Source organism: Gorilla gorilla, chromosome 9 (assembly GCF_029281585.2).
Source record: "Gorilla gorilla gorilla isolate KB3781 chromosome 9, NHGRI_mGorGor1-v2.1_pri, whole genome shotgun sequence".
Taxonomy (NCBI): Eukaryota; Metazoa; Chordata; class Mammalia; order Primates; family Hominidae; genus Gorilla; species Gorilla gorilla.
The window spans coordinates 67402184-67474272 of NC_073233.2; the positions used below are offsets into that span (position 1 = coordinate 67402184).

At 40.2% G+C, this 72089-nt stretch overlaps 1 protein-coding gene across 3 annotated transcripts; it reads right to left on the bottom strand.

Annotated features, from left to right (window-relative positions):
* Positions 1 to 2855: 2855 nt before the first annotated feature.
* PATL1 (PAT1 homolog 1, processing body mRNA decay factor) lies at positions 2856 to 34722 on the bottom strand. Of its 3 annotated transcripts, none has more exons than XM_004051252.5 (19): positions 33848 to 34722; positions 31820 to 31931; positions 24208 to 24425; positions 23822 to 23902; positions 22474 to 22668; positions 21443 to 21544; positions 20897 to 20986; positions 20464 to 20681; positions 18928 to 19017; positions 17784 to 17964; positions 17410 to 17533; positions 16494 to 16591; positions 15704 to 15763; positions 14427 to 14575; positions 12716 to 12875; positions 8184 to 8339; positions 5422 to 5513; positions 5178 to 5327; positions 2856 to 4542 (listed from the first exon to the last, which is right to left on the bottom strand). In XM_004051252.5, the coding sequence occupies exons 1-19, from the start codon at positions 33860 to 33862 to the stop codon at positions 4521 to 4523; spliced, it is 2313 nt and encodes a 770-aa protein (XP_004051300.1). In that variant the 5' UTR covers positions 33863 to 34722; the 3' UTR covers positions 2856 to 4520. The 3 variants fall into 3 exon arrangements, with proteins under 3 accessions (XP_004051300.1, XP_018892707.1, XP_018892708.1); XM_019037162.3 differs by lacking the exon at positions 33848 to 34722 and adding an exon at positions 32012 to 33839; XM_019037163.4 differs by lacking the exon at positions 20897 to 20986.
* Positions 34723 to 72089: the final 37367 nt, after the last annotated feature.

Consider the following 72089-nt stretch of genomic DNA (forward strand, 5'->3'; position numbering starts at 1 on the left):
GGCTCATGCCTCTAATGAATCATTTGGGAGGCCAAGGCAAGTTTGAGACCAGCCTGGGTAACAGAGCCAGACCCTGTCTCTACAAAAAATAAAATAATTAGCTGGGCAAGGTGGCATGTGTCTGTAGTCCCAGCTACTCGTGAGGCTGAGGTGGGAGGATTGCTTGAGGCCAGGAGTTCAAGGCTGCAGTGAGCTATGATTGCACCACTGCACTAAAGCCTGGGCAACAGAGCAAGATCTTGTCTTCAAAAAATAAAAATAAGGAAAGCTGTGGTAAGTACCATTGCTTTGTTATATTTTCTTAGATTTCTAAAGCCAAAGTAATTGTTCAAAGGCTAAGAATACTTTGAAGTGCTCCACACTGTGAAAGCACTTTCCAGAAATGTAGACATTTACCCCCACCAGTGAGTGGCAGCCCCAAATTCTAACATTATTTTTAAAGTTTTTATTAATTTGGTAGGATAAAAACATTTACTTTTTACTTCTCTGATTACCAGTCGGGGTGAGGTTCTTAATATTATTCACTTGCACTTTATTTTGTGAACGTTTATTCACAAGGCTGTACCTATTACCCATTAGAGTTTATTACCTATGTATTATTTATCAGGTTCTTCTTTTTCTTACATAGGACATTACATGCATTAGTATCAGTTTTCAAGTCTGTGCCATATTCTTGTAAATTATTTTAGTGCATCACTTAATTTTTTTTTAAGTTAACACTGTCCTCATTAGTTACTCTGAGGTTTACAAATTACTTTTTAAGAAATAATAATTAAAAAAATTGTACATGGGATTTTATTATGTTGCCCAGGGCCAGGTATAGTGGCTGATGACTTTTAAGTCATTTGTGACCAGGCACAGTGGCTCATGCCTGTAATCCCAACACTTTGGGAAGCCAAGTCGGGAGAATCACTTGAACCCAGTAGTAGTTCAAGACCAGCCTGGGCAACATAGTAAAATCCCATGTACAAATTTTTCTTTTCTTTTTTTTGAGACTGAGACGGAGTTTTGCTCTTGTTCCCCAGGCTGGAGTGCAGTGGCGCAATCTCAGCTCACTGCAACCTCTACCTCCTGGGTTCAAGTGATTCTCCTGCCTCAGCCTCCCAAGTAGCTAGGATTACAGGCATGTGCCACTATGCCCGGCTAATTTTGTAATTTTAGTAGAGATGGGTTTTCACCATGTTGCCCAGGGTGGTCTCAAACTCCTGACTTCAGGTGATCTGCCTGCCTCAGCCTCCCAAAGTGCTGGGATTACAGGCATGAGCCACCGCACCTGGCCTCACATATGAGTTTTTTTCTTGGCTTTACTACTAGCCAGCTGTGGCACCTCGGGCAAGTCACTGCACTCTCAGAGATTTGGCTTCCTCAAATTGTGAGGACTGGACTACATGATCTCTAGGGATTTCTTCATGTCTGACATTTAGAATCTTGTCTTCCATGAAAGCAGGGGCATCCTTGGGCCAGTCCACTCTAACAAAGCAGGGCTATCTAATAACACCTGTAGTGTTTCATGTTAAGAGGTGTGAATAAATCTTTTACTGGAAGATAATTTTATTTCCTTACAGCGATAATATGCTGTATGAGCCTCCTGCTCTGCTGCCCATTACCTGCGTCACCTCCACAAGCTACTGAACCTCAAGGAACCCATCTCCTCATGAGGAAAAAAAATAAGCTTTATGTAGGTAGGCACCTAATAATGTTAAATTATCTCCTGTCTCTTTATCATTTAAAACTCTGGAGGCTCACTCCTGTAATCCAGCACTTTGGGAGGCCAAGGCAGAAGAATCCCTTGAGCCAGGGGTTTGAGCCCAGCCTGGGCAATGTAGCGAGACCTCATCTCTACTAAAAATCAAAAAACTTAGCTGGGCATGATGGCACCCGCCTGTAGTAGTCCCAGCTACTTGGGAGGCTGAGGTGGGAGAACTGCTTGAGCCTGGGAGGTAGAGGCTGCAGTGAGCCATGATTGTGTCACTGCACTCTAACCTGGGTGACAGAGAAACTCATCTCAGAAAAAGAAGAAAACCTTCAGGCTGAGTGCAGCGATTCACACCTGTACTCCCAGCATTTTGGGGGGCCAAGGTGGGAAGATCACTTGAGCCTGGGAGTTCAAGACCTGGGCAACATAGGGAGATCCCGACTCTACAAAAAGTATAAAAATTACCCAGGTGTGGTGGTGCACACCTGTAGTCCCAGTTACTCGGGAGGCTGAGGTGGATCACTTGAGCCTGGGAGATCGAGGCTGCAGTGAGTGGTGATTGTGCTACTGTGCCACTACACTCCAGCCTGAGTGACAGAGACCCTGTCTTGAAAACAAAACCCCACTTTTTTTTGCCCCTTTCTATGTGTTTGCTGAATCTTTTATCTTGAGCATTTTAGAGTAAAAATGATACTCAAGTCTGAAATAATAAAACAATTCACTATAAAGAATGACCAACCTTTTCCCATCTCCTTTGAAGAGATGAGTTTTGAAATACAATATGCTCAGAACTAAGTAAATACTACGCATGAAGGCAGCTGAATGCCTCATTGGGCTACATGAGTCTCTTAAAGGGGGACAGATTCCTCAATGCCTAGAGATGGGCAGGATGGAGAAGACAAACTACAGTTTATCTACTACAATTTATAATTTTGTCGTATAGTTAAAATGGGGGGAGGAGAAACTGAAAGCATCTTAGATTTTTAAAGACAAGTTATTATATAAAAATATTTGTCTTCTTTGCAACAAAATTAAAAAGGTAAAAATATAGGTAATAATATCTTTAATCCCCAACATCAAGAAGTTGACAGTCTATCTAAATATGCTAGAAACATAAAAATCATATTCAGAGGTAACAAAGTAGAAATGCAGGCACTCATTTTTAAGTATACAATTTGTTTTTATTTACAATACCCTATAAAAATGTAAATTTAGAAACTTTTATTTTCATTAATTAGAACCAAACCAAACAAAAAAGATAAAGCACAGTAAGGAAGAGATAATAATCAAGTATTCACTTGATTGGTTGTGAAGGGAAGGTAGGAAAGGCATGTAGTGGAAATGGTCAGTAGACAATGGTAGAGGGAAGCTAGGTAACATCACTGGGGAACAGCTGGTGGAGCCTGGGGTTACAGCATGGGAAGAAATGGAGATGGAGAACAGGACAGCTGGTTTTAACAGAGGATCTTACTGTTGTACAATACATGTATGTGCAAAATGTTTATTCTCTTTAAATACCATAACCTGTCCCTCCCACCCCCCCAACTACATTCGAAAAAGTAAGAACAGCAGAAAGATCACGAAGGCCATGTAAAATTAATTCAGATTTAATTTTCTTCAGGGCTGTAATCACTAGGGATCAAAACTCCTTAGTCTGGTTGATTGCTGAATGGGAGAGGAGTAAGTGAGAAAGATCATGGCAGGCTGGCCCTGCAATTATTCAAACCCAGGCCCCTGGCTACCTGGGAACGGGACTTGGGTGAGATGAAGTAGTAAAGACAGCAGTTCTGCCCATGGTGTGGAGACTAAAAAGCAAAGCAGGCCAAACTTAGCTTCCATGGTTACATTTGGAAGTTTCTATTCATGACACCAAATAAAAGTGGGGAAGAAGGAAGCATGGCTTACTGAAGTAGTCTCAGGAAGACAGGGCAAGTGTGCAAAAAGCCACACTGCCAAAGCAGGCTACTAGTGAGGATCATCCTGGGTGACTTCGAATGCACTTGAGGGGAAAGGCTCAAGTACCCTGTAGTTGTAGCAGGAAAAAGACATAACCATGTGTTGTTTCGATTAAGGTGGACAGAAACTAAGGAAATAAAGGTGGGAAGAAGAAAAAGGACTTCTCAGCCTAGACCTGGGCATAAGCCAATTAAGAGTTCTGATTTTATTAAACGTGCTGCATACTCTTTATTTATGTTAAAACAAGTAGAACCCACCAAATTAATTACAAGATAGAACAGAAACAGATTAAAATACATCAGCTGGTTTGTGTTTAGAAGAGGTAATGAGACAACTAAATATTTTTCAATCTAAAATTCATTCTTTAAGGACCCTCTGAAGACCACGTAAATACATGTATGGGGTGTGTGTGTGTGTGTGTATATATCTTGATTTCTACTTAATTGGCTCTTCTATAGTCATATTATTATGGGGCAATGAAAAAACAACTTCAATAGGATGAGGGAAGGAATGCTTTGGCAGGCTACAATCTACTCTGAGGTGGAGTAGTGGAGGGATAAAGGGAGAGATCACACTTGTGTCTCTAGGGCAAAGAAAATGCAAAACAGAACTGAGTAAAAGCAGGACATGCAGAACTGTAACACAGAAGGTAAAGAAACCAGCAGAAGTATCACCCAGCCAAATTTCATAGAGCAGTGGGGAAATATCTGACATTGAGAGAGACAACTCCTGTAAACAGGAATCGATCCCACAAGACTTTGCTTTGGGGAAAAAGCTACCTTCCCTCCCTCATTAAAAACACTCCATTGGTGATGGCAGCAGTGCAGGTGGCGGCCAAAAGGAGGTACAGGACACATTTGGAGATCTTTTATCGTATCCCCTGAACTAGCCTAGGGGTACAAAGGAGAGAAAGGAAAATTGTATAAATGAGTTAAAACAGAAGGCAATCTTTCATATTACAGTTACATCTTTGTAAGACTTCTCATAACAAAATACCCAAGATATTTCTCTACCCTTAGCATTTGGTCATCTTTTATGAAGGCCCTGTTGTACCCAGTTCAGTGTTTTATATCTAACAGATACACAAATAGTTAATAAAAAGTCAATCTCTTCCACCAAATTCAGTTTTATTCCCCCCTCCACCCCAATCATCACTTCTTTTTATTTATTTTTTTTGAGACAGGGTCTTGCTCTGTCACCCAGGCTGGAGTGCAGTGGCGTGATCTCAGCTCACTGCAATCTCTGTCTCCTGGGTTTAAATGATTTTCATACCTCAGCCTACTGAATAGCTGGGATTACAGACATGCACCACCGCACTTGGCTAATTTTTGTATTTTTTTAGTAGAGACAGGGTTTCACCATTTTGGTCAGGCTGGTCTGGAACTCCTGGCCTCAAGTGATCCACCCTCCTGGGTGTCCTAAAATGCTGGGATTACAGGTGTGAGCCACCGTACCCAGCCTCCCAACCATAACTTCTAAAGTCCCAACTTTAGTGAGATGTGAAACTCTCCTGTTTCAAACTTACTGCAGTTTTGTCTCCAGCAAGTTCAGTTTCTGCCGGTCAACATAGCGAGAAAAGAGGGACACTAGGTTTGTAGGTATAGAGATTGGCTTGGCCAGGGCTGCTTGGGGAATCCGTAGAAGTTCTCGTGTTGCCATGAACATCACCTCCGTCCTGACAGGGAAGACCCATAATAATATCAGGAGAAAAAAATTTAAAAGATTACCTCAAAGAACTTAAAATAAGAGAAGAAACAGTCCACACTGACCACTGATTATGTTGTGTTGATTCTGTAGCAGGGTCTGAACTCTGTAGGTCTTCACCACGGCTCAGGAGGATGAGGAGCAGTGACAGGCCAAACTACGAGAAAAGACAGAGGGAATCAAACTCAACACTGCGTCTAAACCTCCTCCACCACTGTTGAAGGGATCCTGGCATCAGATGGGGAACAGCTCTAAATCAAAATAACCTCACTACTGTGCTTTTCTGTAAAACCAGGTAAAGATCAGACAAGCATGAGTTGAAAGGCTATGTCTCTCTCCAGGCTTTATTCTGCCATAGCAGTGACCAGGCGCAGCCAACAGAAACGGAAAGTCATGGTGTCCAACACGCCTCTCTGTTCCCCATGCTGAGGTTAAAAGATGGTTTTTCCTTGCCATGGATAATGTAGAATTTGACTTTTCTCCTATTTATGAGAACTGAAATAGGCTAAAAAAGAAAGTCAGTGAAGACCAATTTTGGTACACAAATTAAAAATCAGGAAAAAATAAGAAAAAAGCATTACAGTAAGATATTTTGAATTAAGAAACAAGGTGTAAACTGTAGGAAAATATACAAATAAGGACAACTGAAATAAACATGGTATAAAGAGAAACTTTTCATTAAAAAGCACATCTCTATCTGGAAATACAAAGTCTTAGAGAGAATGTTAATAAAAATCTAAAAAATAAAAAGAGAGAAAGGGTAAACAGACGTATACCCGTATCTATAATTAAAATTCAGCAACATGCTTTAGAGTATGAAATATATAAAAATGGTCAGGTGTGGTGGCTCATGCCTGTAATCCCAGGCCACCTTTGGGAGGCTGAGGCAGGTGGATCACGTGAGGTCAGGAGCCCCGGACCAGCCTGGCCAACATGGCGAAACCCTGTCTCTGCTAAAAACACAAACATTAGCCCGGTATGGTGGCGGGCACCTGTAATTCCAGCTACTTGGGGGGCTGAGGCAGGAGAATTGCTTGAACCTGGGAGGCAGGGGTTGCAGTGAGACAAGATATCGCCATTGCACTCCAGCATGAGTGACAGAGCAAGGCTCTGTCTCAAAAAAAAAAAAGTCAATCAGGCTTGGTGGCACATGCTACTCAAGAGGCTGAGGTGGGAGGATCGCTTTGAGTCCAGAAAGTTGAGGCTGCAATGAGCTGTGACTGTGCCACTGCACTGAAGCCTGAGTGACAGAGTGAGATCCTGTCTCAAAAAAGAAAATACAAATAGGGACAAGAAGGTCTAGGTTAAATATATGACTCATAGCTATAAATGGATCATAAAAGGAAGGCTGGCAGTACTTTGGGATTCCATTCCAACTTTCTAGACTCACTCACTTTTCCACAAAATTTCCCTTCATGGCCGGTTGCAGTAGCTCACACCTGTAATCCCAACACTTTGGGAGGTCGAGGCAGGCTGATAGCTTGAGCTCAGGAGTTTGAGACCAGCCTGGACAACATGGCGAAACCCCACCTCTACAAAAAATACACAAATTAGTTGTGCGTGGTGGCATGTGCCTGTAGTCCCATCTACTTGGGAGGCTGAGGTGGGAGGATGGCTTGAGCCCAGGAGGCAGAGGTTGCAGTGAGCCGAGATCGTGCCACTGCACTCTGGCCTGGGTGACAGAGCAGACCCTGATTAAAAAAAAAAAAAAATCCCTTTTCATGTTATTCTCAGAAAAAAAATACTACTGCCTTTACTAAAATTAAAACTAAGAGACCAAATAACAGAAAGGCACATTCCGGATCACTCCAGAACCCCAGAGGCACTGTCACCTCTTCTGCCTCTGATATACTGCCCTTTAGTGTCATGCTTTGGTAGGTTTTCTGGTGCAAAGGAGCAAGAGGCCTTGAGACCACTTTTTCATCTCTACTGTACATAGAATGGCCCTTAATGAGTAACTACTATGTACCAGGCATTATATCGAACCACTTACAACTGTTATCTCATTTAAGTACCAGGACAACTCTATGAAGTCTACATCATCACCTCCATCTTACAGACCAGGAAACTGATTCAGCAATGTGATATCATCTGTCCAAGGTCACAAAGCTAGACAGTAGCAGGGAAGGACTAAAAATTCATATTTTTTATTTCATATTATGTTTCCCCTAGGAATCTCTGAATCTTTAACTTGATGCAAATAAAATATGAAATGGATGATTCTACTATTCATAGTGTTATGACAGAGACTGCTAATTGCCTAATATGCCTTCCTACCCATTATCAGAACTCTTATGTGTCATGACAATGGCATAAACTAAAAGATATTTTCCAGCCTTCCCTGCACTTAGGTGTGGCCATGTGACAATGTCCTGGCTATTAACAGTAAATAGAAGTTTCTGGTTAGAACTCCTGGAAAAGGTCTCAATAAGGAAGATGGACAGCTGGTCCACATCTTTTTGCCCTCCACATCCACCCGTCCTTCTTGATGTAGAGCTGAATCATGAATTCCACAGCCATCTTGGACCATGAGGAATAATGAACATGGAAGCCACTGGTAAGAATGGCAGAGGAAAAAAAGTGAAAAAGCCTGGATCCCTGATGACTCTGTCGAGCTACTAAATCAAATTTATTTCACACTAGACACATAAAATCCCATTTTGTTGAAAACACTGTTATTTCTAGCCTGTTACTAGGAGCTTAATGTAACTCTTGACTGAAAGAAGCCTTTTTCCCAAGTTGCTAGAGATACAGCAGCCATTATTTTAATCTATAACGCAAATTAAGACACTTCACAAAGTTCAAGGAGTTAAAAGGGCAAGATCACCTTGTTCTGGAGCACAGCAGTGAGGTGAGGATTGGAGGGTGCTGGTGTAGCTGCACTTTGAGGTAGGTTCATTAGCTGTCGCAAAAGGCTGGTGATACTCACTGATGGAAGATGATAGAGGAGGAGAGAGAAGGGACTCAGTAAGCATGGCAGCACCTACAAAAAACAAATAAAAGCGTTATATCCTGGCACGTGTTACTTCAGTTACCCCCCACCAAGGGCATGGATGGAAGGATGTTCATTTGTATATTCAACCACTTAAGGCACAAGTCTGGCAGATATGACTAGAGTCTTAACAATGAATTCTAAGCTATCTACTGAGAACTTTTTCATCTCAATTTGCATTGGAAACACCATGACTTGTGTGAACCAAAGGTGTAAAAAAAAATCACTCCCAAATACATATGGTGTAAAAAAAAACCAAAGGTGTAAAAAAAAATCACTCCCAAATATTGATGCTAAAACATCAATATTTTAACTAATTCCATAAATATTTAAATGCTTACGCTATGCCAGGCACCATGGGCTAAAAACAAATGGCAAAAGGACACAGAACCTCAGGGATCTAAAGTACAGCAGAGAAGATATGGGTTAATTGGCCATTTCAATATACTGTGAGAAGCACTCCAAGATAGGTTAAAGGCCAAGCAGAAGATCACTTCAGGCCAGGAGTTCAAGACTAGTCTGGACAACGTAGTGAGACCTCATCTCTACAACAAATAAAAAAGTTTCACCTGTAGTCCCCAGCTACTCAATAGGCTGAGGTGGTAGGTTTGCTTGAGTCTAAGAGTTCAAGGTTACATTGAACTATGATTGCACAACCACATTCCAGCTTGGGTGACAGGGTGAGACCCACCCTGTCTCAAAAGAAGTGTTTTCAGATTTAATGTATTTTCTTTTATTTGTATAAAAGCTCAATGAGGAAGAAAAGAAATAATTAGCCAATTTTTATAGATTTTTAGAGAATCTATAAAGTGATCAGAAACTCAGTGTTTGGAGTTACATAGCCACAGCTAGAGCCAGAACCCAAGGCTGTTGAATTCCAGCCTTCTAGTCATTTATTTCTTTTTGTCATGTAGCCAACTGGAAAGTTAAAATAAAGAACTATTAATATAAATAACTAGGTTATAACACAACAAAGGAAATCAAGAGTGCTTCCAGACAATCAATGCCCATGGTATAAAGTGATGGCTGGTTTTACTTTAAATGGCAACTGCAAATGGGGAATAAAATATTTTTTGTGGTCTACTATAAATTAAAAAAGCTTTTATTGTCATTTTAGAACATACATGAAAATACAAACAACAGCATAATGACATTCATGTACTCACCACCCAATTTCAACATCAACCAAATTATCAACATTTTGCCAATCTTATTAAATCTGTTCCTTCTGTATCATATCATTTCATCCCAAAATACATCAGTTTGTATTTCTAACAAAATCTCTCACAATATCATACCTAACAAAATAAACAATAATTTTTCTTCATAGACCATTTCTCAGGAAAGAATTTTAAAATATCATCTAGTATCTGTTTCAAATTCAAATTCCCTCAAATGCTTTTAAAAATATCTTTTAGCAGCTGAACTTTGTATTAGAACCATTATTGTGCTAATTATGGTTCAAACAAGATCCACACATTGCATTTGTCTGGTAAGGTTTTTAAAATCTCTCTAACAGGTCTTCTGCCACTGGCCCTTTTCTCTTGTTATTTATCTGTTAAAGAAACTGGGTCATTTGTTCTATAGTTTGAATTTGGCAAACTGCATGTTGGCAGTGTCACTTAGCAGGTTCTGCTATCCTCTGTTTCCCTCCTAAACGGATAGTTAGAATAACAGGTTTATTTGATTCAGGTTCAGTAGGATGTGGGAGGGACATGTGAGAAAACGTCATGGATAGAACTGTGTATTTTCCATTGCATTATGTCAAGAAGAGCTAGGTATGGTGGCTCATGCCTGTAATCCCTGCATTTTAGGAAGCAGAGATGGGAAAACTGCTTGAGCCTAGGAGCTCGAGACAAGCCTGGACAACATAGGGAGACTTCATTTCCTTTTTTTTTTTAAAAAAAAAAAAGCGCAGTGCTTGGGTTGTCCCACTCTTAGAGGTGTTAAGAGTTCATCAATGGGTTCAGGTGTTGCCAGGCTGCTCCAACCACTGTAAAGTTCCCCATCCACTTTTTACCTAATGCTTTTAGCAGCCAGTAATGAGTGCTGTCTAGATTGACTGCTTCTCTGTTGAGGCTTGCAAAAACAGTTATTTTCTAATTTTGTCATTTCTTTTGTATTTATTAGCTAAAATTCTCCTACAAAGAACTTTGTATTATCAACTCTCTGATTACCATGGCATTTGGTTGTAATGGAAAGGTAGGATAAATGCTTTTCCTTTATTTACCAATTTTCTGAATAGTGAGTTGATGGCCTAGTAGTCTCCAAAGGTGATCAATATATGTTTAACACTATTAACTCATTAAATATATTGGATATATTTCAATCTACTGCTGTAACTGTTCTTTCTGATGAAAATTATTCCACTTTTGGCCAGTATGAGTCCCTTGAAGTTGGTTTGTGTATCCTTTAGACAGGACTCTAGTAATCTATTAACTTCCTTGCTTTCTGGCACTAGATATTCCAGGATATCTTGTACATTTCATGATTCAGACCTAGAACCAGCTATTACTTCAAGAAAATGGTATTTAGAGATGTGGTTTATTACTCCTTAAAACATAAGGGTAAAAATCAGCCTAGGTATTTAGCCAAGCTTTCCTCCTAGCAGGTAAGCTCCATGAAAGCAGAAATTTTTGCATTCTTATCTTTTAGCACCTAGAACTAGGTGTTGTATTTCTAGGAGGTAAAATAGTGCCTGGCACATAGAAATATTCAGCAAATTATCTCCCAAACTTGTTTCCACACAAGAGCTCTGGTGGGATTATGAGTGCCCATTACACTGCTTGCAAATTATATGCTCTAAGGTAGCTGTTACTTTTTTAGTCTGGTCTTCTATTTTCTAGGATAAACCTCAAATACTGGAACTTTTCCCCAACTCATTTTTCATTTGTGGAATTTTTTTTTTTTTTTGAGTAGCTGGGACCACAGGCATATACTACTGTGTCCAGCTCATTTTTTTTCTTTTTTTTCTCTATTTTTAGTAGGGACAGGTTTTCACCATGTTGCCCAGGATGGTCTTGAACTCTTGGCCTCAAGCGATCCACTTGCCTCAGCCTCCCAAAGTGTTGGGATTATAGCGTAACCCACTGTGCCCAGCCAAATCTTTTAAATATATACTTGTCCCAACCCACTTCACTTTTTTCAATGAGACCTAAACTTCTCATTCATTTCTTCTGCAGATGCTAACATTTCAAGGATCTATGAAAGAATAATTTCCCTTTCATAGCATACCATTTATAAGGTATTCTGTGTTTTCTGGGGACTCATTACTTAGATCGTTATTACTCAACTTGTAGTCTATAACAGGTTCACTCCCATATATCCTACTATTCTGAATCTTGCACTAATATTCATCCTTTGTCCCACTTTTATCAGTTTCTTATTTTGAAGTTCTTAAGACTATTCTAAATTTTGCTCATCTTTCAGGTGTGCTATGACAAGGATAAGGAGAGAAAAACTCTAACCAAGAATTAACTTGTACATGTGATAACCATGTTAAAATTCCAGCCTAGTTTAGATCATGATAAAAATTATTTAAAGGCCTGGCTCGGGCTGGACACAGTAGCTCAAGCCTGTAATCCCAGCACTTTGGGAGGCCAAGGCAAGAGGACTGCACGAGTCTAGGAGTTTGAGACCAGCCTGGGCAACGTGGCAAAACCCTGTCTCTACAAAAGGTAAAAAAAAAAATTAACCGAGCGTGGTGTCGCATGCCTGTAGTCCCAGCTACTCAGGAGGCTGAGGTGGCAGAATCACCTGAGCCTGGGATGCGGAGGTTGCAGTGAGCCGAGATCACACCATTGCCCTACTGCCTGTGTGACAGAGCAAAACTCTGTCTCAAAAAAAAAAAAAAAAAAACCAAAAGGGGACTAGCTCAGTTGCTGTGGGATACCATTTAACTAAGTCTACAGGCTAATGTTAAGCTACTGATAACAGAACAATGAATGATACTTCATATCTAGCAAAGTACCCAAGACTATAAGTTTTCAGACTTCAGTGAACATCAGATTCAGCTGGAGACTAAGATACAAAAACCCTAATCCTTCTGTAAATTCTGATTCAGCAGTTTGGGGTGGAGTTGAATTATCTACGCAAGTAATTCTGATACAGACCACATCTTTACAACTATGTCCAGTAAGAGGGAATTGTTGTTTTTCTCATGTTTAGAAACATAGTCTGTTCCATCAAATATGGGATTAAAAATATAGGCCCGAAATACTAAAGGTTTTGTTTTAAATAATCAAATCACACAGCCAAAGATTAGACAAAAATACAAAAGGGAAGAGGAGAGGAAAATAAGTCTGCATTCTAGAAATCTTATCACTTATAAAGACTCAAAAGAAAGATGTCCCATCTTGCATAGTCACCTCATCTTGTGCATCCTTCTTGATAAGGAAAGGGAGGTTCCTGGCTGTTGTCATGAGAATGTCAGCTGCTTGCTCTGTGGAGAGGAAAGGAAGAATACGGGCAACCATTCTCTTCCCTTTTCGGATACACATGATCTGTACAAAGTGGTCATCACTAGGCCTGCAAGGAAGAAAAATGCCAGCTTAGGTCAGCAAGAACAATTAAGAAACCCTCATTTTTTTCCTCTTAGATGTTACTGAATGAATATACTGCATTCATTTTCATTCTCTAATAACCTGTACTATAAAACAGTAGGACTCACTTCTCCAAATCTCAACCAAATAAAAAGTAAATTTTCAGGTCTTACAAATGTAGAAAATAATCATTTCACAAATTATATGGTTAAAAAAACTTGGCCAACTGTATGCACTAATTTCCTTAACTTTTTTTCTTTTTCTTTTTTTTGAGACGAAGTCTCGCTTTGTTACCCAGGCTGGAGTGCAGTGGCGCTATCTTGATTCATTGCAGCCTCCACCTCCTGGGTTCAAGTGATTCTCCTGCCTCAGTCTCCTGAGCAGCCGGGATTATAGATGCCCGCCACCATGACCAGCTGATTTTTATATTTTTCTAGAGACAGGGTTTCACCATGTTGGCCAGGTTGGTCTCTGAACTCTTGACCTCAAGTGATCTGCCCACCTCAGCCTCCCAAAGTGCTTGGCCTCCTCTCTTAACTTTTAAGTAACCACACAAATACCATATGGTTAACAGCAACAGCTTAAAAAAAAAAAAAAAAAAGAAAAAAGAAAATAAAAACATTCGTCAACTCAGAGTTAATTAGTGTTAGTTACCATTTTAAACAACATTTTGCTTTGTATTATATATTTTTTCTTTCATAAAAAAATGGGCCCATATAATTCATATGGTTTTGTACCTTGACTTTTTTCACTCAACAACTTATTTCCATGTCAATAAATATATTTCAACTACATACATTTTAATGGCTGCATAACATCCAATCTATGGATAAACCATTTATTTAACCAGTTCCCTGTCAGCCTAACTCCAGACAAGGTGTGTTGAAAAGAAAGTGCTTATTCTTATGTTTGGTTTTGTGTATGTCCTGGCTTAGAAGGATAAGCAATTCTCTTGAACGGGTAAAAAGAAAGGGAGTTATTAGAAGTTGTAGTTCTCTTGAATACATTGAATAAGTATTCAGGATTTACAGAACATTTAACATTAGCAAGATTCTTTTGCAGATAATGGGGTAGGTGAGGGATTCCCCATTGGAAGACTAAAGGGTTTCGATAGGATATAAATATTTTGTGGAAATCCCAGGAAGTATAAATGTTTGTACATCTGATCTTAGTAATAAAGGAAATATATAAAGATTACAAGGTTAAACATGCTAGTAATCATAAATCAGGTGCAATCTGTAAGCACAAAAACCCAATAACATTACCCACTATATCTCTAGTGCCTAGCACTGTCCCCATCAGATACTATGTATTTGTTGAATGAATAAATTCAGGATAAAGACTTTTTTTTTCTTTCCTCACTGGAAAAGATAATTCGTATTTTAAATGAAGTGGCATTTGAGTTAGGCTAAAAGGATAGATTCTGAGCTTACAGAGATGGTAGGGAAGTGTACCTAAAAGGCAAAAATGTATGAAATCCAGTTATGACAGAGGAAGGAGTCCAGTTAATGTTTTCCTCAAACTGCACAATGCTCACCTCTCTTGTCCAGGCAATTTCCCCCTTAAGTTGTCATACATGCTACAAATTTTGTGCTTTCTGTCATCCATTAGGGCAGGTCGCTCTTCTTCCAGACTTAGGAGATAACGTCTTTCATAGTCCTCCACGTCAAGGAGTAAGCTGTAGGTCTAAGCAGGGAGACAAAAGCAGGCCACAGCATGCTAGGTCAGAACCACAGTATTAGTTAAACAATTTCACAGTTTAGGACTACTAGCTAAAGACAAACGAATACAAACTCATTATAGAAAGACTGAGATTTTTTTTTTTAAATGTAGAAAACCATATGAAATAACTTAAAAAATCGTCTCTCTCTGACCTCTATTCTAGCAGGCAAAAACAGTAAAATAGTCTAGATGCGGTGGCTCACGCCTGTAATCCCAGCACTTTGGGAGGCTGAGATGGGCGGATCACGTGAGGTCGGGAGTCCAAGACCAGCCTGAACAACATGGAGAAATCCCATCTCTACTAAAAATACAAAATTAGCCAGGCATAGTGGCACATGCCTATAATCCCAGCTACGCAGGTGGCTGAGGCAGGAGAATTACTTGAACCCGGTAGGCGGAGGTTGCAGTGAGCCAAGATCTCGCCATTGCACTCCAGCCTGGGGAACAAGAGTGAAACTCCATCTCAAAAGGGGAAAAAAAAAAAAAGCAATCCAAAGAGAAAACTACTACTATCATCTCCATTTTTACAGATAAAGAAACTGAGGACGGCATAGAAAGGTTAAATAACTTGCCTCAAGTTACAGACTCAGAAATGGAAAAAGACATGATTTACAGCTTGGTTCTAGAGTCCATGCTTTTAACCACTATGGTGTATGGCCTTACAATGTGGTATTTACATTTCACAAATCAACTATTAATATCCATTATTTTCCTCAGCACCCAGAATAGTGCCCAGTAAATATCTGTGAACTAAATTAATCCACAGGTAGGACAATGTAATTTTCATTCCCATTTTATCAGGCTTAGAAAGGTGACTTGCCCAGACACTCAGCTGTTAACTGAATAAGCTTGGACAAAAACCCAATACACTTCCAACTTTAACTGCAGTGTTCTTTCCATGATGCCAATAGGTGAAACATACCATAATCCTTTCCAGAGTTATCTGGTACACAATAGTCACTTACCAGCAATATATTCATGAATTAAAACCAAAGAACATTGACTGATTGCTCACTGTTTCAGTTCTAGTATATACATACATTTGACAGTTCCGTATTTGAAACTAACCACAGCAACAAATTCTAAACTTACTTTCTCAATTATAACAAGGGTTTTTCTCCTCTTGTCTCGAACTTGTTTTTCTTTCGTCTCCTAAAAAAGAGAAGACTATTCAATGCAAATTTATCTCTGTTAAAATAATTTACCAAGTGCGCATTTGTAGGTTCATTTGTGACAATACTTTGAGAAGATAATTGATTCTCTGAAAGTTAATAATCTAAAACAACCCTAGTATGAACAAAGGTCAAAGTTGACTGAATCAATCCATAAACGATTAAATTCCATTCACAGATAAGCAAAGGGCAATCTTAGTAGAAGATAAGGAAATCATATGAAATATGAAAATCTTTTTTTTTTCTTAAACGTTAATTTTAGGTTCAATGGTACACGTGCAGGTTATAGGGTACGTGTGTTTGTTACATAGGTAAACTTGTGTCATGGGGGTTGTACAAATTCTTTCATCACCCAGGTACTAAGCCTAGTGCTAGTACTAATTATTTTTTCTGATCCTCTTCCTGAAAATCTTAAAACACATAGAAAATGATAATTTTTTTAAACATCAAACTGGAGTAAATACATGCTGTTTGCAGCCAGAGCTACCCAATCCAAAGACTCCTGCCACCCTAGTCCCTGCCTGGCTGCCTTAGAAATTAAGGTGTTAATATTGCAGCACATCTGTGGAAAACTAGAATGCATGATGAGGTGGGAGGCCCTGGGTTAGACTACAAACAACTCTACCATGCCTGATCTCATTCCATGGTGACCCCAAAAGAAGTGGTCACAAATCAGATGTTCTTAAACAGACAATTGTGTTGACACTTACATCATCCTCACTCCGAGATGTCACAACAGCATCAATCATTTTTCGGGGATTATTCACACTAGAAACGGTAAGCTTTCCCAAAGAGCCCTCAAATTGCACTGCAAAGACAAAAAAAAAAAAAAATCCAACAAAATAAAAAGTCAGCAATGCAGGCAGGCAGTGTTCAAAGAAGATTTTTACTTTCCTCTGTCCCTTACTCATAGTCTAATAACTTACTGCAAAACTCAATGTATCATTTAGGCCAGGTGTGGTAACTCACACCTGTTATCTCAGCACTTTGGGAGGCCGAGAGGGGTAGATCACTTGAGGCCAGGAGTCCGAGACCAGCCTGGCCAACATAGCGAAACCCCGTCTCTACTAAAAATACAAAAATTAGCTGGATGTGGTGGCACACGCCTGTAATCCCAGCTACTCAGGAGGGTGAGACATGAGAATCGCTTGAGCCCAGGAGGTGGAGGTTGCAGCGAGCTGCGATGGCACCAATGCACTCCAGCCTGGGCAACAGAGTAAGGCTCTTTCTCAAAAAAAAAAAAAAAAAAAAAAAAAAGACAAAAAGTCAATGTTATTTAAAGCGACCCCTTATCAAAATCTATCCTTTCTCTCTTTGTTACAATAATTATCACAATAAAAATCTGAAGTATTTCCCCCTTATTTATTTTAGGGGTACTGAAAATTATAACACATTTAAAAAATCATGAAATCTCAAGTAGAAAAGGACCTAAAAAGGCAAGTCAAAGCGTTCAGTCCAGACGTGAATAAAGGCTGATTTTTGCTTTTATTAAGAACAATGGTACTTTTAAAATCACTTTGAAACATCTTTGCATATCCTTCCACATATACACTTGTCTATATTTAATCACATCAGCAGCTTCTCAAATTTCTTTTATTATGGGCATTTTTCTTATGAGGACCTTACCTGGCTTATAGGCGTGCTCCAGTTTGGCCACCTGAGGGGTGATAAGCTTGGTGCGCTCCTTCTTAGGGCCATCACCTTGTATTTCTTCAGCAGCTGAAAGTTTCTCCAGTTTTTCGAAGTAATTCTACCATGAGAAGATGATTTCAGTTGTAACACAAGCACAGAACATGACTGTTGTTTACCATCAAATAATTTATGCCAGTGACAGTAACACAAGTTCAGCTCTAGAAATATACTGATAGTGAATAGTGCAAGATGCTAAGTACCTCAAAAGAAAATTTTACAAATATTTAATTGTACCAATATTTAAATGAATACCCTCACCAGTGTAGGGACCCAAACTATTATCCTCAAAACTAGCACAGAGTATTTACCTGGTAATAAAAATCATCCAGGTAGGGATCAGTGCTTTGCAGTTGCATCATCTGGATTTTAGAGACCCAATCCTTTTCCCGCTGCAACATGAGATTGGCATATGGATCCTTTCGGAGATGATCTTGATGATTGCTCCGGTGACTTCCTCTATCTCCCGCACCATTGAGATTCCGATGCTGACTGAAAAACATACACCACATTCGTTCCATGTGGGCAAATTAGTTACGCTTTTTAACAACAGAGGAATAAACCAGGCCAGTTTTTTTTTTTTTTTTAAAGATTCCCATTTGCTTTTCTTAAAAGGGGAGTGAAAAAGAACTAAGTCTTAATAGGATTTAAGAGGAAAGAGCTATGTAATAAATAATGAAGAAATAAAACTAAGACCTGAGTACCTTACCATATGCTAAGCATATTCACCTATGGACTTTTGTATAAGCTCTAGAATAACTCTGTGAGGTAGGTAGTTTTCTCTTCCCCACTTAAGACAACAAATCAATGCCAAGAGAGATCAAGTAACTTGTCCAAAGCCATACATCTAGTGGTGGACTAAGCGATTTTAACACAGGCGATTTAGCTCTGAAGTCTACATAAATTATTTTAACTCATTAAAAATCATGAAATATTTCAAATGCAGAGAAAAAGCCCAGCAAATACTATCATAAATATCCATTTACCCATCACCTAGACCCAATAGAAAAAAATGTATTTGGTTGAATTTGCTTCAAATATTTTAAAGTAATATTAAAATAACACAGTGCTACACTGACAAGAGGCCCTGTTGTACCCCTCTAGACCCAGTTTCCAGCTTCTCTTCCTTCATAGAGGAACCACTATTATGCCCTTGGTATGTATGTATCCTCCCTGAAATGTTTTTCTACGTTTATTACTTGTGTGTCTGTCTTTAAATATTACACAGTATTAATCCGTGTGCCTTTTAGTTTTACATAAATGGTACATATAATTCTGTTCCTTGCTTCTTTACTCAATATTATGCTTTTCATATTTACATGTTGATAATACATCCAGGTTTATGGATATGAAGTAAACTTACTAAAAAAACAAAACAACTAAATAGCATGTTGTTACACTGTTAAAATTAAAAGCTGAATTAAGAAGCCATAAAGGACTCGGATGAGTACTTACTTTCTATTCTGTTGCTGTCTCTGATGCAAGAGTCGACGGTGCTGTGGATGAAGGTGAGTTGTGTCCGGTCTAAACATTGGGGCCTGAGATCTAAGAAAAACAGAAAAGAGGTTCTCAGTTTGGTCATCCTGATGATTTGAAATTTTAAAGAATGTTGTCAGTAGAGGATAACTTCATACAGGTTACCTTACGGGACTACAAGTCTATTCGGGCTGGGTATGGTGACTCACGCCTGTAATCCCAGCACTTTGGGAGGCCAAGGCGGGTGGAACACTTGAGGTCAGGAGTTCGAGACCAGCCTGGCCAACATGGTGAAACCCTGTCTCTCCTAAAAATACAAAAATTAGCTGGGCATGGTAGCAGGCGCCTGTAGTCCCAGCTACTTGGGAGGCTGAGGCAGTAGAATCGCTTGAGCCTGGGAGGCAGAGGTTGCAGTGAGCCGAGATCGTGTGGGTCACTGCACTCCAGCCTGTGAGACAGAGTCTCAAAAACATAAAAAAAAAAAAAAAAAAAAAAAAAGAGTCTATTCTAAGGAGACCTTTTAGAAGCAAAAGATAGTCATATTTTTACATATCTTCTACAAAGACCAAGTTCTAAAAGGGTGATCATGAAATCTGAGTGAATTAGGAGTAAAGCAGTATAATTCTTTTTCTTTTTGCTTCTGTTTAACAGAAGTCTCTAAGTAGGTTTAACGTACTCAGCTTCAACTATGTGGGAATGTCATTAAAGATGTATGTGTGATAGTTAATATGGCTAGGCCTTAGTACCCAGTTATTTGGTCAAACATTGTTTAGATGTTGCTGTGAGGGTATTTTGTAAAGATGTGATTAACATTTATAATCAGTTGACCTTACAAAAGAGATTACCCTCAATAATGTGGGTGGAGCTCATCCAGCCAGTTGAAGGCCTTAAGAACAAAACTAAAGTTTCCCAGAAGAAGGAGTTCTGCCTCAAAACTGGAACACAGAAATCCTGCTTGAGCGTCTTGACTGCTGACCTGCTGTACTTATTTCAAACTCAAGACTGCAACTTGAGCTTTTACCTGTTTCTTGCCTGCTGGTCTGTCTTACAGATTTCGAATTTGTCAGCCTCTATAATCACATGAGCCAATTTCTTAAAATAAAACCTGCTCACATGAACATTCTTGCTCTCTTTCCTCTACTGGTTCTCGTGTGTCTCTTGAAAATCCTGACTGCCACAATATGATATGTAATAAAACACAACTTCACTGAAACAGGAACTTGAACCCCTTTTGTCATAAAACCAGAGGATAAAAGCAAACAGCTTAGCTAGTGTGAAGATTAGCTGACTTTTCGGCATCTGTCACTGTATTCCATACCCTCTGGTAATGTGAGAAAAATGTGATTCACAAGAAAGCCTGGAGATTGTCAAACATTTCCATGTTTGCCAACTTGAGGATCCAATAACATCTTAGAATTTATTAGTTAGCAAATATCAAGAGACTTATAAAACTACACATCCACAATCAAGAGACTTGGCTGATAATTGATAAACAGTGGCACTGATTTTGCATACCTTAGGTTTTGCAGGTGGGGTCCTGGGCCAGGAGGGTGCTGCTGTGGAGGTGGTGTAGCGGAGGGTGGAGCACTAAAGAAGGCACGGAAGCCTGGTGCTGGGGGAAGCATCTGCCCAACTCGCCCTTGTAGCAACTTGGGATTCATGGCAGCAAGTGGACTACCAACAAATCCAGGGACCCGTGCAAACTGGCTGGGAGACATCCGTCCAGGCTGTAGCTACAAAGAGGAAGAAGATCTTAGATTTAGACAATCAGCAAGTCCCCTTGCTTTTGTCTACAGAAAAGTGAATACGGTTTTCCATCAATAACTTTGTTTGAAAAAGTAAAGGCAAAAATAAAAGTAGTGATTAACAGCAAAAAAAGGGGCTATTATCTAATGAACTTTAGGAAAGTAGGAGAGTTCTTTATGGGTAGGGCTAATCACAGGCTTACCTGTGCTCCTCCAAGAAGCTGTGCTCTCTGGAGGGGGCTGAGAACAGGAGGAACACTAGGAGGAAAAGGGTGACCCAGGAGGGAAGAGTTCTAAGGTAAAAAAAAAAAAAAAAAAAAAAAGAATATGCTATAAAACAGGGGGTACATCATAATAAGGAAACTCAGCAGAAATGCAGTATAAACTTGGATATAAAAACTCTCAAATTATAGAGTCAAGCTCTGGAATAGAAAAAAAGAGTAATGCTAGAAATTATAAAAACACCATGACCATGTGACATGAAAAAGAAGCAGTAGAACATGGGACTGAAATGGTAGAAACCAGATGATCACAATGAGTTTAGATTTTTAAAGGTAAGAAAAGAGCTGATGTAAGAAATAACTGTCCTCTGACCTGGGGACAATTAGATCCAGCAATTTAAGTAAGGAGATTATAAAAAATAGGTATAATTTAGGAGATGTCAGCAAATCTAAATACTGGCAGTGATCTTACAAATAGTGATCAGAAAACACATACTGCACATTTTTGTTAGGCTTAAAGTGACATACCGGGACACTGCAGAGCTGGTTTGGAGACATCCTCTCACCATAGGGAGCAGGATAACGAGGTGGCATTGGGGGCCGAACATGGACAGGCTTCGGACACAGAATCTATCAGGACAAACATATATACAACTACACTCAATGAAATCAGTTTTTCTTCCACCTACACTCCCTCCCCTCAAGTACTGGTAGAGACACGAACTCAATGCAAAGCCCTACTTCTAAGCAAATTGCTATGGCTACAGGTTCAAATACAGAACCTTGGGCCACTTTCTCTCACAAATCAAGTAAAGTGTCAGCATTAACTGAGGAAGATTTAGCTAATTCTCCAGTTATCCCCACCCTTCCATGCTGTCTGAGGGAGATACCAGCAGATATTCTGACTTGCAAATTCTCTCCAAGAGGATATATTTTGGTAGCACTGAGGGAGAAGGAATGATAAGAAAGCTGGAGGATTAACTAAGTCCTATTCTGAAGCCCCTGTGATATGGCCGCCATGCTCAGCACTTTTGTGATACATTGTGACTCCACCATTTCATAGGATTTGAGCCTAACTAGGCCATACCAACACCACCCTCCCCCCATACCTTCCAAATTGGCCTTCCTTTTCAGCTGCTGGTTTCAGGTGGAGGAAAGTCTATGGAACAGGACTGCACAGGCTCTAGGGAAAGCAGGGATATCTTAAAGGTAAAAAGGGATGTGGACAATGCTGTGTGTTCCCACTCCCCCCAGCTTTCAGTTATCTCTCTGACAATGTTTTGGGCAGCCAGCAAAACACTTTAAAAAGGATATATGTGATAAATGTGGCTAACTACCCTTTTTTCTCCCCCAATTAAAAGGCAGCAGCAATAGCAGCAGCAAAGAGTATCAGGGAATGTGTCTCTTATTTGTACTAATTTCTCCTCTAACTAGCTATTTTTCTTTCTAATCTAATGCCTACCCAAAATTTCCACCCTCCACCCAACATCACCAATTTTCCAAATAATTTTGCCCAGATTCCCAATATCCTGGGCTGTGTGCTTGTTAATGAGAGGTACCTGTTGGGTGAAGCTGGGTACAGCCATCTGTTTAGGTGGGGTGCCTATGGGGACAGCTCTAACAGGAGGACTGCCAATGATAGGTGAAGTTGACCGCCTTGGTAATGCACGTTCAGAAAGGTCCCGATCATCTTCTGGACCCTGGGGGGGCCTCTGAGGCAAAGCATATTCTAATACAGACACTGTAGGCATTTCCTAATTGAGGAAGTGGTAAAATAAAATAGAAATTAACTAACTTGGTATGTTTTAGTAATCTCTACAGATGCCAAAAATACCTTAAGAAATTTTTTTAACTTTTTATTTATTTTTAATTCACATATAGTAAAATTCACTTTTTGGTATATGGTTCTCTGAGTTTGGTAAGCGGCTCATGCCTGAAATCCCAGCGCCTTGGGAGGGTGAGGTGGGAGGATCACTTGAAGCCAGGAGTTTGAGACTAGCCTGGGCAACACAGCGAGACTTCATCTATACAAAAATAAAAAAATTTAGCCAGGCATGGTGGCATGCACCTGTAAGTCTCAGCTACTCAAGAGGCTGAGGTGGGAGGATCACTTGAGCCCAGAAGTTCAAATTTACAGAGAGCTATGACTGTACCAGTGCACTCTAGCCTGGTTGACACAGCAAGACCTGGTCTCAAAAAAAAAAAAAAAAAAAGAAAGAAAGAGCAAGAACAGTTGCATCACTCCCCAGAAATTCCGTTGTATTGTTCCTTTGTAGTTAACGCCTCCTGCCATGTCCAACCACTAGTAAACACTGATGACCTCTCTGTCCCTATAGTTTTGCATAGAAATGAGTTGTTTTTTTTTTTTTTTTTTTTTGAGACAGAGTCTCACTCTGTTGCCCAGGCTGGAGTGCAGTGGCGCAATCTTGCCTTACTACAACTTCCGCCCTGCCTCCCAGGTTCAAGTGATTCTCCTGCCTCAGCCTCCTGAGTAGCTGGGATTACAGGTGCCCACCACCACACCTGGTTAATTTTTATGTTTTTAGTAAAGATGGGGTTTCACCATGTTGGCCAGGCTGGTCTCGAACTCCTCACCTCAAGTGATCCACCCGTCTCAGCCTCTCAAAGTGCTGGGATTACACGGGTGAGCCACCGCGCCTGGCTCAGATATGACTTTTTAAGTGATTCAAATCATAATCATACACTAACAAATTTAAATTCCAATGGCTCCCTTGCAACCTTTACCCTGGAGGCTAAAGAAAGGCATAGCTAAGTGCTGGATGCAGTAGTCGACATAATTCTAGCAAATGAAAGACCTATAAACCCCTTCAGTAAGGAAAGGATGACGACAGGAACTTAAAATTTTTGGATATTATAAATTTTATGTAAAGAGAAAATATTTAATACCTGAGCAAGCAGTGGTCCTCGGATTCGCCTCAGAACTTCAGATCCATCCCAGATACTGGAATTCAGACTTCCTGGTTGGGGCTAACAAAAAAGGAAAACATACAGAGTCTGAAATGCTGTATACTCTCTGGGTGACTTATCTGCTGCTGGGGAACAAGGTTCCAAAAGAGCCTCAAGCTGCTTTAGAATATGAAATTATAGGGCTCCAGAATATACATTATTCCCCAAGTTTATCTCTAGAACTGCTATCATCAGGAAATACATTATCAATTTTCTATGGCATATGTAAATCTCTCATTATAATAGATAAAATAAAATGGCAAAGTTCAATACTTCACTTTAATTTTTAGTCTGCTATAGTTCTCAAATCACAGTAATTTACTTACTTGTAAAACTGGCCTGGTCTGCACTGCCCTCATAATAGCTGGATCTTCTAGTTCATTTTCAATCACCATCTTACTGAGCCTTTCTGCCAGATTCTCCTCATGGTCACCCAACAAGTCCATTTCATCTCTCTCTCCATTGCCTGTTTGTTCATTAACTGCCACTGGGAGCTTTTCTTCCAATTCAGCCAGGCGCTCATGTGCTTCCTGCCAATCATCATCTATAAGATGACACAGTTCATGTAAGAAATAGTTCATAGTGGTACAAAAAAGTTTTACACAATTATTCTGTTTTTTTTTTTCAGACAGAGTCTCACTCTGTCGCCCAGGCTGCAGTGCAGTGGCGTGATCTCGGCTCACCGCAACCTCCACCTCCCGGGTTCAAGCAATTCTCTGCGTCAGCCCCCCGAGTAGCTGGAGTAGCTGGGACTACAGGCGCCCACCACCACACCTGGCTAATTTTTGTATTTTTAGTAGAGGTGGGGTTTCACCATGCTGGCCAGGCTGGTCTCAAACTCCTGACCTCAAATGATCCACCCATCTCGGCCTCCCAAAGTGCTGGGATTACAAGCATGAGCCACCACGCCCGGCCTACACAATTCTTCTGCTAACCAAATGAATAATTCCAGAAGATAGGTAGGAAGTTAAGTTTACACTTAGAAACAGAAAATAAGGTTTAAACTAAGGGACACATAAAGCGTGCTTTTTATAAGTAAAAGCAAATAACATTATACCAGGAATAAAATTCAAACATGTGAATTAATAGCTTAAAACATTATCAATAATGTCCAAACTATATTCTGAAACTGTTTCCCAAATTGGTGATAGATATGTATAGTACTACTAGTTGGTTTTGAGATTCTATGACATTTCAAGCAAAAACTTTAAAGGGAAGTTAAAACTCATAGCATTAGCATACAACTTTCTCTTAGATTGTAAGTGCCACATTCTTTACATGCTTTTGAATCCATTCGTTCCATTCAATTAATATTTGGTAAGCATCTATTATGTGACAAGCCCTGTTTTAGACGCATGGGATACAATGGTGTACAAAAAGACACAGAGATTCTGCCTTCATAACACTTTTATGCAAGCAGGAAAGAGAGAGATGATAGACAATAAGCATAATGATTAGATACTATACCAGAAGATGAAATTGCTATAGGAATATAAAGGAAGAAAGGCAGATTGAAAATTTAAATAGATGGTCAGAGGTAGGCCTCATTGAGAAGATGACATTTGAGCAAAGATTCTAAAGAGTAAGAGGGTTAGCAATTTGGATATCTGGGAGAAGAGGGTTCCAGGCAGAGGGACAGTCAGTATAAAGAAAGGCCTTAAGGTGAGAGATTGATGGTTTTGAGAAACGGCAAGGAGGACTGTGTCTGGAATGGAATGAGCAGGGTGGGGAGAGTAGAAGAAAATGAGGTCAAGAAGTCATGAGGAGGGAGCTCATTCTGGGCCACTATGATTGAAATGGGAAGCCAATGGAAATTTTCATTTGGCTTAACTTTTAAAAGAATCACTCTGGCTGCTGTGCTGAAAACAGGCTAGGGAAGAGGAAGGGGCATTTCCTCTTTTATCTTAACTATGTCTGCTATTACTGCACACTACTATAAAGTCTGTAGCACTGACATTAAGGTTGTTTCTGCATTTGGTATGTTGGCATCATTTTTTCTGTTTTGGAATCCCATTACAGCACAGATTACAATCTTCAGAACCCTCTATCAGCTGCTCTGGAGCTAGACCTTACTTCCAACGCATCTCACTCCAGTTCTCTCCAATCTTATTCCGTTCTGCTTCCATCATGAAAGCTGTACTCACAGTTTTGCTCCTTTCAGTATTTTTATTTTTATTTTTTGAGACAGGGTCTCACTGTCGTCCAGGTTGGAGTGCAATGGCGTGATCTGGCTCACTGCAGTCTCAACCTCCCGGGCTCAGGTGATCCCCCCACCTCAGCCTCCCAAGTAACTGGAACTACAGGTTTGTACCACCACACCAGGCTAATTTTTATATTTTTTGTAGAGTCGGGGTTTCCCCATGTTGCCCAGACTGGTCTTGAGCTCCTGGGCTCAAGCAATCCACCTGCAACAGCCTTCCAAAGAGCTGGGATCACAGGCTTGAGCCACTGCATCTGGCCTTTCTTAAGATTCAGGTATTCAAATGCGAAACTTCTTCCTCCTCAATGGAGCTACTCCTAAATAATCCTTTCATTTTATTTCTTCCTTTACCTCATCTCTATATGCATTACTTTCTAACCCACAAAAAGTACTATTTTGTATATGTTATATGGTATTCTTTTTTTAGTTACATCCTTTATATGTTTTATAAAATTCAACAGACAGGGATAACACGTTATAACCAACACAGAAACAGAGACTTTCTTTTTTCTGCTTTCAGAGAAAATACATGTTTAAAAAATTCAAACACCACAAACACATGTAACTTCAGTGAAAGTTCCCCATAATTCCACAGCTGTGTTAAGTTTTAAACAGTTTTAAGCTGTGTTAAGTTTATAAAGTTAACTTGTTTCTTTTTATTTAAGCAATATGTCTTGGACATCTTTTCATGCATGCACACAGGCATAACTACTGATAGTAACTCATTTTTTTTAATACCTACATAAGATTGCATTTTATTGCTAAACTATAATGTAATTTGTCCCCTACTGGTAAACATTTGGATTATTTACAATTTTCCAATATAATAATTAATACTGTAATAACATCATACATATCTTAGCATTTTATGTGACTATTTAAATAAACTAATTTCCTTTTAGAATCAGATTACATTAACAGTTAAAATTTGCTATATATATGTATTTTTTAATCATACAACGATGTATCACATAATACTAGTGATCCAAAGAGTGAGGGAAGTGGGACTTTCAAATATATAATTTTGGTATCATAGGACCCACTGCCTAGTTTGGTAGATTTATGTATTAGTTGTGGTAAGGGATTCCTTAAGTTGTGGATCACTGTGCCATCACTGGGATAAAGACTGTGGGCAAAAGCTATAAAAATATCCTTACTTAAGCCTCTGGGACATGGGTCTTCTTTATAATTATGTGGTATTTTCTTTCTCACCCAATAGTTTCCTCTTACCTGAGTGACTAGTCAGGTGGCACTCTTCCTCTAAACTGTCATCTTACAGAAAAGAATTTAAGGTAGCCATTTTATGATGATGGTCTCTGATAAGCCTATCCTGATGTGCTCCAAAAAATGGAAAAATCCACTTTAAATGAAAATTACAGTGTTAATTTAAATGACTAATCATATGAAAGAAAATATTTAAAGAATAATGTAATTAAAAACCAAATGTGACATTCATATTTGTGTCATCCTTGGTAAGGAATAGTAAGCTGGGACAGGATAAATTGTTTTTTGCAACTTTACTAACTTAGCAATGCCACAAGAGTGGGAATCTATCATCCTGAATTGAGGGATTTGTAAAAACATTTACTTCCCAAATTTAAGAAGTTAATTTGTTAGTGGATTTGTTCTAATGCAGTAGAATTCTAATTTGCATGCTTTTCTATCACTACTTCCAGTATTCATGCTTGCTAACTTTACCAAATCCTATCAAATATGGATAATCTATTTCCCCTTAATAATAATATTTTAAAAATATTGGTTAAGTCGCCATATTCTGTGAGAATAGATCTCTGGTGAATTGATTGTTACATTTTCAAACATGTAACCAAAGGAATCTATGCCATAAAATACCATCATCATCATTTTAGATTTTTCTTACTCTTGTAAAAAATTATCTGAAGTAGTATTTTAGAGATATTGTGCCCTTACTATAAAACAATATTTCACCCTATATCTTTTTCAAATGACCTAAAAATATAGTTACTTAGATATGCCAGTGCTTGACCTGAGTCCATTATTGGTCAAAATGGTAAAAGGTAGGCAAAAGAATAACAGAGAAATGAAGGGAAAGAGATTATCCGTAATAACGAACTAACCTATACTCTGATACGGATTACTGAATTCCTGGCTGCTTCTATAAACTTATACTTGTAATAACCCCTAAAGCCTGTCTCAGGGAGTTTTGAATGAAAACAAAATAAAAAGGAAGAAGAAGTGATTTAATTTTAAGGCAATCTCAATCTCTAAAGACTATAGTAGCTATCAATAAAAGGGAGGTAGGAAGGAGGGTGATTCCTTCCAAGTGGAGGCAGGAGATTTCCAAAGACTCCCCAAAAACTATTTAACATAACTAGTAGTTTACAGTAATTGTGTCTATAGTTACTTAACCCGTCACTCTTCCTCATTTGTTAAAATGAGGATAATAATAGTACCTATCTCACAAGGCTGCTATGAGGATTAACAATATATGTAAAACATTTAGAATGGTGCCTAGCACATAATAAGCACCATGTTAAGTGTAAGCTTTTATTTTTAGAGAAGGAGTTGGGATTACTGCAACACTATTTATTGCTCTAAGATGATGCAAACATTTTTTCATGCAGAAGACTAGTTTCTTAAGGAAAGGTGACCATTTGTAGCCAGTGACCTAAAATGTCTACTGTAATAGCAGGTATTATTCAAGATGCCCGCTATATGAATTAAAAATCATAAAATCAAAACAAATGTCAAAGGTCTGACATTTCACCTCTTGATTTAAACTCTCTATACCGGCTTTATATCAACCTGCAGAGGAGTATCAAAGAAGTCACAGGTTGACTTGGAAAACAATTTTCTTTTTATAGTATTTACACCAAGCTGTTATGAGGAATTAAGATCTCCACTTTACAATTCCAGTACATTACACTCTCAAGGGAAAGGGCTCACCTTTGGAAATCTTTTCTCTATATTATTATAAACTTTCTTGGCCAAAAAATCCTTTCTAATCACCCTTTGGCCCTAAGGTACAAAGTGGGCTAATCATATGCTATTTAATTGCCTTAACTTTGTACTACCTGTTCTTTTACTGTGTAAACCTAATGGCTTTTTCAGCACGTGTACACTTTTCTTCTTTCCCATCATATAAAATACCGTTCCGGACACTCTAACATCCTTTTAAGGCAATATTATTCCCATCTTATGAGAAAAAATAGAAACTCGGGAAAAAAAGACTGTCCATAGCACTCTGGAAGTCAATGAGAAGGCATGACTCTTCCTCTTCTGTCCAGGTTGAAAAGTGAGAACATGGTACAATGCTGCCTCATTTTAATGTCTATAAATCAATTCTAGCTAATTCATTTTAATACTGAAGAATTTGTTGAAAAAATGGTTAACATTCAGTACAGTATTTTAATAGAAAAAGAGTTCTAGAAACAAGCACATGTTGGTAGCTTCTATGGTATTCTATTCTTAAAGTATTTGATAATTAACTTTTTAGAGACAAGGTCTCGCTCTGTTACCCAGGCTGGAATGCAGTGGCACCATCATAGCTGATGCAGCCCTGAACTCCTGGGCTCAAGGGATCCTCCAGCCTCAGCCTCAACCTCCTAAGTGGTACATACCATCATGCCTGGCCATTTTTCAAAAAAAATTTTGTGGAGAAAGAGTCTCACTATGTTGCCCAGGATGGTCTTGAACTCCTGGCCTCAAGTGATCCTCCTGCCTTGACCTCCCAAAGTGCTGAGAGCTGTGGGCTTGAACCACCACAAATAGCTTATTGTGTCCTACTGATTATCACTAAACTATCTTCCAAATATAATTTGCAATTCACATCAGTTTCCTGCTTTTGTAATTCCACTCTACATCTCTTTGCCTGTGATCTCCATGGAGAGAGATAATAGCATCTTGGATCATGTTATCCTCCTGGACAATCTCATCTCCTAACCCATGCCTATAATCCAAAAGCTCTTTGATTCCTTTCCATCATGAGTCTAGCTTCTACTTTCAACACTTTTCTTGCTGCTTCTAATCATAACAAAGTTTTAGTTCTCTAATGAATTTTACAAATGACTGACGATATTAAAACACCTTCATTTTTGCCAGTTTATTCAAGTCAGTCTAAGCTTTAATAAATGTATTAGGTCACTGCAAAACCAGTGACCATTACAATACTTTAAGGCCTCTTATTTGTTTTTGATATTCAACATCTTGGGATTACCGACTATTGCTAAATTTTCTCTTTTTCCTTATGACTTAACTTGGAGTATTTGTTGCACAGAAAGAAGTGTTGCGACTACAAAAGAATCACACATATTTATACATTTGAACATAAACGCTGTTATTGCTGCTTTCCAGCACCAAGTCTAAGCAAACATATCTGCATTGACTCTTACCTATTCATTTGCTTAAAAATATACAGTTTTGGCCAGGCGTGGTGGCTCGCACCTGTAAACCCAGCACTTTGGGAGGCCGAGGAGGGATCACTTGAGGTCAGGAGTTCATGACCACCCTGGCCAACATGGAGAAACCCTGTCTCTACTAAAAATACAAAAATTAGCCGGGCGCCTGTATTCTCAGCTACTTGGGAGGCTGAGACAGGAGAACTGCTTGAACCGGGGAGGCAGAAGCTGCAGTGAGCCGAGATCATGCTACTGCACTCCAGTCTAGGTGACAGAGCATGACTCTGTCTCAAAGCAAATATATGTGTATGTATATAGTTTAAAAGTTTAAATTTTAATTTATTACTCCACTTGTTCTACACCTGTTCTAAGTAACATGTGTTCTCAAACTTTATCATATAAGCTTACTTCCTAAATTTTCCATCTTGGTATTTATAACCCCGTGGCCTGTAAGCTTAGTTTGGCTCTTTAGTTTTTAAACTTTTTCCAACTCTTAAAATATGTATCTATACGCTGGGCGCGGTGGCTCAGGCCTGTAATCCCAGCACTTTGGGAGGCCGAGATGGGCAGATCACAAGGTCAGGAGTTCGAGACCAGCCTGGTTAGCTCGGTGTGGTGGCCGGCACCTGTAATCCCAGCTACTCGGGAGCCTGAGGCAGGAGAACTGTTTGAACTCAGGAGGTGGAGGCTGCAGTGAGCCAAGATCGCGCCACTGCACTCCAGCCTGGGTGACAGAGCAAGACTCCATCTCAAAAAAGAATAAATAAATAAATAAATAAATAATATGTATCTACACCCAGGGATGGACAAAATTTCATCTGTGCATACTTTTCTAACTTATGAGTCCTTTCTTGACCCCCAAAATTCTCGCTATAAAAAGCTTTATATTTTGAAGATACTATAAGTTGCAAAGTTATATACTAGTGATAGACTAAATTTTAAAACACATATACCCACATCCTAGAATCTGAATTTTCTACTAGTATACTAGTTTTCCATAAGTTATATGTTATACAAATAAAAATTCCTCTCATCTAGGATTAGTTTAAATCTCTCTTAAATGTTTACTTCTCTAAACATTTGAATCCCTCATAGGGGCAACCTGTAGTCACAGATCATATAGCTGGAAGGGGCACGGCTTACAGAATACCTGATTTTATAGGTAAGGCAAAAAGAGACCCAGAGGAGCAGGATAGGTGCTGTTTCCAGTGAAGAATGAACTATTCTAAGATGAGGAATAGAAGAATATCTTGCCAAGTTAGTGAATAAGGTTACCCCTAATAAGATAAAGCACTTCTAAAAGACAGCACTTGAAAAGAGCAGGAGGCTAAGATGATATTATAAGAGAAAGATGTCACTTACCAACTGCACCTGACCCAAATGTATCATCATTGAATTGATCAATCTCTTCATCTTCTTCTCCCAGTCCCTGAAATGCATCTTCATCTTCATCCAGAGGACAATCCTCCAAAGACTAAAAAAAGAGAAAAGACATTAGTTATTCATGAAATTCACACCCTCATTTTAAAAATGTTCTAAAAATGTTCATCTTACCTTCTCAATGAACATAATTGCTTCATTATGACTTTTTGTAAAGATGGCATTTTTTTTCTACTTCCCAATTTCCCTGGCACTGGAAGATTTCATCATCTTTCTTTCACTTTCTATTTCCTATTCCTTATTTCATTTAATTCTTGCCCCACCTCACAGCATTCCATTTCTCTATTTTATCAAGAATCCACGAACAGCAGTTCCTCATGCAACCAAGAAATTAAGCCCACAACTTTCCTTACATCACTGTTTGGAATACTGATGACAATTAATAATGAACCCTTTATTTTCTTGTATCTTTATGTATCTTTTCCAGCAAAATTCTCATCTTTCTCATTATATTCATGTCATCTTTTCAACTATTATTCCGTTTTAAAGCTTTGTCTTCATTTTCCATCTTTCTTATCTTCCCTATAGGCCTAAACTCTAGTGATGAAACAGAAAATTAGGTCTTCAATCACAATAAAATGAACTCTGGAAAAGCTGTGGTATGACAAGTTCAAGTTCTGGCTCCATTCCTACAATCAGTGTGAACATGGGCAACTCAGAAAATTTCTAATTAATTCATCAAATACCTTTTAAGGACCTATTGCGTCTAAGGTTCTGTGCTAGGCTGTAAGGCTCAATGTCTTACATTGTAATGCAGGGACAATACCAACTATGGCAGAGAGTTGTGATGATCAAAGTGGGCAAAGATTACAGATTATCGAACAAAGGCTAGAGGCCACCACATCCTAGGTGTGTTCTATTTTCCCCCTTTACTTCAATTTTACTCAACTGATTTATTCTCCAAGTTTTCCTTTCGGTTTGGTCTTAGATCATTCCTATCAAGTATACCTGTCCTCAATTTTCAAAAATTCAGAATCAGAATTCCATATTCTATCAGTAGGTACCTTTGTGATACACTTTGCCTGGCTACCTCTTAGCTACCCTGTTTACAAAGGAAAGATTAGGTCAAAGGGCGTTATTCTTACCCCAGAGCCCTTCCAAACTCATGCCAATAGGCATGCCACTGCCTCCTTATCAGAGGCAACTTCCAGCAGTACTCCCTTCCAAATCACAAATATCTACTTTACCAAATCACTGCTTTTTTAAATTAAAAATTCTTAAGGATCATTTACATCAGTTCTTTCACGCTACAAATTCGGAAAGTTTACGTCCAGAGATTAGGAGTCACTCAAGGTCACACAGTGAGTTGGTGACAGGGTCAGTACTGTCTGCTGCTATTACTACATTCCCGGCACCTTCACCAAACCCGCGTCTCCCAGCACTAGCCCAGAAGGAACTTCTGCAGGACACGCCCCCCTCCCAACTCGGAGCCCTCTTTAGTAAACGGGCTGGGGCCCTAATCCAACGGCAAGCCCAGGCCCCCTTCACCTGAAGGTAGCCTGGGTGAATGGGATGTGTGTCAGTGTAATTCGAGTGGAGGTGGGTGGGGGGTGGTTCCGGGTCCAGGGCGGGAAACTCGGCTCTGGGAATTCCCGGGTGACACCTACTTAAGAAAAGCACCCGGGTAGATGCAGTGCTCTACCCTCCATGGCTCCTCTAGGGGTGGGGGCGGGGGTGTGGTCTGGTTACAGCACTTAACGGGCCCTCCCCACCCCAAAACGGAGGCCAACTTTCCCCAGCGGCAACTAATGGGACTGTCTCGACCCCTGAAGCCAGCTCCCAGCCCTAGGATTAGACCCGCGACCCCAGGCCAGTCGCGTCCAGCTAAGTCCTGCGACTCCCCCAGCCCGCCCCCTGCCCCGCAGGAACACGGGACCGGCGCGCGGAGAGAGAGTGAGGGAGAGGGGCGCGGGAGGGAGGGAGGGGTCACTTCCGGTCGCAACAGCTCACCTCGTAGCGGAACATTCTTAGGGAGGGGGGCAGGGAGCGGGGAGGGGAGAGGGGGAGGGAGGGAAGAAGCGCTGACTCCCCGGCTCCTCCGCGCGCGGGTCTCCACCGGCTCGCGACCCCTGGCCGCCGCCGTACGCCGGAGCGTGCGTGGGGACGTGCGCAGGCGCGCCTCAGGCAGGGCGGCCACCCTGCTGGGCGCCCGGCGGCGGCGGCTGCGCAGGGACAGATTTGGCGTCCCGCTTCCTAGTCTCAGCGGCGGGAAGGAGGTCCCGTGGCGAGAGACTGCGCATGCGCTGCCCGTCTTCGGCTGCCTGGTGATCTGGGCTTGTAGCTCCGCCCCGTCTTTCTCTGCGCCCTCTAGGCGCTCGGCTTGGAGCTCAGGGGCCGGTCACGAGTTCTCCGTCACCTGTGGGGCGGAGAAAACCCTTGTGATTGTCACAGGATATAGCTCTGAAGAATCCTGCGCTTAGCCTGGGCTGGGAAAGATGAGATTCCCGGGCAGTTTTTCCAACGTCCGCCTCGCTCCTCAGGCTGCTCGGGGGTCTCCCCGTTGCAATATGCGCCTTGCGCAGGGAAAAAAGAATGGAAAGTTGCTGGTCTTCGAAAGGGGCGGACTTCGTCGCCACTTTCAGCGGTTCGTCTCCTGCTGAATCCACAGCAGGTCAGGGCTGTGATTTATGTGGCTCAAAGTGATGACGGCGCCCGTTTTTTTTTTTTTTTTTTTTTTTGAAATGCTGAAGACAGGTTCCGGGAGGTTTAACTAGGGTGGTATTTTTAAGCGCCAGGTTCATTAGGCGCGAGGAGCTGCAGAGCCTCGAAGGGCCGCACGGCCGTGGGCCGCTGGCCACGCAGCAGCAGGGTCTTCGGGCCGTGGTGCGCCGCTGGGTGACGCCACTTCCTTAGAGGATCGAACCCACAGAGGAATGTGTCCAGCTTAGAAGCTTCGGCCCCCTGGTTCCAGAATTCTGTTGGGTGGTTTGTTACCTCTAGCACGTTCCATGCCCTTCTTGCCCCTTTCCCTTCAGACAAAACTTGCAGCACAAAGAATGAATTCTTGAGGGTTTCGCAATCCGTTTCTTCCCTGGGCGTCTTAAAATGCAGCCTCGCCTCGGAATGGCATACAGTAAATCCCCTAAATGTTAGTGTGTCTGGATCAGTTTGAGTATCGGAAACGCTGAATTTGTAAAGAAAAGTTCTGGGTGGGAGCTTGTGCTTTGCCACTGGCTAGGAAACTTTGGGCAACTTACCTAAACCTCTCTGAGCCTTAGTTTCTTGTAAAATGGGTATAATTACACCTGCCTCATGATGGTAACACTACTACTAACGATTGAAGGCTGCCTGGGACTCTGCTAGGCGCTTTATAAAATGGATTATCTCATTGAATCCTTCCTTATGTGCCCCCCATGAGGTAGGTACTGTTATTTTCTCAGTTTACAGTTGAGGAACCTGAGGATTAGCGACATTAAGTTTGCCTCCAACCACCCAATGGCAAGTGGCAAAGCTAGCAGCTGAGATTTGTCTAATTATTAAAAACCCAGTGTCTTAATCACTGTGCCAAAATAACAAAAGCAAATGTTGACATGGGCCAGGCCTGAACTTTAAAGAAGTGGAGCAGACTAGGGACAAGATGATTTATTGGTTTTCAAGCATGCATGGAACATTATAAAACATCAAATACTAAGTAACAGGCCAGGCGCGGTGGCTCACGCCTGTAATCCCAGCACTTTGGGAGGCCGAGGTGGGCGGATCACAAGGTCAAGGAGATCTAGACCATCCTGGCTAACAGGGTGACACCCCGTCTCTACTAAAAATACAAAAAATTAGCCGGGCGTGGTGGCGGGCGCCTGTAGTCCCAGCTACTCGAGGGGCTGAGGCAGGAGAATGGCGTGAACCCGGGAGGCGGAGCTTGCAGTGAGCCGAGATCGCGCCACTGCACTCTAGCCTGGGTGACAGAGCAAAGACTACGTCTCACAAAAAACAAACAAACAAAAAAAACTAAGTAGCAGTACATCTTAATAATTACCAAAGAATTGGTGCCATGTAGATCAAGGGTTAGCAGACTATGGCCCACAGTCCAATCTGGCCAGCCACCTGTTTTTGTAAGGCAAGCTTTATTGGAATACAGCCAACCTTATTTATTTACATATTGTCTTTGATTGCTTTAATGTTATAAAGTCAGAGTTGAGTGGTTACAATGGATACAGTGTGGCCTGTAAAGTGTAACATATTTACTATTTGGCGCTTTACAGAGTTTACTGATCCCTGATCTTGCAGATCATGTTTTCTGATCATTATGTAAGATATCAATAGTAAAAACAGATTAGGAAAAAAGTCTTAAATTTTCAGAAATTAAAAAAGAAAAAAAAAAAGTCCTGGCGCGGTGCCTCACGCCTGTAATCCCAGCACTTTGGGAAGCCGAGGCAGGCGAATCACGAGGTCAGGAGATCGAGACCATCCTGGCTAACATGGCGAAACCCTGTCTCTACTAAAAATACTAAAAATACAAAAAAATTAGCCGGGCGTGGTAGCGGGCCCCTGTAGTCCCAGCTACTCGGGAGGCTGAGGCAGGAGAATGGGGTGAACCCAGGAGGCAGAGCTTGAGGTGAGCTGAGATCGCGCCACTGCACTCTAGCCTGGGTGACAGAGCGAGACTCTGTCTCAAAAAACAACAACAACAACAACAACAACAACAACAACAACAACAAAACCAAAAAACCCCTCTAATTCAATGACTAAATAATGGAAAGCAGAAAATATTTACAACTGATGTGGTGGGTGGATTGCTTGAGCTCAGGAGTTGGAGACCAGCCTACGCAACATGGCGAAACCGCGTCTCTACAAAAAGCACAAAAATTAGCGGGGTTAGTTGTTTTATTAGCTGCTCTGCATTATTTCTGGTGGTGGTGGTGTGCACCTGTGCCTGTAGTCCCAGCAGCTACTCGGGAGACTGAGGACGAAAATAGGGAAGCCTGAATATAAATTAGCTATAAAATAAACCCAAAGAAAGTACAAGGAAAGAAATGCTGTAGAGCAGGAATTAAAGGAGCAGAAAACAAAGTGTCATAGACAGGATCAACAAAATTTCCCATTTCCTCTTATACAACACCTGTCTGTGAGGGAGATTGAAAGTCCCTTTAAAAGAATAATGTATTTTTAGGCGGGTGCTGGTGGTTCACGCCTGTAATCCTAGCACTTTGGGAGGCCGAGGTGGGCGGATCACGAGGTCAGGAGATCGAGACCATCCTGGTTAACACGGTGAAAGCCCGTCTCTACTAAAAATACAAAAATTAGCCAGGTATGGTGGCACCCACCTGTAGTCCCAGCTACTCGGGAGGCTGAGGCAGGAGAATTGCTTGAACCCGGGAGGTGGAGGTTGTGGTGAGCTGAGATCACACCACTGCACTCCAGCCTGGGCAACAGAGGGAGACTCCATCTCAAAAAAAAACTATATATATATGTGTATATATACGTATGTATATATATACACATACGTATATATACACATATATATACACATACATATATACACATATATATATACACATATTTATATATATTTTTTCTTTTGAGCTGCTGATAGGCCCATTATTAAGATGGAGAAGGTACAAGTTCTTTTCACAAGTGATTCTTTAGACATAAAGTATGATGTTTCTGGGAAGTGTCCCTTGAGTGGGTGGGAGAAGGGAGGTGTCTCCTGCATGCCAAGTACATGGGAAAGGTTATTGACAGCTGAGGAAGGCCATCAATTAGAGAAAGCCACCACACCAGCTTTCTTTGGCATTATCTATGCTTTCTGGAGGTTCTGTAAGCCATTATAATGTATTTACAGAGTATACATTGTTTCTTTTTTACTTTTTTTTTTTTTTTTTTTAAACCTGACAAGTTACTTGGGCTAGAGTGAGGTTGCATGATCACAGTTCACTGAGCTTCGACCTCCTGGTCTCATGCGATCCTCTTGTCTCAGCCTCCCAAAGTGCTGGGCTTACAGGCGTGAGCCACCACACCTGGCCTGTTTCTTTTCTAAATGTAAAAAAACATGACATACAATTTACTTTCTTGTGAGACTGGTTTCACATATTTTCATCAAGTAACTTACATCTCTAAAACACTGATTCCAAACTTTAACATGCATTTAGAATTGCCAAGATGGCTTGTTAAAACATAGACTACTGGGCCCCATCCCCAGAGTTTCACATTCAGTAGGAGGGAAGTCAGGCCTGAGAATTTGCATTTGTAACAAGTTGCCAGATTATGCCGATGCTACTAGTTCTGTGACTACACTTTGAAACCCCACATTGTCCATTAGTACTTGCAGGGTTATAGAGGGAGAAAAGAGTAGGGGGCTGCACCCAGGGTAATTTCTCATGTAGTGAAAAAAGTTATGACAAACCTCCCAGAAAGTAAGGGGACCCCTTAGTGCAACAAATCTTAGGGGAAAAGAATTACCCATATAATAAAAATAACTGTTACAAGGCAAAATTTGTGATGGACTAAACATGGCCACAAATTCTTTGACAGTTCACCCATTTAATAATTAACTGATTAGTTTTTATTATTTACTTTTCAGAGATGGGGTCTCACTCTGTTGCCCAGGCTGTAGTGCAATGGTGTGATTATAGTTCACAGCAGCCTCAAACCCCTGGGTTTGAGTGATTTTCCTGCCTCATCCTTCTGAATAGCTTGGGCTACAGGCACACACCACTATACCCAGCTTATTTATTTTTTATTTTTATAAAGACAGGGTCTCACTATGTTGCCCAGGCTGGTCTCAAACTCCTGGCCCCAGCCTCCTGCATAGCTGGGATTACAGGCACAAACCAGCACACCCTGCTACTTCTCCCATTAGGAGGTAAGATCTATGTTCCCTTTTCCTTGAATCTGGACTGGGCTATGACTGCTTTGACTAATGGAATATGGAAGTGGAGATGCTCTGCCAGTTCTGGGTCACCTTTAAGAAGATTGGCAGTGTAAGTCCATGTAAAATACCCTGCTGCTTTGCTGAAGAGATCACATGGAAGGACCCTGAAATTACATAAAGAGGAAGGTGGGTCCAGCTGTATTTAGCTTATTAACCATCCCAGTCAAGACACCAGGTATGTGAATGAAGCTGTCATGGACTCTTCACACCTGCTCAGCTACCACACAAACACTGTGACTCCATTCCATGCCATAAAGAGTGGAAGAATCACTCAGCAAAGCCGCTCCCAAATTCCTGGCCCATAGAAGTATTTTATATTTATATATATACTTATATTTATATATATATATAAATATAAAATACTTTATTATATATATTATATATATAAAATATAAAATACTTTATTATATATAATATATATATATAAAAGGTTGTAGTTTTAAGCCACAAATTGTATTGTTTGTTTTGTTTGTTTGTTGTTTTTTGAGAGGTCTGCAGTGCAATGGTGCAATCATAGCCCACTGCTACCTCAAACTCCTGAGCTTAAACCATTCCCCCACCTCAGCCTCCCCAGTAGCCAAGCCTTCAGGCATGTGCCATCACATGTGGCTATATATATATATGTACATTTCAACCACAAAGTTTTAGAGTAGTTTATTGCTCACTAATAGATAGTGGGAATGTGTCCATTTAGAAAAATTATACAAAACTTGGAAATAAGGAAAAAGGATTGTTGTGTGCCTTGCAATGTTGTAATAAGAGCATTATCTAACAAGCCTGCCTAAAGGTCATTTAAAGTTCTACAGAGAGGTAACCTTGTTTGACTTAGTGTTTATTATTAATTAATGAGATCCCAGACTCAGTAAAGTTAGATATTAGTTTATAGAAGATTAACAAGTTGCAAATTATTTTTGTCCAGTGGAGATAATTTCATTTTGGTGGGATAGATCATCTCAAAGGAGACAGTTTTATTGCCACACAGGACATTAACCAATAATATATTTAACTTTTGAGTCTTAATTCAGCATTTTCCCCCACTCTATATAGTTCATAGTTTCTTGTGTCCTCCTTTGAATCAGCTTCACCACCTTGCTGTTTCTTTTCATTAATAAGATAATTAAATATTTTGACACATGCTCATAATGTAATTGAAAGAGAATAATTTTTATTTAGCTTTTTGAAAGTTATACTTTGGCAAACTATTAAACTTTTTTTTGCAGGGGATTCAACTCAATACGTATTTATCGAGAATCTATTATGTAAAATGGTGAGAAGTGATATTTATATTATAGCCTACTGTGCAATAGCATTATGTCTTTAAAAACCCAATGTACATACCTTAATTTAAAAATGCTTTATTGCTAAAAATGCTAATGATCATCTGAGCCTTTAGCGAATTTTAATCTTTTTCCTGATGGAGGGTCTTGCCTCGATGTTGATAGCTGCTTACTGATAAAGGCAGTGGTTGCTGAAGGTTGGGGTGGCTATGGCAATTTCTTAAAATAAGACAAGGAAGTAAGCCACCTCGATTGACTTTTCCTTTCATGACAGAAAAGTTTCTCTGTAGCATGCAGCGCTGTTTGGCATTTTACCCATGAATTAGAACTTTCAAAATTGGAGGCAATTCTCTCAAACACTGCTTTATCAACTAAGCTTGTGTAATACTCTAAATCCTTTATTATGATTTCAGCAATGTTCACAGCATCTTCACCAGGAGAAGATTCTATCTTAAGGAAACTCTTTTCTCATGCATAAGAAGCACCTCCTTACCTGTTAAAAGTTTAATCATGAGATTGCAGGAATTCAGTCACATCTTCAGGCTCCACTTCTAATTCTAGTTCTCTTGGTATTCCACCACACCTGCAGTGACTTCCTCCACCGAAGTCTTGAACCTCTCAAAGTCATCCATGAGGGTTGGAATCAACTTCTTCCAAAGTCCTGTTAATGTTTGTAGTGTTATGAAATACATATACATATAGGTTTTCATACACAGGAAACAGAATCTCATTGACCTTCTCTTGCCTTCCTTTTACCTGCCTTCCTTTCACCTACCCCAAAGCAGGACTCTAATCTTCTGCTTTTATAATTGTGGATCATAAGACTCATTTCAGAGAGGGTCCCAACCCATGGCCTGGGGGAAGGAATGCTGATGTAATGAAGCTTCCATAAAAATCCAAGAGGACAGCTTCCTGATAGCTGAACAAGTGGAGGTTTCTGGGGAATGGCTACCCGGGGAGGGCATGGGAGCTCTGTGTCCCTTCCTCCATACCTCTCCCTATGCATCTCTTCATCTGGATCCTTCGTGATATCCTTTATAATAAACTGGTAAATGTAAGTGTTTCCTTAGTTCTGTGAGCCACTCCAGCAAATTATTGAACCCAAAGAGGGGGTCATGGGAACCTCAACTTGAAGCTGATTGGTCAGAAGTTCCAGAGACCAGGACTTGCAACTGGTGTCTGGGGGGAGGAGGGAGTAATCTTGGGGACTGAGCCCTTTACCTGTGGGAACTGACATATCTCCAGGTAGTGTCAGAATCGAATTGGAGGATACCCAGCTGGTCTCCACTGCTTATTGGTGGGGAAAATCCCCCATATATTTGGTCACAGAAGTCTTCTGTGTTGATTGTTGTGGTGTGAGAGCAGAGGACAAATGCAGTTTAAGTTTTTCCATGACAATGTTGATACTTTGACCCCTTCCTATGACTCACAAATGTTCTTTTTGCGGGCAGGGGGCAAACAAGTGCAGTGGTACGATCTCGACTCACTGCAACCTCCACCTCCTGCGCTCAAGCCATTCTCCCATCTCAGCCTCCCAAGTAGCTGGGGCTATAGGCAGGCACCATCATGCCCGGCTAATTTTTGTATTTTTTGTAGGGACAGGGCTTCGCCACGCTGCCTGTACCTGGCTTCACAAATGTTCTTAATGGCATTTAGGATGGTAAATCCTTTCCAGGTTTTTTTGTTTTGTTTTGTTTTCCTTTATCTAGTCATCCAGAAGTATCCAGAAGGTTTTCAATTTCTTTTGCCCAGATCCATCAAAGGAATCATTATCTATGACAGCTATAGCCTTACAAAATGTATTTCTGAAATAATAAGACTTGAAAGTTGAAATTGCTGTGTGGGCTGCAGAATGGATGTTGTGTTAGCAGGCCTGAAAACTATTAATCTTGTACATCTCCATCAGAGTTCTTGGGTGACCAGCTGCATTGTCAATGAGCAGTAGTATTTTAAAATAAACCAGTTTTTTTTTTTTTTTTTTGAGTAGTAGGTTTCAGCAGTGGGCTTTAAATATTCAGTAAATCACGCTGTAAATGGATGTGCTGTTGCTATTCAGGCTTTATTGTTTCATTTACAGAGCAGAGGCCGGGTAGATTTAGCATAATTCTTAAGGGCCCTAAGATTTTTTAGAAGGACAAATAAGCATTGACTTCAACTTAAAGTCACCAGCTGCACTATCCCCTGACAAGGGAGTCAGCCTGCCCTTTGAAGCTTTGAACCTAGGCATTGAAAGTCCTAGATGGTATCTTCTTCCAATAATATAGGGCCATTTTGTCTGCATTGAAAATCTGTTGATGTAGCCACCTTCATCAATGATGAAGCTAGATCTTCTGGATGACTTGCTGGAGCTTCTACATCAAGCACTTGCTGCTTTACTGTGTACTTTTATGTTATGGAGATGGCTTCTTTCCTTAAACCTCATGAACCAAGCTCTGCTAGCTCCAAACTTTTCTTCTGCAGCTTCCTCACCTCTCTCCACCTTCATAGAATTGAGAGAGTTAGGGTGTGTGGATTAGGATCTGGCTTAAGGGAATGTTGTGGCTAGTTTGATCTTTTATCCAGACCACTAAAACTTTCTCCATAACAGCAATAATGCTGTTTTACTTTCCTACCATTTGTATGTTCACTGGAGTAGCATTTTTAAATCCTTTCAAGAGCTTTTCCTTTGCATTCACAACTTGGCTAGCTTCTTGGCCCAAAGGCCTAGTTTTTGGCCCATCTTGCTTTTGACATGCCTTCCTCACTAAGCTTAATCATTTCTAGCTTTTGATTTAAAGTGAGAGATGTGTGACTCTTTCTTTCACTTGAACACTTAAAGGTGATTGTGAGGTTATTAATTGGCCTAATTTCAATATAGTTGTGTCGCAGGGAATAGGGAGGCCCAAAGAGAGGGAGAAAGATGAGGGAACAGCTAGTCAGTGGAACACACACAACACTTAGTAAGTTCACCGTCTTATAAGGGTGCAGTTCCTGGTGCCCCAAAACAATTAAAATAGTAACATTAAAGATCACTGATCACATATCACTATAATAGATATAATAAAAAGTTTGAAATATTGTGAGAATTACCAAAATGTGAGACAGAGACATGAAGTGAACACATGCTGTTGGGAAAATGGTGCTGATAGACCTGCTCAATGTAGGGTTGCCAAAATTTTTTGATTTGTAAAAAACAATTATCTGTGAAGTATAATAAAATGAGGTGTTAGGTTGTTATTGTTTCTGTAACAAAATTATATTTCTATAGGTCGGAATTTTAAAATGGGTTACAGAACTACATTTCTTCCTTGAGGCCACTAGGGGAGAATTTGTTTTTTGTTGTTTGTTTTTAGCTTCCAGAGGCTACTCGCATTTCTTGGCTTGTAGCCCTATCCTCCATTTTCAAAGTCAGCAGCATAAATCTTCCAAACTCTTTCTCTCTCTGCTTTTGTTGTCATACTTTTCTCTTCCATTCTCCTGCTCCTTTGTTATAAAGATCCTGTGATAACATTGTGTGCACCCGGATAATACAGGATAATCTCCCCATCTCAGGATTCTTAATTTAATCATATCTACCAAATCCCTTTTACCATGTAAAATAATATATTCACAGGTTCTTGGAATTAGGACATGGAAATATTTGGGGAGCCATTTTTTAGCCTATGGTATGTATGTGGTATGTATGAGTCATTGGGGTATAAAAAATGATTTCTGGTAGTATAATGAGAAAAAATTTTAAGGTTTAAGTTTGTGTTTTATGTGCTGCTTAGAGATGAATAATGAAGATGTCACTAGGTGAACTATGTCAATGGTTTCTGTGTTCATTTCAGTAACTCCCAAGACAGCTGGGGCTATGTTCACTAACATGCTGTTAGTTATATATTGCTGCATACAAAACTACCCTAAAATTTAGCAGTGATATGGTTTGGTTGTATCCCCACCCAAAATCTCATCTTGAATTTTAATCCCCATAATCCCCACATGTCAAGGGAGAGAACAGCTGGAGGTAATTGAATCATGGGGGTGGTTTCCCTCATGCTGTTCTCATCATAATAAGTGAGTTCTCACAAGATCTGATGGTTTTATGTGTTTGGTAGTTCCTCCTGCATTCATTCTGCGTCCCACCACCTTGTGAAGGAGGTGCGTTGCTTCCCCTTCACCTTCCGCCATGATTGTAAGTTTCTTGAGGCCTCCCCAGCCATGCAGAACTGTGAGTCAATTGAACCTCTTTCCTTTGTAAATTACCCAGTCCCGGGCAGTTCTTTATAGGAGTGTGAAAATGGACTAATACAAGCACTTAAAACAAAAATAAGTTATTATCTCACAAAGATTTTGGGGGTCAGGAACTGGGAGCAGCTTAGCTAGGTGGTTCTGGCTCAGAGTGTTTCAGGAGATTGCAGTCTGAATGTTGGCTGGGGCTCCAGACACCTGAAGTCTTGACTAGCAGTGGAGAATCTGTGCTGAAGATGGTTCACTTACATGGCTGTTGGCAAGAGGTGTCAGTTCCTCTCTGGCTGTTCATAGGAGATCTCAGTTCCTTGCTACATTAACATCTCCATAGGGCTTCTTGATTGTCCTCAGGACATGGTAGCTTCTTTTACAGTGAGTAATCTGAGGTAGAAGCTAAAGCCACAATATCTTTTATGACCCACCCTCAGAAGTCACACACTGTCACTTCTGCCGCATTCTGTGTACTAGAAATAAGTTACTAGGTACAACCCATATTCAAAGGGAGAGGAATTAGGCTCCACTGTGTAAAGGGAGGCGTTTCAAAGAATTTGTGGACATATTTTATAGAACCACCACAGCCTACTTGAAGAAGAACAACAGACCTTTTAATCGTGGCAAATTTTCTGGACAGATAAATAGATTCTAGGGTTGGAATGATGTCAGCAAGATGGTGGTATAGGAGGTCACCTGCTTTTATCCCCCAACAATAAGAATTCTTCACCCATCCAGACAAAAAAGTCTCTTTGTGGAAGCCTCACGATTCAGGTAGAAAGTTGTGGAAGCCTGATGGAGCCTAAGACCTAGGAGGGTGATTTTGAGAGTGCAGACCCATACCCTGTTGGCAGACCCATCAACTGTGCTCCCAGATTCAAGCCTGGGGAAATGGCCTCATTCCCCAAGGGGCTTGGCAACAGCCCCTACTGGCCTTGAGGCTACCACCAAAACCATCTGCCAGGGGGTTCAGGAAGAATCATGCACACCAGTGCCTCAGCAGGGAAGGCTCATCTGCCTGCTGACATTGGTCTTCGCAGCTTGGACCTGAAAGTTGCCTTGTGGCTCGGCTCCACCCCTCCTCAGCTGTGGTCCCAGCTTAGTACTACTTGCTGGGAAATTGCTTCCCAAAGGGAAAGTTGCCCATATCTCACAGGAGTTACCCATTCATCTGAGCCTCTGCAATGGGCTTTCCAGTCTCTGTCCAACAGCAGATTCTGAGACCCAGTCTTAAGTCTGGCCCCACATCCATCTAAGCCAATGGGATGGGTTTGCTGACCTCTGTTCCATGGGGGCCCTTGAGGGGGCCCAGTCTCAGCTCCAGCCCCTCTTTCCACATGTGGGGATTGTCCTGCCTGTGCAGGGAACTGCTGGGAGGGGTATCTGTCCAGGCCACTGGGACAGGCTTCTGGGCTTGGGTCCCTGGCTAGCTTATCTATACAGCCTAGGTACCTTCCTTCAATCTTCCTCAGGTCCATCCTGGCTGGGGTGCTGTGTCAGCCTCAAAGCCCTTGCAAAACTTGTGATGAACCTGAGCTTAGGGCCCCCTCTAGTGCTGAAGTGGCTGCAACAGCCACAGGCTTAGGAATCACAAGTCAGGCTGCTTAGAACTTCTAGACAGGCCTATTGAAGTAAAACAGGCACAAACAAAGCCAGAATGCAAAGACTAGAATAAATACCTAATACACAGACATTGACGCACATCTGCAAGCATCCAGAATAAGCAGGGAAATTTGACCTCACCAAACAAAATAAGATGCCAGTGACTGACCCTAAAGGGAACTTCAAGAAAACACAGAGAAACAATTCAAAAATTTACCAGAGAAATTTAACAGAGATATTGCAATTAGAAAAACCCCAGAAATCTAGGAGCTAAAAAATACAATGAATATTAAAAAATATTAGTAGAGAGCATCAATAGCAGAATTAATCAAGTAGAGGAAAGAATCTGTGAACTTGAAGATAGGTTATTTGAAAATGTGGGGAAAAGAGAGATCAGACTGTTACTGTGTCTATGTAGAAAAAAGTAAACATAAGAGACTCTATTTTGTTCTGTACTAGGAGAAATTCTTCTGCCTTGAGATGCTGTTAATCTGTAACCCTAGCCCCAACCCTGTGCTTGCAGATAATTGTGCTATGTTGACTCAAGGTGTAATGGATTTAGGGCTGTGCAGGATATGCTTTGTTAAAAAAGTGCTTAAAGGCGGTATGCTTGGTAAAAGTCATTACCGTTCTCTAATCTCGAGTACCCAGGGACACAATACACTGCAGAAGGCCGCAGGGACCTCTGCCTAGGAAAGCCAGGTATTGTCCAGGGTTTCTCCCCATCTGATAGCCTGAGATATGGCCTTGTGGGAAGGGAAAGACCTGAATGTCCCCCAGCCCGCCACCCGTAAAGGGTCTGTGCTGAGGAGGATTAGTAAAAGAGGAAGGCCTCTTTGCAGTTGAGATAAGAGGAAGGCATCTGTCTCCTGCTCCTCCCTGGGAATGGAATATCTTGGTGTAAAACCCGATCGTATGTTCTATTTATTGAGATAGGAGAAAACTGCCTTCTGGCTGGAGGTGAGACATGCTGGCGGCAATACTGCTTTTTAATGCACCAAGATGTTTGTGTAAAGTCAAACAGAAATCTGGCCTATGTGCACATCAAGGCACAGCACCTTTCCTTAAACTTATTTATGACACAGAGATCTTTGCTCACTTGTTTTCCTGCTGACCCTCTCCCCACCATTACCCTATATCCTGCCATATCCCCCTCTCTGAGATGGCAGAGATAGTAATCAATAAATACTGAGGGAACTCAGAGACCAGTGCCGGTGCGGGTCCTCTGTATGCTGAGCGCCGGTCCCCTGGGCCCACTTTTCTTTCTCTATACTTTGTCTCTGTGTCGTATTTGTTTTCTCAGTCTCTTGTCCCACTTGATGAGAAACACCCACATGTTGTGGAGGGGCAGGCCACCCCTTCAGAAAATATACTGTCATAGGAGAAACAAGAAAAAATAATGAAAAGGAATGAAGAAAGCTTATGGGATTTATAGGATAACATCAAAAGAGCTAATGTATGGGTCATTGGAGTTCAAGGGGAAGTAGAGAAAGATAAAGGAGTAAAAAGCTTATTTAAAGAAATAATAGCAGAAAACTTTCCAAACCTAGAGAAAGATACAATTATCCAGGTACGAGAAAGTCATAGGCCACCAATCAAATTTAATCCTAATAAGACCACCCTAAGACATATTATGATAAAATTGTCAAAGGTAAATGTCAAAGAGAGGATGCTGAAATCAGCAAGAGAAAATAACAACATAAAAGGGACTTTTGCAATACACTTAGCGTGGACTTCTCAGCAGAAACCTGGTAGGCCAGGAGAGAGTAGGATGATATATTCAAAGTACTAAAGGAAAAAAAAACCCTGTCAACTGACAATAGTGTACCCAGCAAAGCTGTCCTTCAGAAATGAAGGAAAAATAAAAACTTACCCAAACAAACAAAAGTTGAGGAAGTTCATCACTACTAGGCCTGCCTTACAAAAAATGTTAAAGAGAGTTCTTCAAGCTGAAATGAAAGGATGCTAATGAGTAACATGAAAACATCTAAAAGTACAAAACTCACTGGTAAAAGTAAGTATATAGTAAAATTCAGAACATTCTGATACTGTAATGGCAGGGGGACCACTTATATCCTTAGTATTAAGGGTAAAAAATAAGACTTTAAAAAATAATAAATATAAAAATTAGCTGGACATGGTGGCACATGCCTGTAGTCCCAGCTACTCAGGAGGCAGAGGTGGCAGGATCACTTGAGCCTGGGAGGCAGAGGTTGTAGTGAGCCGAGATTATGCCACTATACTCTAGCCTGGGCAACAGAGTGAGACCTTGTCTCAAAATAATAATAACTAAAATACTTTTTAAGGGATTTACAATATAAAATTATGTAAATTGTGACATCAGTAATCAAAGTTGTTATCTGTTTAGTATAACATGTTATGAATATGTTTTTGTAAACCTTATGGTAACCACAAAACAAAAACCTATAATCAATATACTAAAAATAAAAAGGAATCAAAACAGACTGCCAGGGAGAAACACTTAACCACAAAGGAAGACAGTAAGAGAGGAATAAAGAAAAGATATGCAATACAAACTAGAAAACAATTAACAAAATGACAGTAATAAGTTCTTACCTATCAATAATTACCTGAATGTAAAAGAATTAAACTCTCCAATTAAAACACATAAAATGGCTGAATCTATATCTACATCTATATATCTATATCTATCTATCTATCTATCTATCTATCTATCTATCTATCTATCTATCTAAAACCCAACTACATGCTGCCTAACCCTAATGTTGCACCTCAAGGAACTAGAAGAGAACAAACTAAACCAAAAATGAGTAGAAGGAAAAAAAATGAATAGAAGGAAGGATATAATAAACATCAGAGCAGAAATAATGAAATAGAGACTAAAAAAATACAAAAGATCAACAAAAGTTTTTTGAAAAGATGAACAAAATTGACAAACCTTTATATAGACTAAGAAAAAGAGAAAAGATTCAAATAAATGAAATCAAAAGTGAAAAAGGAGAAATTATAACTGATACCAGAGAATACAAAGAATCATAAGAGAATATTATCAACAATTATATGCTAATAAATTAGATAACCTAGAAAAATGGATACATTCCTGGGCACATATAGCTTACCAAGATTAAACTATTAAAAAAATAGAAAATCTGAATAGAACAATATTGAATAAGGAGACTCAGTCATAAAAAGTCTCCTATCAAAGACAAGTCCACGACCTGATGGCCTTACTGCTGAATTCCCAACATTTAAAGAAGAATTAATAAAATTCTTCTGAAACCATTTCAAAAAATTGAAGAGGAGGGAATTCTTTCAAATTTGTTCTATGAAGCCAACATTACTCTAATTACAAAACCAGACAAGGACACAACAATAAAAAACTACAGGCCAATAACCTGGATGAAAATAGATACAAAAATCCTCAACAAAATACTAGTAAACAAATTCACTAGCACATTAAAAATATTCATTATGATCAAATGGGATACATCCCAGGAGTGCAAGGATGGTTCAGTGTATAAAATCAATAAATGTAAAATATTGCATTAACAAAACGAACAATAAAATCCATATGGCCAATTCAACAGATGCAGGAAAAGATTCAACAAAATCCAACATCTCTTACTGACAAAAACTCTCAACAAATTAGGTATAGAAAAAATATAACTCAACACAATAAAGGGCATATTTGACAAACCCATAGCTAGCATCATACTGAATGGGGAAAAGTTGAAAGCGTTCAAGATGTGGAACAAGACAAGGATGCCCACTTTCACCACTTCTATTCAACATAGTACTGGAAATTGTAGCCAGAAGAGTTTGGCAAGAGAAAGAAATAAAAGTCATCCAAAGTGGGAATAAAGAAGTTAGATTTTATGTGTTTATGGATGACGTCATCTTGTATATACAAAACCCTAGAGGCTCCACCAAAAAACTACTAGAACTAATAAACAAACTCAGTAAAGTTGTGGGATACAAAATCAACATATAAAAATTAGTAGCATTTCTGTATGATGATGGAAAACTATCTGAAATAGAAATCTAGAAAACAATCCTATTATAATAGCTGCACAAAATAAAATGCTTAGGAATAAATTTAACCAAAGAGGTGAAATATCTCTACAATGAAAACTGTGAAACACTGATGAAAGAAATTGAAGAATACACAAATGAATGGAAAGATATTCCATTTTTTATGGACTACAAGACTTAATATTGTTAAAATGTCTCTACTACCCAAAGCAATCTACCAATTCAGTGCAATTCCTATCAAAATACCAATGACATTCTTCATGGAAATAGAAAAAAAAATTCTAAAATTTTTATGGAACCACAAAAGGCTCCAAATACCCAAAGCAAACCTGAGCAGAAAGGACAAAGTTTTGAAGGCATCATATTGCTTGACTTTATATTACAAAACTGTAGTAACCAAAATGGCATGGTATTGGCATAAACAGAAATATAGACCAATGGAACAGAATGAGACCCAGAAATAAATCCACACATTTGCAGCCAACTGATTTTCAACAAAGGTGCCAAGAACACACTTGGGAAAAGGATAATCTCTTCAATAAATGGTGCTGGGAAAACTCAGTATCTACATGTAGAAGAATGAAATTAGACCCTTATCTCTTACCATATAAAAAATCAACTTAAGATGGATTAAAGAGTTCCACGTCAGCCTTGAGAATATAAAATTATTAGAAGAAGGCCTGGGGGAAAAGCTTCATGACCTTTGTCTGGGCAATAATTTTTTTTAAAGAAAACCTCAAAAGCACAGGCAACAAAGGCAAAACATATTTACAAATGGGATCACAGCAAATGAAAAAATCATCTAAACAGCAAATGAAATGATCAAGAGTGAAGAGACAACCTACAGAATGGGAGAATATATTTCCAAAGTATACATCTGATATATAAGGAACTTAAATAACTCAACAGAAAAAAAAAACCAGTTTAAAAATGGGCAAAAGACACGCATAGACATTTCTCAAAAGAAGACATACAAATGGCCAACAGATATATGAAAAAAATGCTCGACATCGCTAGTCATCAGGGAAATGCAAATCAGAACTACTATGAGGTATCACCTCACTCGTTAGAGTGACTATTATTAAAAAAAACAAAAGATGTGGAGAAAAAGTCACCTTTACACACTCATAATGGGAATATAAATTATTATAGCCATTATGGAAAACAGAATAGAGGTTCCTCAAACAATTAAAAATAGAACTGTCATATGATCCAGCAGTTTCACTACTGGCTATATTTCCAAAGGAAATGAAATCAGTATGTTGAGGAGATACCTGTACTCTCGTGATTATTACAGCACTACTCACAAAAGCCAAGATATGGAATCAATCTAAGTATCCATCAGTGGATGAATGGATAAAGAGTATATGATATATATACAAAATGGAATATTATTCAGTCATAAAAAGAACAAAATCCAGTCATTTGTGACAACACATGTGAACCTGGGGACATTATGTTAAGGGAAATAAGCCAGGCACAGAAAGACAAATACTACATTATCTTATGTATGGACTCTAAAAAAGTTGATCTCATAGAAATAGAGTAGAATAGTGATTTTAAAAATTTGATATCATAGAAAGTGAGTAGAATAGTGATTATCAGAGGCTGGGGAGGGTGGGGGAAGATGAGGAGAGATTGGTCAATTGGTGCAAGGTTTCAGTTAGATAGGAGGAGTAAGTTCTGGTGTTCTTTTGCACAGTAGGGTGACTATAGTTAACAATAATGTATTGTATATTTCAAAATAGCTAGTAGAGAGGATTTTGAAGGTTTCCACCACAAATAATAATTGTTTAAGGTAATAGATATGTTAATTACTTTGATTTGCTCATTACACTCTGTATACATGTATCAAAACATGACATTGAACTCCATAAATGCATACAATTATAATGTGTCAATCGAAAATACAATAAAACTAAAAAGTAGATTATGACATTATGATACAAATGTTATAAAATACCAGTGATGCAAACAATGTGGAATTGTAGGAACAATTGTAGGAATATGCAGACTAATTTATGGAACACAAAAGGCAGCCAACAATAACCAAACCTTAGGGTAAATGTGTGTTTAGTATGTGATAAAGATGATACCTCAATTCAATGGAAAAAGGAAACATAATTTTAAAAATTGTGCTAAAGTAACTGGTAGAAAAGTTCAAGATTTGTAGCATAGCAGACAACAAAATAAATTCCAGAATAATAAATAGGTTTCATGTAAAATTTTAAATCATAAAGCAGCAGGGACAAAATATGAATGGATATTTGTATGACTTCAGGGGATAAAATTTTAAAATTTATGATAAGAGTGGAAAAGTCACAGAGCAAAATTTTGATTACTGAATTCCATAATAATAAAACATACATAAAAATAACAAAGTTTCAAAATGATTTTAACACACACTTTAGAGTGTTAACATAAAATACAGACTTCAAAATCAGTCTCAAAATTCTTTAAGCACTTTGGAAAATATACAAAAATTGTGAATGGCTATAATGTATGTGATTAGATCAATTTAATTAATAAATAAATGTAAACAAGATAGTTGACATTGTAAACCATCAAATTGACAAATGAAAGAAAGAAAAGAAAGGAAAGGGGAAGGAAACGAGGGAAGGAAGGGAGGAAAGGAAGAAGGAAGGAAGGGAGAAAAAGAGTAGGAAGGAGGGAGGGAAGAGAGGAAGAAAGGAAAAGGGAAAGAAAAAGAGAGAAAGCAAGCTAGTCAGCTCAGTGTTGACCATGATAAGGTGAACACTGTAAATAGCTTGCGGGAATAGAAATTAGTAAGTTTTTTAAATGCAATTTGCCAATGTCTATCTAGAGGTTGAAAATATTTTAATCCTAAAGAATATGAGTTACATACAGTGAATTATATATAACCATGCTTATCACAGTGATACTTACAATAGCAAAAAATTGGTAGCCATCTAAATGCCAATAAAGAGAAATAGATATAATCCATGGAGCTTGGTCTGAAGTATGGGTATGCATAAAACAGCTGCAGTCAGCGTCTGGAACGTGAGTGTATGTAGAGTGGCCATGGAGCTGGGGTCTGAAGTAGGGGGCACACAGAGTAGCTGTAGCTCTGAGATCTGGGACATACGTGGGGTTGGAGGGAAGGTGGGAGTCTTGTTCCTGGAATGATACAACAGCACCTCCTTCTGTGTGGGGTGCAGGGAATCTGTGGTGGCAGTAACTACACACACATACACACATACACACACACACGGCTATAGCTACAGGATCCTCAACTATGAAAGTTGTGTATAGTCTATGGCTGTCACAGAGACTGTTGAGTTCCTAGATGGCAAAGTGTACTTGGGTCTCCCAGAGAGCAGGCCACAGGGGACCACAATGGCACCCACTGCATGGCTGATACAGATATCGCCTACCCTTCCTTTTTGATTCTAGCCATCTCCAGATGTCTCTGCTAAGCCAATACCATCAGCAATCATTTCTGGGCCTTTGTTAACAGTGGTGAATCTGTATGGGTCTGCAGCAACCTCAATTCTTTCCTCAGAAGAAAGAATTCAACTGAGGGGTACAAGGCAGAAGGAGAGATTGAGGCAAGTTTTAGAGCAGGAGTGAAAGTTTATTAAAAAGCTTTAGGGTCAGGCGTGGTGGCTCATGCCTGCAATCCCAGCACTTTGGGAGGCCGAGGCAGGCGTATCACCTGAGGTCAGGAGTTCAAGACCAACCTGGCCAACATGATGAAACTCCGTTTCTATTAAAAATATAAAAAATTAGCTTGGCGTGGTGGTGGGCACCTGTAATCCCAGCTACTCGGGAGGCTGAGGCAGGAGAATTGCTTGAACCCAGGAGGTGGAAGTTGCAGTGAGCTGAGATTGCGCCATTGCACTCCAGCCTGGGCAACAAGAGCAAAACTCCATCTCAAAAAAAAAAAAAAAAAAAAAAAAAAAAAGCTTTAAAGCGGGAATAAAAGGAAGGAAATTACACTTGGAAGAGGGCCAAGCAGGCAACTTGAAAGACAAGTGTGTGGTTTGACCTTTGGACTTGGGGTTTTATATGTTGGCTTACTTCTGGGGTCTTGCCTCCCTTCTCCCCTGATTCTTCCCTTGGGGGGGCGCTGTCCACATGTGCAGTGGCCTGCTAGCACTTGGGAGGGGAGCACCCAGTGTGTTTACTGGAGTTGTATGCATGCTCACTTGAAGCATTCTTCTCTTACCAGCTGAATGTCCCTAGAAGGTGATAGAGCAGTTAAACTTCACCATTTTGCCTCTTATGAGCATGTGTTAGCCCACTTACCCAACTCCTGAGATCTCACTGGGAAGCTACTGATCATCATTTTCATGTTTTTCCTATCTACTGGAAGACTGCCTTTTTCTGGTGCCAGCTGCATCAATCATTATTTTAGAGAGACAGTTAACAACCACCTGACCATCACCTGATGGTCGCCTGACATTCCTGGTAGGGAGCGGGGTAGCCCTTTCCTGCCCTGTTCATGTCTGACTAGTTACCAACTGAAACATTTTTTTTCTCTTTTCTAGCATCACTGTGTTGTGTCTGGTTCTTAATGGGGCTGTTAAGCCCTCCCAGGGCTATTTTAATTTATTGGTAGCTTCAAATTGTTTTTTGTTGGGGGACGAAGTCTGGTATTTTTTATTCTGTCCTCTTGCTGACATCACTCAGCTCATCAGGAGTTTCATGAAGAACATTGCATATGGCCTCTACTGTGTTTTTAGAGACATGGCAGCCACTCAAATTTTCAATTAAGTATTTGATGATATCTTGATATTTACATTTGGTAAATGTGTCTTTAATATTATAAGCGTTTGTTGAAATTTTAAAATAGTTGTATATCTCTTGAATGATATAAAAATTCAATATCATCAAAAGAGAATTTTACTACATCATTTACTATTGAATGGTCTAGAGGCTGGGCACGGTGGCTCATGCCTATAATCCTGACACTTTGGGAGGCCTAGGCGGGTGGGTTACTTGAGGCCAGGAGTTCGAGACCAGCCTGGCCAATGTGGTGAAACTGGTCTCTACTAAAAATAAAAAATTAGTCAGGTGTGGTGGCGCAAGCCTGTAATCCCAGCTACTTGGGACTCTGAGGCATGAGAATCTCTTGAATCCAGGCATCAGGGTTTGCAATGAGCCAAGATCGAGCCACAGCACTCCAGCCAGAGGGACAGAGTGAGACTCTGTCTCAAAAAAAAAAAAAAAAAGAAGATCTAGAATATTATAGAGGATATTCTGTTTTAATCTATTATGTATTCCACACAAATTTGTACCATTCTCATATATCAGATGTACTCAAATTGTTTCTACATGAGTTAAGCTCTTTTGGGTGGACAAAAATGCTAATGTTCACTTAATGCATCCAGCACAATGTCTATTTATATTGTAGATCCTCAAAAATAATTATACAATCATAAAGTCTCTCCATATTTTAATTCATTCTATATTAAAATATTAATTACTAATCATGTTATTTCTTTGCTCTGTGTCATTCTTATGTTATTCAAAATCAAAATCCATAGGCATGATGTCAATGAGATGGTGGAATAACGGGCTTCTGACTTTCCCTTTTTTCCACAGACACATTGAGTAAACAGCTATACTAGATCAGCTTCTTCTGAGAGAAATCAAAAAAGTAGTTGAGAGACTCCTACACACTGAGAAACTGCAATATCAAAATGGGTGGGAAAAGTTGAAACTCAACTTGTGACACAAACCTCACCCTGGGCACAATACCTTGCAATTATGAATGAATCCTAAACTCCTAGATTCTCTCTGAGGAATAAATGGTCTGGAGGACATATAATATCTTAGCTCGTTTCCTTCCTTCCTTCCTTCTTTCGTTCCTTCCTTCCTTTCCCTTCCTTCCTTCCTTCCCTTCCTCCCTTCCTCTCTTTCTCTCTCTTTTCTTTCCTTTCTTTTCCTTCTTTTCTTGTCTTGTCTGTCTGTCTTTCTTGTCTTGTCTGTCTGTCTGTCTTTCTTTCTTTCTTTCTTTCTTTCTTTCTTTCTTTCTTTCTTTCTTTCTTTCTTTCTTCTTTCTTTTTCTTTCTCTCTCTCTCTCCCCCCCTTCCTTCCTTCTCTTCCTCCCTTTCTCCTTTTCTCTCTCTCTTTCTCTCCTTCCTTCCTTCCTTAATTTCTGAGATAGAGTCTCATTCTGTCACGCAAGCTAGAATGCAGTAGCACAATCATGGCTCACTGCAGCCTTGATTCCATAGAGTCTCATTCTGTCACGCAAGCTAGAATGCAGTAGCACAATCATGGCTCACTGCAGCCTTGACCTCCTGGGCCCAAGTAATCCTATCATCTCAGCCTCCTCAGTAGTTAGGACCACAGATGTGTGCTACCATACCCAGCTAATTAAAAAAAAAAAAAAAACAAAAAAACTTTTTTTTTTTTTTTTTTTTGGTAGAGAAAGGGTCTCACTCTCACTAATTGCCCAGGCTAGTCTCAAACTCCTGGGCTCAAGTGATCCTTCCACCTCGGCCTCCCAAAGTGCTGGGATTATGGGTGTGAGTCGCTTCATCTGGCCTCATCTCAACTTTTATGGTTGCCATCCAAGGGATTGGCTGTTAAATCATCTGGCTCTGGAAGCAGATGGAACTCAACATTTGCAAGTCCTTGAGGACTAGAGAGAACAGAAAAAATAGTTATAAATGAGCACGTGAGCACTTCCTGTAATAGCAGCACAGAACAAGTAGGCAAAAATGTGTAGCTCCAGTTTCTCCCTGGAAGAGGCTTTATTTTTTTATTTTTTTATTTTTGAGACAGGGTCTTGCTCTGTTGCCCAGGGTCACTGCAACCTCAATCTTCCTGGCTCAAGTGATCCTCCTGCCTCAGCCTCCCAAGTAGCTGGGACTATAGGCATGGGTCACCATGCCCAGGCAATTTTTATTTACTTTTTTGTAGGGATGAAGTCTCACTATGTTACTCAGGTTCCTGGAAGAGTTTTGACTGTACACTTCCCTAGCTTCTGCCTGAGAGTTGGGTTTCTAACTAGCATGCACCTGAAAGCCAATAGTGCAGGTAATTAATTATCCTCTGGGAGCCCAAAAGGTCACAAGGGCACTTTCTTTTTTCTTTTCTTTCTTTCTTTCTTTCTTTTTGAGACAGGGTCTCTCTCTGTTGCCCAGGGTGGAGTACAGTGGCACAATCTTGGCTCACTGCAGCCTCGACCTCCTGGGCTGAAGCAATCCTCCCACCTCAGCCTCCCCATCCTGAGTAGCTGGGACTACAGGTGCACGCCACCACACCCGGCTAATTTTTGTATTTTTTGTGAAGATGGGGTTTCACCATGTTATCCAGGCTAAGGGCACTTTCAAGTCTTCTTTCCTCAGCTCACTGCAGGATTAAAATTAAGTGTCCAATCTATCCCTGGAAGGAGTTCTTCTACACATTGAGCACAGCTTTTACAGCTCTCACCCAAAGAACTGGCTCTTATATCCCCTAACTCCGGGAGCTAATGGGGCTTAGCTTTTATGCATCCTTCATAGCCAGAGAAAAAGAGGTGGTTTTAAAAGAGTGTGTGAGTACTTTCAGCAGCTAATCTTCCTGGCTCAGTGCAGAGTGAGCAGGCAAAAACACCCAGCTTACAATTTCTCCCTGGAAAAGTCTTGACTGCACCCATAATGTTGTGACTTTCCCAGGCTGTTAAGACTGGGAGAGGTGGCTGTTTTATCTAATGCACAGAAACCAACACAGAGAATCAAGGAAAATGAAGAAACAGGGAAATATGTTCCAAACAAAAGACCAAAATAAGTCTCCAGAAATAAAGGATATATGATGTACCTCACAGATAATTCAAAATAATGGCCATAAAGATGGTATCAAGGTCAGGAGAGCTATGTATGAACAAAGTAAGAACTTCAACAAAGTGATAGCAAATACAAAAAATACCTAACAGAAGTCATAGAGGTGAAGACTATAATAACTGAACTGAAAATTTTAGTAGAGGGTTTCAATGGAAGACTAGGTTATGTGCAAGAAAAGACTACCAAATTCAGGGACAGATAGTTGGAAATCATCCAATCAGACATGCAAAAAGAAAAAAGAATTAAAAAGAGTGATGATAGCTTAAGGGACTGATGGGACACCATCAAGCAATCCAATATATGCATTATGGAAGTTCCTAAAGGACGAGTGAGAGAGAAACAAATAGTAAGCTTATTCAAAGTAATAATGGCTAAAAATTTCCTAAGCCTGGGGAATAAAATAGACATTCAGATCCAGGAAGCCCAGTGGACAACAAATATAGTGAATTAAAAAAGGCTTACATTGAGATATATTATAATCAAATTGCCAAAAGTTAAAAACAAAGAGAATCTTGAAGCACTGAGAGAATAGTGGCTTGTTATGTACAAAGGAATTCCATAAGACTATTAGCAGATTTTTTTTTTTAGCAAAAACCTTGCAGGACAGAAGAGTATGGGATGACATATACAGTGTGAAAGAAAAAAACCAAAACACCAACCAACTATACTATATCTGGCAAACATGCCTCTCAAAAATGAAAGAGAGATAAAGACTTCCTCAGACAATCAAAAGCTGAGGGAGTTTATCACCATATCTGCCTTACCAGAAATGCTATTGGGAATTTTTCAAGTTGAAATAAAAGGATGAAACTCATTGGTAAAGGTAAATATTGGAAAAAACAGTATATTTTACCACTATAATGATGATGGCAAGTCTTTTTTAATTCTACTATAAATGTTAAAGGACAAAAAAACTAAAAAAGTATGTATTTTTGTATGAATGTATATTCATTAAGATGTAACACACATTCTTCTCAAGCACATATTGAACGCTTTGCAGGATAGATTATATGTTAGGTCCCAAAACAAGCCTTAACATATTGAAGAAGATAACAAATTACACTAAGTATCTTTTGTGACAACAATGGAATCGGACTAGAAATCAGTAACAGCAATAAAATGTGAAAATTCACAAATATGTGGAAACTAAGTAACATACTCTTGAACAAATACTGGGTCAAATAGGAAATCAAAAGGGAATTAAATAATATATTGAGACAAGTGAAAATTAAAATACAACTTAGCAAAAAGTATCCTGAGACAACATGAAAACAAGATGTACCAAAACTTATGGGATGCAGCAAAAGCAGTAGTAAGAGGGAAGTTTATGCTGATAAACATCTATATGAAGAAAAAAGAAAAATATCAAATGAATGGCCTAATATTACCCTGAGGAATGAGAAAGAGAAGAACAAGTTAAGCCCAAAGTTAATAGAAGGAAGGAAAAAATAAAGATCAGGGCAGGGTAGGAGTAAGTCATATAGAGAAGACAAAATCTGTATAAAAATATCAACAAAACTAAGTGTTGATTAAAAAAATTTTTCTAAACTGACAAACCCTTAGCTAGACTGAGATAAAAAGGAGAATACAAAATAATAAGGAAAACTGAAATGGATGCCTTTGGTAGAAAAATCTCAACAAAATCGGTATAGAAGGTAATACCCTTTGGGGAGAGTAGAAGGCTGAAGCTTGAGTTGATGACCATCAATGACCAGTGATTTTGATCAGCCAGCCATACATAATGAAGCCTTTGTGAAAACCCAAAAGAGGGCTGGGCATGGTGGCTCAAGCCTATAATCCCAGCACTTTGGGAGGCCAAGGGGAGTGGATCATGAGGTCAGGAGTTTGAGACCAGCCTGGCAAACATGGTGAAACCCCATCTCTACTAAAATACAAAAATTAGTCAGGTGTGGTGTCATGCACCTGTAATCCCAGGTACTTGAGAGGTTGAGGCAGGAGAGTCGCTTGAAACTGGTGGGTGGAGATTGCAGTGAGCCGAGATTGTGCCACTGCACTCCAGCCTGGGCAATAGAGTAAGACCGTCTCAAAAAAAAAAAAAAAAAAAAAAAAAAAGAAAGAAAGAAATGAAATTAAATGAAGAATAAGAGTTTGTTTCAACGATTTTCACTATTTTATTCTTAGAAAGATATCCACACACCACAACTTTCCTAGCTTTCCTATATAAAAAGCATCCTAACATTGTATATGAATTTAATAACCAGAAATAGTGGAGAAATGTTACATAAGGTCTTTCCTACTTTTCTGATCTTTAAGGGTACACTATCTATGACAAACAATTAAGGGCAAAATGACTGATCCAAACCTTTGAAACTAATAGTGAATTTTTCACGGAAGCCATAATCCCAGCATTTGCTTACAGTCATTAGGTTGATTGGTTTACTGTTTTTCTGTGCGTTCAAATCTACTGAGAGGAAATCAACCAATGAAATGTGGGATTTGGTTGCCATAAGGCATATGGCAAAGTAGATTGTGGAGTTTCATATTTAGAACTATGTAATACACAAAAATACACACAAGAACCATGTAATACACACAAGATCACTTTGGGAACTTGTATGCTGTTTTGAATGTGAGCTGAACTTAATCAGAATATTTAAGTTGAAGTGCTACTTCCTCCTTTTATTAGCTGGATGACCTTGGGCAAATCCCTTTACTATCTTGATGCCCCATTTTCCAGTCTGTATCAAATGTGTATTATAATGTCAGTTTCACAGGGGTGCTGTTAAAAGGATTAAAAATCATAGTATTCTTGGAAGAGCTTTGTATATGCAAAGTAATGTACACATGTGAATTGTCATTACTTTCACGTTCAAAGGAGTGTGTCACCTGGAATTACAGCATTGCCTGGTCCACGCGTCTTAATGAATGGAGCTGGGAGAGGGAATAATCAAAGGCCAAGTCCATGGATATTATGAAAAGAGGAAACAAAAGAAATAATTACTTTCAAAACTTGGACAAGAACCAGAAATGAAAGCTGGTGTTTTGAATGTTGATATTGGAACGAGGTGTGTCAGGAGACCAAGGCTTCAGCTCAATATTTATCCAGTCACCAGATTCACTACCCTGGGCCTTATTAAATGAAGTTTAGATCTTTAGGGATAGATATGAAGTCATAATATAATAATTTTCAAATGACACTCTGTGACCTTAAGGTATAATCATTAGACTCAAGAATAAAGTTGAATTTGTACTAAATTAACTCTAACAAGGATAACTCAGGTAATAGCTAAAAACAAGACTCTGAACATATCTAAATAAAAGATGCCAGTTTCTAGATATTGTAGTGAATTGTTCATAGGCACAACTCTGTATTTCTTTAAAAATTTTGGGTCAAATTATATATTTTTTTAAAATTTAATTTAGTTGTAGTAAATACACCTAATATGAGATTTACCCTGCTAACAGATATGTATGTGTAAATACAGTAGTGTTCCTTAAGGCAAAATGTTGCACAGAAGATCTCTGGATTGTATTCATCTTTTATTATTGAAACCTTATACCTGTTGACTAGCAACTCCCCATTTCCTTCTCTCCCCTCTCCTGGCATCCATGGGTCTGTTCTTTGCTTCTATGGGTTTGACTATTTTGGTATCTCATATAAGTGGAATCATGCAGTTTCATTTAGCAAAATGTCCTCAAGATTCATCCATGTTGTTGCTTATTGCAGGATTTTCTTCTTTTTACAGGCTGAATAATATTCCATTGCATGCATATACCACATTTTCTTCATACAACCATCTGTCTTTGGACATTTGGATTGTTTCTACCCCTTGGCTATCATGAATCTTGTTACGAGGAACATGGGAGGGCAGATATCTTTTCTAAATCCTGATTTCAATTCTTTTGGGTAAATGCCCAGAAATAGGATTGCCGGATCATGTGGTAGTTTTATTCTTAATTTTCTGAGAATCCTCCATACTCTTTTCTATAATAGCTGTACCATTTTGCATTCCTACCTACAGTGTACACTTGTCTTTTTTTTTTTGATAATAGTCATCCTAACAGGTGTGAGGAGATATATCATTGTGGTTTTAATTTGCATTTCCCTGATAATTAGTGACATTGAGCATCTTTTCATATACCGGTTGGCCATTTGTATATCTTTTACGGAGAGATGTCTATTCAAATCCTTAACCTATTAAAAAAAATCAAGTTTTTTTTGTTTGTTTGTTTTTACAGCTATAGAGTTGTATGAATTCCATGTATATTTTGGAAATTAACCCCTTATCTGATATATGGTTTGCAAACATTTTCTCCCATTCCATAGCTTGTGTCTTCACTGTTGACAGTTTCCTTTGCTGTGCAGAAGCTTTTTATTTTGACACAGCCCAACTTGTTTATTTTTGCTTTGTTGCCTATGCTTTTGGTGTTATACTATTGAAATAATTGCCAAGACCAATGCCATGAAGCTTTCCCTTTATGCTTTCTTTTAGGTATTTTACAGTTTGGGGTCTTATGTTTAAAACTTTAAGCCATTTTGAGTTGACTTTTGCATGTGGTATAAAATAAGGATCTAATTCCATTCTTTTGCACGTGGATATCCAGTTTTCCCAGCACCATTTGTTGAAGAGACTATCCTTTCTCCATTGTATAATCTTGTTGACAATTAGTTGACTGAGGCTGGGCATGGTGGCTCTTGCCTGTAATTCCAGTACTTTGGGAGGCCTAGGCAGAAGGATCACTTGAGCTCAGGAATTCAAGACCAGCCTGGGCAACATGCTGAAACCCTGTATTGAAGAAAAAATACAAAAAATATGCTGGGTGTGGTGGTGCGCACCTATAGTCCCACCTACTCAGGAGGCTGAGGTGGGAGGATAGCTTGAGCTCTGGGAGGCAGAGGTTCCTGTGAGCTGAGATTGTGCCACTCTACTCCAGCCTAGGCGACAGAGCCAGACTCTGTCTCAAAAGAAGAAGAAAGAAAAGAAAAATAAAATTAGTTGACTGCACATGCTTGGGTTTATTTCTGGGCTCTCTATTCTGTTACATTGAACTTTAATATATTGAGATGATTTCCCTCTATTCTAGCTTGTTGAGAGTTTTAAAAAATCATGACACATGTTGAATTTTGTCAAATGCTTTTACTGTATCTATTGAGAAGATAATATGGTTTTTGTTCTTCATTCTGTTAATGCTGTATATCATATTAATTAACTTTTGTATATTTAACTATCATAGCATCACAAGAATAAATCTCACTTGGTCATAAGATATGTCCCTTTTAATATGCTGTTGAATTTGGTTTGCTTGTATTTTGTTAAGGATTTTTGCATCTATATTCACCCAAGATACTGGCCTGTAGTTTTCTTTTTTGGTGGTGTCTTTCTCTGGCTTTGGTATGAAGGTAATGCTGGCCTTATAAAATGAGTTTGTAGTGTTCCATTATCTTAAATTATTTGGAAAAGATTGCGAAGAAATGGCATAATTTTTTTTTAATGTTTGATAGAATTGGCCAGTGAAGCTATCTACTCCTGGGCTTCTTTGTTGGGAAGTTTTTGGTTATTGATTCAATCTCCCTACTGGTTTTTAGTTCTGTTCAGTGTATTACTTCATGATTTAGTCATGGCAGGTTGTATGTTTTTGGGAATTTATCTATTCTTTGAGGTTGTCCAAATTATTGGCATATAATTGTGGATAGTAGTCTCTTTTGTTCCTTTTTATTCTCTGTGGCATCAGTTGTAATGTCTCCTCTTTCATTTCTGATTTTATTTATTTGAGTTTTCTTTCTTTTTTTCTTAGTCTAGCTAAAGAGTTGTCAATTTTGTTTGTCTTTTCAGAAAACCAAGTCTTAGTTTTGTTGATTTTTTCCTATTGTTTTTGTATTCTCTGCCTCATTTATTTCTGCTCCAATCTTTATTATTTCTTTCCTTAGGCGAACTTCGGCTTTCGTGTTTTTTCTCATTTTCCAGTTCTTTGAGGTTTAGAGGTAGCTTGTTTATTTGTTATCCTTTTTCTTTCTTCATGTAGGTGTTTATTGCTATAAATTTCCCTCTTGTACTGCATTTGTGACATTCTATAAGTTTTGGTACATTGTGTTTTAATTTTATTTGCCTGAGTACTTCATAATCTCCTTTTTTTTTTTTTTTTTTAAAGTAGCAAGACATTTTATTGCCTGGGTTATAAATTGGCCTGAAGGTATTTCACACATCAGCTCCAGGATGACTTGGGCCACACATTGAGTACCACTGGATTAACTACTCGACTTCATACGGGGGAGACTTTGAAGAGAACCATAGTCATTTGGAAATATGTGGTCTGGTATGTTTTAAAATAAAGGTACAATAATCAAGTTAAAAACAACTTTTCAATGACTTGTTGCTTTGAAACCACTTAGGCCACCCCTGGTTAACCGCTGCATCCCTTGGGTGCTCAGCCAGGGCTGCATGAGTTGGTCTCAATCAGCACTTCTCAAAGATCCGAGAGCATCACAGATGTAGGGGAGGTGCAAGGGAAGCCATTATTGGAGAAGTGTGCACGTGGCTACCTGGAGTGCTGCAAGCTGCTCCCAGCAGGTTCTCCCCAGTCTCAACCACTGGTTCACCGGTTCGGTTTATGATGATAATACTTTGTATCTGCATGGTCCATTGGGATCCTTTTACGTTTCATTTCTTTCCAGTCTCCTCTAGGACCCGTTTTCTTTTTTTTTTTTTTAGACGTAGTTTTGCTCTTGTCGCCCAGGCTGGAGTGCAATGGTGCCATCTCAGCTCACTGCAACCTCTGCATCCCAGGTTCAAACAATTCTGCTGCCTCAACCACGGCCTCCTGGGTTCAAGTGATTCTCCTCCGTTAGCCTCCTGACTAGCTGGGATTACAGGTGCCTGCCACCATGCCTGGCTAATTTTTGTACTTTTAGTAGAGACGGGGTTTCACCATGTTGGCCAGGCTGGTCTTGAACTCCTGACCTCAGGTGATCTGCCCATCTCGGCCTCCCCCTAAAGTGTTGGGATTACAGGTGTGAGCCACCGCACTTGGCCTGTTTTTTTCTCTTTCTTTCTTTTTTTGAGACAGAGTCTCACTCTGTTGCCCAGGCTGGAATGCAATGTCACGATCTTGGCTTGCTGAAACCTCCACCTCCTGGGTTCAAGCAATTCTCCTGCTTCAGCCTCCCGAGTAGCTGGGACTACAGGCGCTCACCACCATGCCTTGCTAATTTTTTTGTATTTTTAGTAGAGACAGGGTTTCACCATGTTGGCCAGGCTGGTTTCAAACTCCTGACCTCAAGTGATCCACCCACCTCAGCCTCCCAAAGTGCTAGGATTACAGGAATGAGCCATCATGCCCGACCTCGTTTGTTCTAAGTCTCTGCCAGCCTCATCTCTGTCCCAGACTCCAGAAGATAGCAGATCCTGCTCAGGAGCATAGAAGCCCAGAGGTCACAAAGACTTCCTCACCAAGCTCCTTTCCTTCCCTCTTCTTGTGGCAGAGCCCCTGAAATGAAATATGAATTTCACCACCTTTCTGCATAAGCAGAAGTATTTATTCTCTTCTTTTCCCCTTTCCTTTTCTTTTTTTCTTTTGAGGTGGGGTCTCACTCTGTCGGTCTCACTTTCCCGCCTTCCACTGGTACCAGCCCTTTCTGGATCACACCCTTTCTCTTCTTTTTTTTTATTTTATTTTTTTTATTGATCATTCTTGGGTGTTTCTCGCAGAGGGGGATTTGGCAGGGTCATAGGACAATAGTGGAGGGAAGGTCAGCAGATAAAACAAGTGAACAAAGGTCTCTGGTTTTCCTAGGCAGAGGACCCTGCGGCCTTCCGCAGTGTTTGTGTCCCTGGGTACTTGAGATTAGGGAGTGCTGATGACTCTTAACGAGCATGCTGCCTTCAAGCATCTGTCCAACAAAGCACATCTTGCACCTCCCTTAATCCATTTAACCCTGAGTGGACACAGCACATGTTTCAGAGAGCACAGGGTTGGAGGTAAGGTCACAGATCAACAGGATCCCAAGGCAGAAGAATTTTTCTTAGTACAGAACAAAATGAAAAGTCTCCCATGTCTACTTCCTTCTACACAGACACGGCAACCATCCGATTTCTCAATCTTCTCCCCTCCTTTCCCCCCTTTCCATTCCACAAAACCGCCATTGTCATCATGGCCCGTTCTCAATGAGCTGTTGGGTACACCTCCCAGACGGGGTGGTGGCCGGGCAGAGGGGCTCCTCACCTCCCGGACGGGGCGGCTGGCCGGGCAGAGGGGCTCCTCACTTCCCAGTAAGGGCAGCCGGGCAGAGGCGCCCCTCACCTCCCGGACGGGGTGGCTGACCCCCCACCTCCCTCCCGGACGGGGCGGCTGGCCGGGCAGGGGGCTGACCCCCCACCTCCCTCCCGGACGGGGCGGCTGGCCTGGTGGGGGCTGACCCCCACCTGCCTCCCGGACGGGGTGGCTGCCCGGCGGAGACGCTCCTCACTTCCCAGACGTGGTGGCTGCCGGGCGGAGGGGCTCCTCACTTCTCAGACGGGGCGGCTGCCGGGCGGAGGGTCTCCTCACTTCTCAGATGGGGCGGCTGGGCAGAGACGCTCCTCACCTCCCAGACGGGGTCGCGGCCAGGCAGAGGCGCTCCTCACATCCCAGACGGGGCGGCGGGGCAGAGGCGCTCCCCACATCTCAGATGATGGGCGGCCGGGCAGAGACGCTCCTCACTTTCCAGACTGGGCAGCCAGGCAGAGGGGCTCCTCACGTCCCAGACGATGGGCAGCCAGGCAGAGATGCTCCTCACTTCCCAGACGGGGTGGCGGCCGGGCAGAGGCTGCACTCTTGGTACTTTGGGAGGCCAAGGCAGGCGGCTGGGAGGTGGAGTTTGTAGCCAGCCGAGATCATGCCACTGCACTCCAGCCTGGGCGCCATTGAGCAGTGAGTGAACCAGACTCCGTCTGCAATCCCGGCACCTCGGGAGGCCGAGGCTGGCGGATCACTCGCCGTCAGGAGCTAGCTGGAGACCAGCCCGGCCAACACAGCGAAACCCCGTCTCCACCAAAAAAATACAAAAACCAATCAGGCGTGGCGGCGCGTGCCTGCAATTGCAGGCACTAGGCAGGCTGAGGCAGGAGAATCAGGCAGGGAGGTTGCACTGAGCTGAGATGGCAGCGGTACAGTCCAGCTTCGGCTCGGCATCAGAGGGAGACCGTGGAAAGAGAGGGAGAGGGAGACCATGGGGAGAGGGAGACCATGGGGAGAGGGAGACCATGGGGAGAGGGAGACCGTGGAAAGAGAGGGAGAGGGAGACCATGGGGAGAGGGAGACCGTGGGGAGAGGGAGACCGTGGGGAGAGGGAGAGGGAGAGGGAGAGGGAGAGCCGGAGCCATAATCTCCTTTTTGATTTCTTCTTTAAACCACTGATTGCTCAAGTGTGTTGCTTAATTTCCACATATTTGTGAATTTTCGTTTTCCTTCTGCTACTGATTTCTAGTTTGATTTCATTGTGGTCAGAAAAGATACTTGGTATGATTTTGGTATTCCTGAATTTGTTAAAACTTGTTTTAGCACCTAACAAGTAATTTATCCTGGAAAATGTTTCATATGCACTTGAGAAGAATGAGTATTCTGTTGCTGTTGGATGGGATATTTTATACAGGCCTGTTAGGCCCATTCATATATAATGTTTTTCAGGTTTCCTGTTTCCTTATTCATTTTATGTCTGGATGTTTTATTCTTTATTGAAAGAGGGGTCTTGATGTCTCCGACTGCTATTGTATTGCTATTTCTCCCTTCAGTTCTGTTACTATTTGCTTTATCTATTTAGATATTTAGGTGTTCTGATGGGTGCATATAAATTTATAATTATTATATCTTTCTGCTGAATGGACACTTACCATTATGTAATGTCTTTGTCTCTGGTGATAATTTTTGACTTATAGTCTATTTTATCTGAGGTAAGTGTATCTACTCCTACTTACTTTTGGTTACCATCATCGTGGAATATCTTTTTTCATCCTTCACTTTCAGTCTATGTGTGTTCTTTTCTTTTTGTTTTTGACTTATAGTCTATTTTATCTGATATAAGTGTATCTACTCCTACTTACTTTTGGTTACCATCATCGTGGAATATCTTTTTTCATCCTTCACTTTCAGTCTATGTGTGTTCTTTTCTTTTTGTTTTTATAAATAAAAGAGGTTTAATTGACTCACAGTTCTGCAGGCTGTGCAGGAAGCACGGCTGGGGAGGCGTCAGGAAACTTTCAATCATGGCGGAAGGGTAAGTAGGCATGTCTTACATGGCCGTGTGTTCTTAAATGTAAATTAAGTGTCTTGTAGACAATATATAGTTGGATCTTTTTGTTTTGTTTTGTTTTGAGATGAAGTCTTGCTCTGTTGCCCAGGCTGGAGTGCAGTGTCATGATCTTGGCTCACTGCAGCCTCCATCTCCCGGGTTCAAGTGATTCTCCTGCCTCAGCCTCCTGAGTAGCTGGGACTACAGCCACGCACCACCACACCTGGCTAATTTTTGTATTTTTAGTAGAGACGGGGTTTCGCCATGTTGAACAAGCTAGTCTCGAACTCCTGACCTCCCAAAGTGGTGGGATTACAGGCATCTGCCACCAGGCCTGGCAAAGTTTTGTATTTTAGTAGAGACAGGGTTTCACCATGTTGGTTGGCCAGGCTGGTCTTGAACTGCTGACCTCAAGTGATCCGCCCACCTCGGCCTCCCAAAATGTTGAGATTACAGACGTGAGCCACTGCGCCTGGCTCCACAGCTCATTTTTTTTTTTTTTTTTGAGACAGAGTCTTGCTCTGTCACCCAGGCTGGAATGGAGTGGGGCCATCTCAGCTCACTGCAATCTCCGCCTCCCAGGTTCAAGCAATTCTCCTGCCTTAACCTCCCGAGTAGCTGGGATTACAGGCACGAGCCACCACGCCTGGCTAATTTTTGTATTTTTAGTAGATATGGGGGGGGTCTCACCATGTTGGCCAGACTGGTCTCAAACTCCTGACCTCAGATGATCCAGCTGCCTCAGCCTCCCAAAGTGCTGGGATTACAGGCGTGAGCTACCGCACCCGGCCACAACTCATTTTAAGACTGCATCATTTCATATATCTTTTCCTCTTTCTCATGTTATACAAAGCCATAGTATCTTGGTTATTTTATTCTTCTGATTCTTGATGCCTTGAAAAAATAAATATACCTTTTTTCTTTATTTTCTTTATTTTACTTTAAGTTCCAGGATACATGTGCAGAACGCGTAGGTTTGTTACATAGGTAAAAGTTTGCCATAGTGGTTTGCTACACCTATCAATCCGTCACCTAGGTATTAAGCCCAGCATGCTTTAGCTATTTGTCCAGATGCTGTCCCTCCCCTTCCCCCTCGGACAGGCCCTGGTGTGTGTTGTTCCCCTCCCTGTGTCCATGTGTTCTCATTGTTCAGCTCTCCCTTATGAGTGAGAACATGCGGTGTTTGGTTTTCTGTTCCTGTGTTAGTTTGCTGAGGATGATGGCTTCCAGCTTCATCCATGTCCCTGCAAAGGATATGATATCATTCCTTTTTATGGCTGCATAGCATTCCATGGTGTATATGTACCACATTTTCTTTATCTAGTCTATCATTGATGGGCATTTGGGTTGGCTCCATGTCTTTGCTGTTGTAAATAATGCTGCAATAAACATACATGTGCATATATCTTTATAATAGAATGATTTATATTCCTTTGCTGGGATTGCTGGGTCAGATGGTATTTCTGGTTCTAGATCCTTGAGGAATTGCCACAATGTCTTCCACAATGGTTGAACTAATTTACACTCCCATCAACAGTGTGAAAGCGTCCCTAGTTCTCCACAGCCTTGCCAGCATCTGTTGTTTCTTGACTTTTTAATAATCACCATTCTGATTGGCGTGTAGCTTTTTCCTAATAATAAGCAATTCTAATAACTCCAAATAATAGTCCAATTTTTGGCTGGGCGTGGTGGCTCACACCTGTAATCCTAGCACTTTGGGAGGCCGAGGCGGACGGATCACTTGAGGTCGGGCGTTCAAGACCAGCCTGGCCAACATGGTGAAACCCTGTCTCTACTAAAAATACAAAAAAAAAAAAAAAAATTAGCCAGATGTAGTGGCATGTGCCTGTAGTCCCACCTACTTGAGAGGCTGAGGCAGCAGGATTGCTTGAACCTGGGAGGTGGAGGTTGCTGCAGTGAGCTGAGATTGTGCCACTGCACTCCAGCCTGGGTGATAGAGCGAGACTCGGTCTCAAAAATAAATAAAATAAAATAAAAATTAAAATTAAAAAAGGATGAAATTAGAAGACAGTTGGGAGGAATTCAGTGCTTGAATATTTTATTGTTTTTGACCTGCTCCTCTTCTCTGAAAGAAATGTTTTTCTGAAAAAAAGAGTCAAGAACAAGAATTCTGTTGAATATTAGCTAGGGCTAATAGACGGAGGCTTAGCCCTGAGGAGTGAGTCAGAGGGGTCCTTTTGTTCAGTGGAACCTTTTATCCTAGGCCTAACTTTGATTTCTTATATTTATTTCTTTTTTGTTTGCTTGTTTCCCACTTTCCTCCACTGCTTCCATTTCTTCATTTCTTTTATCTTCCCTCTCTTCTTATCTGTAATAAATAAAAATATTCGCCAGGCATGGTGGCTCATGCCTGTAATCCTAGCACTTTGGGAGGCCAAGGCAGGTGTATCACCTGAGGTCAGGAGTTCGAGACCGGCCTGGCTAACATGGCAAAACCCCATCTCTACTAAAAATACAAAAAAACAAAAAAAAACAACAACAAAAAAAAATTAGCCAGTCATGGTGGCAGGCACCTGTAATCCCAGCTACTCAGGAGGCTGAGGCAGGAGAATCGCTTGAACCTGGGAGGTGGAGGTTGCAGTGAACTGATATTGCACCACTTCATTCCAGCCTGGACGAAAGAGTGAGACTCCATCTCAAAATAAATAAATAAATAAATAAATAAATAAATAAATAAATAAATAAATAAAAATATTCACAATGTAAAGAAAGCAATACACTTTATAACCTAAAGTATAAAATAAATATTCACATGCTGGTATAAAAACATAATTGATTCTTTAACTGATACAAAAGAAAAAAGAAAAAATGATTGGATAAAAATTTAAATGAGGAAGAATAGATAAATCTCCTATGCAGTAGAATTCCAAATAATTTATGTAACTCCTCCCTTCTCAATTTGGGGCAGCAAAACTACCTACCCATTCCTTACAGGTGGACTGAATATAGAGACTTCCTTCCAAAGAGTATAATGCACAGGTGGGAAAAGAGTTTGTTGACAGTGGAGAAATCTGACAAACACTACCTCTCTCAGGTGATCAAGGTCAACATCAGTAGTGAAAAGCTATGTTTACACTATGTACCCTTGATATGATGTGATGAGAATGGCACTTTACCTCTGTGTTCTTTCTTCCAAAAACTCACAACCCCTTGTCTAAGCATCAGAGAAGGTCAGTTCTGAAGAACATTCTACAAAATATCTGACCAGGATTCCTCAAAACTGTCAAGGTCACCAAAAACAAGGAAAGTCTAATAAACTCTTCCAGCCAAGAAGAACCTAAAGAGTCATGATGACTAAGTGTAATGTGGTGTCCTAGATGAATTCTTGGAACAGAAAAAGGACATTAGGTAAAAAATAAGGAACTCCAAATAAAGTGTGAAGTTTAGTTAATAATAATACGTCAATATTGGTCAATTAGTTGTGACAGATGTACAATGGTAGTGTTAACAATAAAGGAAATTGAAAGCATTGTGTATACAATCTTGTCTAAAGTAGATGTTCCTCACTCAGTTATTTTCTGTTGAGTTGCTATGTTTGTTTTCTTCACTGCAATTACCAAAGTCCGTAATTATATTTTTTAATTTATTATGTGTCTCTTCCATTAGATTGTAAACTTCATGAGGACAAGGATCTTCTCTGTTTCTTTTTTATTCTTTCTCCTTCTTCTTTTTTTTAACACTGCGATAACAGGAAACAATTGTTTCATTTATTGCTGCATTCCCACTATATTCCAGGTTTCCACACATAGTAGATACTCAATAATAACCACTGAATTGTTAAATGAATGAATGAAGGAATGACTGGTGATTGTAACCAAGACTTGTAGGATCATTGCAACTGGAGCAGAACAAATTTATGATATTTTATTATAAATAGGATGTACTTCATGCTTTCTCTAGAGAGAAAATACCTTTAATCTGGTTTCCATTTATTTCTCTTTCTTCCCTCTTTCTGTCTTTGTCTCTCTCTCCTTCCTTCCTTCCTTCCTTCTTTCCTTCCTTTTCCTTTCATTTTTTTTCCACAGTGAAAGGAGTAAAATCTCCAAGCGTCCTGTAAAGTAGGAATATCACGGTGTTGCCTGAACTTACTTCTTCTTTTATTTATTGATTTTTTTATTGTTAAGAGTTACTTCTTGAAGGATGTGTAAATAAGGGTGCCAATGTACATTTGTACATTTCCTTACACATG

Bases quoted from the DNA above. Each gene is read 5' to 3' on its own strand.
- PATL1 (XM_004051252.5), bottom strand. The intron at 20,682-20,896 runs GTAAGCCTGTGA...TCCTCTTTGTAG, and splicing joins AGCTTCTTGGAGGAGCACAG to CTACAGCCTGGACGGATGTC. The intron at 17,965-18,927 runs GTAAGTACTCAT...TATGTTTTTCAG, and splicing joins AGACAGCAACAGAATAGAAA to TCAGCATCGGAATCTCAATG.